The sequence below is a fragment of the Aegilops tauschii genome, chromosome 2 (assembly GCF_002575655.3).
Source record: "Aegilops tauschii subsp. strangulata cultivar AL8/78 chromosome 2, Aet v6.0, whole genome shotgun sequence".
Lineage (NCBI taxonomy): Eukaryota > Viridiplantae > Streptophyta > Magnoliopsida > Poales > Poaceae > Aegilops > Aegilops tauschii.
The window spans coordinates 9437835-9509923 of NC_053036.3; the positions used below are offsets into that span (position 1 = coordinate 9437835).

General features: G+C 44.5%; 1 protein-coding gene and 1 pseudogene across 1 annotated transcript; both read left to right on the forward strand.

Moving 5' to 3' along the window:
- Nucleotides 1-1484, forward strand: part of LOC109772696 (disease resistance protein RGA2-like) — a 1486-nt pseudogene extending 2 nt beyond the window's left edge.
- Nucleotides 1485-20097: 18613 nt separating this feature from the next.
- On the forward strand, nucleotides 20098-22615 carry LOC109746804 (uncharacterized). The gene is made up of 2 exons (XM_045232454.2): nucleotides 20098-21469; nucleotides 22271-22615. The coding sequence occupies exons 1-2, from the start codon at nucleotides 20225-20227 to the stop codon at nucleotides 22322-22324; spliced, it is 1299 nt and encodes a 432-aa protein (XP_045088389.2). The 5' UTR covers nucleotides 20098-20224; the 3' UTR covers nucleotides 22325-22615.
- The last annotated feature ends 49474 nt before the right edge of the window (nucleotides 22616-72089 follow it).

Consider the following 72089-nt stretch of genomic DNA (forward strand, 5'->3'; position numbering starts at 1 on the left):
GGAAGCTACCATATCTGTAGTCACAGGTGAACTAGTGAGCCGTTTCATCTCCTTCCTGAAGAACAAGTACTACTCATCTTTGAGAGATGCACAATCAGAGGAGAAGGTGGTGAGGAGATTGCAGCAGCTCCTGATGAGAGTCAGCATCATCGTCGAGGAGGCAGATGCACGGTACATAACAAATTATGGGATGTTGTTGCAGCTAAAGATGCTCTCGGAGGCCATGTACAAAGGGTACCGTGTGCTGGACACCTTGAGGTATCAAAACCTCCAAGACAGTGCGGACACTAACGAGGTTAGCATCGATGACCCATCAAGCAGCAGCTTGTATACATCCATTCCTTTCAAGCGTTCTCGAAAAAAAAATTGAGAAGCATGACATGGCCATGCACCTCGAGTCAGATGGTGCCTTGGAAAGCTTAGAATTTGCTGTTGCTAACATGGCAGAATTTGTTGTCCTTCTGAGTGGATGTGAGCGCATGTCTCGTAGGCCATATGATGTTTATCTTTACACCAACAACTTCATGTTCAGCCGGCATGCTGAAAAGCAAAAACTATTGAGCTTCTTGTTGGAGCACAACAATCCTCCTGGTGATCATGCACCGACAGTTCTTCCAATCATAGGTGGTTTTGGAGTTGGAAAGAAAACATTGGTTGCTCATGTGTGTGCAGATGAAAGGGTTCGCTCACGCTTCTCCTCTACTTTGCACATGAATGGAGACAACCTCTTGACGACACTGGACCATGGAGGGGCCATGTTTGACATGATGTTGGTAGTTATAGAGTTTGCTTCTGATATAGGTGACGATGACTGGAAAAAGTTTCACTTGTTTCTCGTAAGAATGAGCAGAGGAAGCAAGATCATCATCATAAGTAAACTGAAAAGATTAGCCCGTTTTGGATCAGTGCAACCTATTTTCCTAAGTGCTTTGCCTTATGATGAGTTGAGGTATCTTTTTAAGACCCTAGCATTCGGGAGTGTAGACCCTGCAGAACATCCACAACTAGTACAATTAACAGATGCATTTGCCAAGGAATTATATGGTAAGCAAGGTTCACTTGTAGCAGTAAATACGTTCGCCCATGTGTTGAGAATGAACCTCACTGTTCAGTTTTGGCGTTGCATATTTGGTAAGGGGATAAGACATGTTAAAAGAAACCTCTCCATATATGGTGCACACCCAAGCAAGCTTAAAAAACAAGGCCTTCCAGTCGACATAACGGACTTTGCTTTGCATCCACTTACCATGACAAGTTATACAAGTAATCTTCCAATCAAGGAGGAATCACCAAGTGTGACATTTGGAGAGCTTCTAGCAGATCCTAGTGTTAGGCCAGAAGGAGACTTCACTCTGATTGAATATGAATCAAGGATACCCCCTCATAAATCATTTGTTCATTTTGTTACAAGCCGGGCTCAGGATACACATGAAGGAAGTAGTAGTACCTTGCCAGGGAGGAAGCGACGGGGTGGGCCAATCTAAATTTTTTCTGAGATTGTGTAATGTATGTAACTCTTGTTGTATTTTTATAAACAGATGTGTTCATGTATTATACTGAACAAAATGAATTACAGATCTCAATCAATGTACCGTAAATTTGTATTAAGTATTTGTTATGAGTGGGGGTCCTAAATAAATTTCAGAATAAAGGGCAGACCCCAAGTATTTTATAGCATGGACAAGGGGAGAACAGAAGGAAAATTTGTGTCTTTTATCAGATCCAACAATCCACCTCCTGCTCTTATTCGACAATCAACATCAGCAAAAGTGTCCTCTCCTCACTATCTGTAGCCAGTCTCGGCAAGGATGGCTTACTAGTGAAACAGGAAATTAAACTAGCAAGAAAGGGGTCTATGCATCATCTATACGTGTTTTGCTCATACCGGTGCATATAAAAGAGCAACAATACTACGTGTGTTTAAACTCCATGGTTCCATTCCATCTAATCAAGCAACGCAAACGCTGCATATAAAAGAGCAAAGCAGCGGAGCTCTGATTTTTCCTGTGCCGTGGCGTGGAAGTGGATGTGGACGCCACAAAAATCAGATGAGATCAGACTACGGTCTGCTCGCAGTGGACCTGGCCAGGCGCCTCCCTCGCCTGGCTTGAATCCGGCTACGACCATGGGTCCACCATGGCTGGGCGGCGGTGCAGCTCGCCATGGTGGTTTGAGGTTGGGGGAAAGGATTCATTGCTGGTAGACACTGACCACTGGGCCCGCGGGAAAACGGAAACGGTTTGGCTACGTGAATGGCAGAACAAGTTGGGCCGAAATGTCTGTCAGCCGAGAAACAAAATGGACTCTAGCTTAGGCTTAATAATCCTTTCCTGGGCCGGGATGTTTTGGGCTGGGCACTAGAAACCTGGAAAAAATATATCCAAACCCCAGCCCGGCCTGAAATATATGCAAAAAAATGGGGAGCAGAGCAACTACTTTTTTTTGCGAGAGAAATTTTCAATCTATTCATCAATCATTTTTTTAGAAAAGGAGGAAGACCCCTGGCCTCTGCATCTGGGTGATGCATACAACCATTTTATTAATTATTAACACAAGACCTTACAAAGTTATACAACAATAAGACTAAAGCCACCGTCTAAGCAACATCTGTCGCTACTCCTATCCAGTTGATGAAGGAGCGCTGATAGTCTGGGCCTAATACCAAACAGGTCTCGCAGCCAAACCTAACATCTAAGACCTGAGATCCCAACCAGGACGCCTGCCGGGTATGGGCACCCACCAGTTCGGCGTGCTCCTCAACAAGGACACCTGCCGGGTATGAGACCGCCGCAGCCACCTGCCACCAATCCATCTTCAGAGCTGTATTGCTGCATGTACCTTGCCCGGTCTGGCCGCCGCCGACGCCACCACGACGCCAGACGGCGTCGACCTCCTGCGCGAGTCCATCATCGCACATTAGACGCCTAATCTCCAGGATGCCATGCCATCGAGATCCGAAACCATGAATGTGTATGATGAAGCACCACTCCTCTTGTCACCTCCAGCCATCACTTGCTCCAAAATGATGCCCCCATGAGGGAAAGCGATACTAAGAACACCATCATCGTCCGATCCGGGAGACCAAGATCTAGGGTTTCCCCCGGAGCATCCCGAGCCTGATGACGCCAACTGCAACGACGATGCCTCTACAAGGAAACGACATCAAAGATGCCGCCATCGTCCGCCATGACCGTAGTCGGCGCGATTTTCATCGGCAGTTGCGCCACCGGGCGTACGCCACCGGCCTCGCTGGTCCCTTCAACCTTAGCAAACTCGAAAATGATGCCCTGAAGAGGGACTACGACGCAAAAGCATCGCCATCGCTCGATCCCATGGAGATCTAGGGTTTCCCCCGGAGTTGCCCGAGTTGTCAAAGACCAGACAAGGATGGAATCCCGCAGATCCGTCCAGCTGTCGACGTATCACACTCGCCATCGCGCCGATCATGACCCGGAGACCAAGCTCACGCCTGGGCCCAGATCTGGCCGCGCCACCGCCGATCTGGTCACGCCGCCGCCGTCACTGGCGACTGTGGCGCCCCAGATCTTGAAGCCGCTTGCCATGGGGTATGGGATCGCCGGAGCGCCGCCAGCCCCCGCCGTGACGTCCGGCCACACGCCACGCTCCAGCCCAGGGGCGTCGGCCCGCTCCAGCTCCTCACGAGCGGGAGGGCACCTAGTCCCCGCCGTCGCCGGCGACGGCAAGGCTTTGCCTGGCCGCGCCTTCGGGCAGCGGCGAGGGAGGAGGAGGACGAGAGGGGTAGTCGGGGTGACGGGATCTGGGGGCCTCCCAGCCGCCGCACCGGGGCGACTCGGGAGGAGGACGACTAATCTATTCATCAATCATGGCAGTACAAAGAATACAAGAGGTAATAAAGATTACAACCAGGTCTATGGACCGCCTAGCGACGACTACAAGCACTAGAGCGAGCCGAAGGCGCGCCGCCATCATCGCCCCTCCATCACCGGAGCCGGGCAAACCTTGTTGTAGTAGACGGTCGGGAAGTTGTCGTGCTAAGGCCCCAAAGGACCAGACGACCAGCTCACCAGAGCAGTAACCATCGCTGATGAAGGGAGTTGTAGACCGGAAAGATCAAACCTGAAACCACATGAACGCGAAGACGAACAAAAACTGGATCCAAATAGATCCACCGAAGACCAGCACCGATCGAATCCCATGAGATCCGACGGAGACACACCTCCAAACATCCTCTGACAACGCTATTCGCATGATCAGGATGGGGATAGGATGTTGGAGACATTATTGCTACCGAGGGACATCGCCGCCACCACACAGCCCCAATCAAGACGTTCAACCTAGCAAAAACGAGAACGGGGTCCCTCCCGCCGGTGGGGGGCCGAGATCCTCCGCACCTCCATAGGCGAAAGGCCATCGAAGGTGGGGCGGATCCGCGGCGGCGTTGACTGGAGGAAAAAGGAGACTTTTCTTGAGGAGGAAGAAAAAGGTCTATGGTAGCAAAGCAACTACCTAATGGTTACCATCCCCTCGAGAAACAAACTAACAGTTACCAGCTACCACCTGCGGGGGCTCCCGCAAGGGTCACTTTTTTGGCATGGGAGCGTTTGACGTTCATAAAAAAGGCAAACGGGCGACATCGATAAACCAGAGGAGATGGGGGAGTATTTGACAAAAAACTACTGCAATTGCGGTTGTCGTTCCACTAAACTACAACTTTCAAATTCTTGACCAAAAACTACCAATATTTTTTTCTAATTGTGTGACTAAAAACTACCAAAAATGATTGATGACCGTTTTAGATGATCTAACCATGTTTATGACAAGTGGGACGCACCCGTCAGAATTGATGTGGTAGAGAAGTCAACACTATTTATTTTAACCGTTTTGTTGACCGTTATGACGGGTGGGGCCCACATCAACCTTCTTCTTCTTTCTCCTCCTCCTCTCTCTCGTTGGCATTGCAACAAACATCCTATGTGGATGGGAGGGAAGCAGGTCGTCTCCTATGACGCGCCCGTTGTGAAGACGCCCCCGTCGCTCCCGACTAAGGAAGATGGTCTACAGGACCTCCCGCACCTCATGCCTGAGTGGACGGCGACGACAACCACTTGTCTTCCCGCGGATAGCTATGGCCGGCTCGGTCGAATTCACGTCGTCGTTGTCCACGCCGGCGAGAGGAGCGCCGTCGCCGTCACCGACTCCATCGTGGAGCTCGAGCTCATACAGGGATCCGAGGAAAGGTGGCATCGACATGTCGGCAAGCAGCTGGCTGGGCTGCATCTCGCGTGCCGCTGGCCGTGCTGCATCTCGCAGGCCAGCAGCGCACCAGCCAAGTTAGCACACGAGCAGCTCGTGTGCTAGCTTGGCTAGCTTGCTTATGAGCAGGAGCAGGAGCAAAGCAGTGGTCGCCATCATCTTCTCGTCCTTGAGCTCGTCAGAAAAACCATGGTGACAAGCTCCGCCGGGGACCAGTGACCCGCCGTCGCCGCCGGCCGCCGGTGCCCACGCGACCCGCCGTCACCGTCGCCGGTCACCGCTGCACTCTGCTCCCCCGCTTCCGCAACCTCCTCCTTCCAACCCTAACCCTACCCGCCGTCGCCGCTCTCCATAGCCGCCGCTGCTGTCCCGTGTCGCCGCCCTTCCCCACCCCCGCTTCCGCCCTCTCTCCCTCTAGCTGCCGCTGCCGCTATTGTCCATAGCCGCCGCCGCGCCACCTCCGCACTGGGCCACCGCATCCAGCTGCCGCTCCTCTGGCCGTCACTACCCAGGCCACCGTCGCGCCCACTCCAGCCGCCGCCGCCGCCCTGGCCACCACCGTGCCTCCTACCCCAGCCACCGCCGTCGCCGCTGCAATGTCTTCTGCTGCGTCGTCTCCCTTCGGCCCCATGTACGCGGGCGCGTCGTCCCCCTTCACCCACATGCAGCCGGCCCCACCAATGGCCGGCGGCCACGCTCCGCCCGCCCCGGTTCAGCCCCTCGGCGGCTACACCACGCCGCAGCTTTTCCGGCGGGCCATCCGGCCTACTTCGACGAGCTGTAGCAGCCGACCGGTGCCGGCTCCGCGGCTCTGCCCGCCCCGCCGATGGCCGACGGCCATGCTCCGCTCGCCCCGGTTCAACCCTACGCTGGCTTCGCCTCGCTGCCGGTCTCCCGGCCATGGGGCCCTACTCCTTTGGCTGTCCTGCACTCGGCCCCATCACCGAACAACTTCGGCACTGGCGGCGCTTGGTACATGGACTCGGGCGCCATCGCCCACATGACATCTCATCCCGGTACCCTAACCTCCTTCACTCCGGTTCATACTCCTACTCGCATCACCGTTGGTAACAGTTCCTCTCTACCTATCACACATGTTGGTCGTACTTCGTTTCCTTCCACATATATGCCTGTCACCATGACTAATGTTCTTGTTTCTCCTGATTTAGTTACGAACCTTGTCTCTGTTCGTCGTCTTGCTCGTGAGAATCCCATTACCGTTGAATTTGTCGGTTTTTCTGTGAAGGATGCCCGTACTCGGATGGTCCTTCACCGTTGTGATAGTCCTGACGAGCACTATCCGGTGCACTCCTCCGCCACCGCCTACACCACCCAAGTCGCCCCCGCCGCAGGTGTCGACCTTTGGCATGCTTGTTTGGGACACCCGAACCCCACCACTTTGCGTCAAATTCTTCAGGTTTTTCATTCTCGTGCAATAAGATCGACGACCATACTTGTGAGGCTTGTCGTATTGGCAAGCACGTTGGTCTTCCCTTTAGCGCCTCTACCACTATTTCCACTTTTCCATTTCAGTTATTGCATAGTGATGTTTGGACATCCCCGGTTACGAGCAACACGGGCTACCTATACTATTTGGTGATCTTAGATGATTTCTCTCATTATGTGTGGACATTTCCTCTTTGTCGCATGTCCGACGCCCTTTCCACACTCACCGCCTTTTATTCCTATGTCACCACACAGTTAGGTCGTCCTATCCTTGCATTACAAACTGACAACGGAAAGGTGTTTGACAACGTCACTGTTCGTAACCTTCTAGCCTCTCACGGCACTATCTTCCGCCTCACTTGTCCCTACACGTCCCAACAAAATGGCCGTGCTGAGCGTATCCTTCGCACTCTTAACGACTGCGTCCGCATGCTGCTCTTTCACTCTAACGTGCCTCCGGGGTTTTGGCCGGACGCTCTCGCCACCGCCACCCTCCTCATCAACATCCGTCCGTGTCGCCCACACTTGAACTATGCCCCTCACCATCTCCTCCTTGGTGCGCCCCCATCTTATGATGGCCTTCACATCTTTGGTTGTCTCTGCTGTCTTAGCATCGCCGCCACGGCGCCTCATAAGCTTGCACCTCGCTTCGTCGGTTGCATCTTCCTCGGCTACCTACCGAACACCAAAGGATACCGCTGCTACGATCCCGTCTCACATCGTGTATTCACCTCCCGGCACGTTTACTTTGATGAGAAGGTGTTTCCATTTCAAGAGGTACCTTCCGTCGCCCCGTCACCGCCGGCAACCGGCGGCCCTCCAGCGACCCCGTCAGGTGGATGGCCCTGCTCGGTTCTTGGACCGCCTCCGGGCTTCGGCGGTCCTCGCACCGCGGGACGAGCTCTGCCTCACGCCCCCACACCGCCCTCGCCGACTCCGTCAGGGGCCTCGGGATAGCCCGCCTCGCCGGCCGCCGCCTCGCCGGCATCTTTGCTGGCAGCCGCTGCGTCGCTGGCCTCTTCGACGGTCGCCCCGTCGCCGGTATCTTCACCGGCCACCTCGGGCGCCTCGCCGGCTGCTTCGCCAGCTGCGTCGCCGGCCGCTTCGCCGACCGTCTCGCCGCCCGCCTCGTCGGTCGTCCCGGCGCTGCCGTCTCGCCCCATCACACGGGCCCGCACTGGCGTTCACCGTCCGAGTCTGCGGTACTCGAGCGACGAGTACCTCCTCGCCACCTCCACCGCGGAGCCGTCCCCTATTCCTGCGTCCGCTGGCGCCGCCCATCGTGATCCTCACTGGCTTGCCGTGATGCAGGAAGAGTTGGACGCTCTCCAACCGAACCGCACCTGGACACTGGTTTCCCCACCTCCTCGCGCCAATGTCATCAGCGGCAAGTGGGTCTTTCGTCACAAGACCCGCTCGGATGGTACACTTGAGTGCTACAAGGCTCGTTGGGTGGTTTGTGGTTTTCGACAGCGCGTTGGAGTTGACTTCACTGAGACATTTATACCGGTTGTCAAACCGGGCACGATCCGCACCGTCCTCCAGCTTGCCGTGTCCCAAGGCTGGCCAGTTCATCAGATGGATGTCTCCAACGCCTTCCTCCACGGCCATCTTGAGGAGCAGGTTTATTGTGAGCAGCCCACCGGTTTCGTCGATGCATCTCTTCCTGGCCATGTGTGTTTGCTGTCCCGGTCTCTCTACGGGCTCAAGCAAGCGCCTCGCGCCTGGTACCAGTGGATCGCCGGGTTTCTTTAGACACTGGGCTTCAGCGTCACTCGCTCGGACGCCTCACTGTTTGTCTACCGCCATGGTGACACGAGTGCATATTTGCTCCTCTACGTCGACAACATCATCCCGACGGCCTCCTCCGCAACTCTTCTTCAGCAGATTACTCTCCGGCTGCATGACGAGTTCGCCACCAAGGACTTGGGTGCTCTACATTATTTCCTTGGCATTGAGGTTGTTCGGCAACCGGATGGCTTCTTTCTTCATCAACAGAAGTATGCGCACGAGCTCCTTGAGCGTGCATGCTCAACTGTCACCCTGTTGCTACTCCTGTTGACACGAAGGCCAAGGTTTCTGCTCTTGAGGGCTCGCCAGCGTCGGATGCTCCCTTCTACCGGTCCATTGTCGGTGCACTTCAGTATCTGACTCTCACCCGACCGGATCTACAGTATGCTGTTCAGCAGGTGTGTCTCCACATGCACACCCCTCATGACTCCCATTGGACTCTCGTGAAGCGGATCCTCCGTTACATTCGCGGCACGATGACTCTTGGGCTCACCCTCACAGCGTCCACACTTCTCTGGAGATGGTGGCCTACTCCGATGCGGACTGGGCTGGCTGCCCCGACACCCGTCGGTCCACCTCTGGCTATTGCGTTTACCTCGGTCCTTCACTCGTCTCGTGGTCGTCCAAGCGACAACCCACGGTATCGCGCTCCAGCGCGGAGGTTGAGTACCGAGCTGTGGCTAACGCTATTGCCGAGTGCACCTGGCTACGACAGTTACTTTAGGAGCTGCATCACGATGTCTCCCAGGCTACAGTTGTCTACTACGACAACGTCTCTGCGGTGTACCTCTCTGCCAACCCCGTTCATCATCGCCGGACTAAGCACATTGAGCTGGACATTCACTTTGTGCGCGAGCAGGTGGCCCTTGGATGTATTCGGGTCCTCCATGTTCCGACTGCACAACAGTTCGCCGATGTGATGACGAAGGGACTGCCGACATCCACCTTCGAGGAGTTTTGTTCCAGTCTCTGCATCACTGGCGCCGCTTCGACTGCGGGGGGTGTTGAGTATATTGTGTACGTGTATATTGTGTATTGGGCCCACCTCCTGTTTACTCTGTATAGTTGAGTTTGATGGCCCCCCTCTGCACTGATATATACGTGTGTGGTGCATCGATCAATGCATTGTGTTTGCACAACCTATACTTCATATTCTACATTCACCAAGGGGCTGCCATCAGCTAGCCTGAACGTCTTACCGGGCGACGTTCGGACTGCCGCGGGGGGGGGGGGGGGGGGGGGGGGGTGGTTGTCACGTGTATTGTGACACAAGTATGTACCGAGTCTCTGGGCTACTCTCTCTCTGCATATGTAACAGCCTATGGCAATGGAATACAATAGCGGCTCACATCTACTGTTCTACTAAAACATGGCTGTATCGGATCAAATTTCCACATGATATGTCACCAAGTTCTCAATAATTCACGAGCAACCGCCTCGGGACCCTTCTCTCTGGAATTTGTAGAATGAGACTATGTGCTTCTCATCCTTCCGCTAGTCAAGCCAATGGTTTCCATCGCCTCCAAACCTTGGATGTAGGTTTGGCACGTCGATATGTTGGGATGCATCGTCGTGTCGGCTTTGGGCTTTTCTGGTGCTGACACCAGGACCTGTAAGGAGTAAGATGTTGTGCTTGAAATAAGGGTCTCTCGACCCTCGCTCTATCTCGTCGAAGGCTTAGCCGACACTACAAATGGCATGTAGAGTTTGACTTTTTAGCAACAGTTGACCGACGATTTGGCATGCTGCGGTTGCGACGGCAAGCCACTGGGGAAGGACATCGGCAATCATTATTGCAGGCTAGACGATGAGGCAGAAAAATATTGCCGCCTCTTTGCGGTGGTTTGGCTTCATCCACAAATCCAGCGCTGAAGAGGCTTGGGAAGCAAGTCCGAAGCCTTTGGCCGATATTTTTAATCGATCAAGATCCAGTTCTTCTGATCTCGTGGCTGCTGCGGTTCACTAATGCTTCTAGGCAAGGTGTTTCAGTACATCCAAGGGCTCAGTTCGGCCAGCGGTGCTCTCCTTCTTCAGCGACGTCGAAGGACTTGGGTGCTTGGTGGGCATGACGAAGATGGAGCCCTCCAAGGACCCTTTTGTGTTTTCTGTTTTCTATGGGTCTTGGCTACTGTGTTGTTACTATTCGATAGTGTCATTGCTTGTATCCTTCTCAGGTTTCTCTACTTCTATGCGTATTTGCAATATTCCTTACTCATATTAATACAAGTAACGTATGCCTATGGTTGTACGTGCTCAAAAGAAGACTCAAAGCTTCATCCTCTTTCCACGTGCACCCAACTCACCTGCTTCTATATCTCTCGGCAAAATAAAATTGACATGTCTATTTTATATAATACTTTTATTGTGACCATAGGTCAGCCTAGAATTACCGCAAAATAATTTCAAAAAGGAGAAAGAATGAGCAGAGTAGATCTGCAGCGACCTGTCTGACTTGTGCTTTTTTTTTGCGGGAAGTCTGATTTGTGGTTTAAACTACCAATATTTGCCATTTCCTATTCATATAAATGTGTTATCCATATATAAATTAATTGGGCACCGCCAACGCAATGTCCAAGGCCAAGTTGCTCTGAATTAATAAAATTGTTAAAACAGCAATGTATCAAGGGTGTGCAAATGAAATGAACATAAATAAAATGACAGTAGGTAGTATGCAATTGAAACTATGCTTAGTGGTACATTTTTTTACTTTTGACATCTTTCATTCATACATTAGTTAGTGTTCAGCTCTAGTGTGAAATTATGCTTCATCTGCTATGAGCATCTATAAATGGACTTGGCTCATACAAATTCCGAGTTCAGAAACTAAGTATGCAGCTATAGCCATTGAACGCCCGCATCATCAAATCTGCTTAAAGTGGAGATGCGAAGGCGCAAAGCTAATGATAACCCTGTATGTCCATCAATCATGTTTAGTAATACTGAACATAAATAAAATGACAGTAGGTAGGATGCAAATGGAACTATGCTTAGTGGTGATAGTAATACGTAGCCGGTGATCATGTAAACACTAGCTTTTGGTACGCACTGAAATCACTGCCCAAGATATGGGGATCAATAGTACACTTTTTAATCTGTGGATAGAACTGGACCTTGTTGCTCTCCATGTCCACACGAACCAAATACTGGCGTAGTTTGGACCTGCCCGGGCGCTGTAGTGTATCATCGGCCACCCTGATCAGTTCGGTGAAGACTAGGTAGATGACGCCGTCTTCATGAGTGCTCAGGATAGGGAACGACGGAGCAATCATTGCCATGCCGGTAGAATGGTAGGACACATTCTCCCATATGTTCTCAACATTGTACTTGCTGCTTATTTTCCAGTCTGACAGGTCAGGCGAGAGAGTATAGACGGTGAGATCAAAGCCTTTGCCCGGCACTTGTTCAACATTGCCATCCATGCGGACGAGCTTGATGGTGTCGCCAACACATGCCATGGAACGGAACTTCTCGGGGCAGAGGTGGTACCGATTCCAGGGGCTGCTGGTATCGTAGGATGGACAATCTGCGGGCAACGCGACGAAACGGAGCTCCGGGCTGTCCGAGTTGCTGCACTCTTTGCCCAGATCACACACCACCATGCCACCGAGCAGCTCCACCCAGCAGAGGATTGATCCCCGATAAGAGAAACACAAGTGAGAGCAGAATGCCGGCGGAAGGTGCAGGCGCGCGGGCTGCAAGGTGCTGAAATTTGAGATGGGCTCTAGGCCCATGTAGCAATTTCTGAAAAATCACTAAGGGCCCATGTGGGTTATATGGCACTAGGTATAGTGGGAAGTTTAGTCCCACCCTAGAAGTGGAAGAGGAGTTGGACCTCCTTATAAGGGTTCTGTTCTACATGCTATTGGAGCTTGAGAAGAGAAGAGGCCCTCGCGCACTCCTCCTCCTCCGCCGCCCGCCGCGCCGCGGGTTGCGGGATTGAGCCGAGCCGAGCTCACGTGGGTTGACGGGAGAGCAGGTCGTACGGAGAAAGCTGAAGCTGACAAGAAGGCCGCCGAGGACGCCGCTGCTGCTACCAAAGCCGCGGCCTCTGCATGGCCTACTGAAGGGTATAACTCGTTTATCCCGCTCCTACTGTTTTTTGTTTTAGCCATGCTAGCGTTATACGTAGATCTTTCTGCAATTAGCGTAGTATGTGCTAGTTTGACTGAATATCAGTATGCGATTATATGTGTCAATGCCATGCTAGTGATTTACTCGTGGATTAATTTAATTGAGAAATTGCCTATTTACTCAACAATCCAAAAACCTATTCTGTGTAGGAATTTTTCGGCAAGTGGCTTTGCCGCTGCACTGAAACCGGATAAGTTTACCGGTACATACTTTAAGCGTTGGCAGACTAAGACCACGTTATGGCTCACGGCTATGAACGTGTTCTGGGTCACCGGTGTCTCCACGGGAACGATTGCTCCTAAACAGGAGAAGGCGTTCAAGGAGGCTACCGTTATGTTTCTCGGAGCAGTTCTTAGCGTGATCGGAGACAAACTGGTCGACGCATATTTACATGTGCATGTCGCCAAGGACTTGTGGGAGGCGCTCGAATCTAAGTTCGGGGCAGCCGATGGCGGAAGCGAGATGTATATTATAGAGCAGTTCCATGATTACAAGGTGGTTGAAAACCATCCTGTGTTGGAGCAGGCTCATGAGATAATATGCATTGTTAAGGAGCTTGAACTTCTTAAGTGCGAGTTACCGGGCAAGTTTGTCGCGGGCTGCATAATCGCTAAGCTCCCTAATTCCTGGAGGAACTTTGCCACCACTCTGAAACATCAGAGGCGTGAATTCTCTGTGGAGGATGTCATTGGCCATCTGAGTGTTGAGCAGAATTCAAGGGCAAAGGACTCGCACGGAAAAGGGGCCGAAGGGACTTCTGTCGCCAACATGGTGAACCAGAAGAACTTCAACTCCCACAAGCCCAAGGGAAAGAACGGTGTCCAACACAATACCGACTTTAAGAAGAAGGGTAAGAAGACCTGCAGGAAGAACAAGAAGGACGAGGGCTGCTTTATTTGTGGTTCGGTTGAACATTGGGCCAACAAGTGCCCAAACAAGTATAAGAAGTCAGGACAGGACTCCAAGTCCGTCAAGATCACCACGAAACCCTATTTCCACCGCCGCAACCTTCTGTACCCGTGAGATCCCATCTTCGGGCCTTTTTCGGTGCTCTGCCGGAGGGGGAATCGATCACGGGGGGCTTCTACATCAACACCATAGCCTCTACGATGATGTGTGAGTAGTTTACCACAGACCTTCGGGTCCATAGTTATTAGCTAGATGGCTTCTTCTCTCTCTTTGGATCTCAATACAAAGTTCTCCTCGATTCTCTTGGAGATCTATTCGATGTAACTCTTTTTACGGTGTGTTTGTCGAGATCCGATGAATTGTGGGTTTATGATCAAGATTATCTATGAACAATATTTGATTCTTCTCTGAATTCTTATATGCATGATTTGATATCTTTGCAAGTCTCTTCGAATTATCAGTTTGGTTTGGCCTACTAGATTGATCTTTCTTGCAATGGGAGAAGTGCTTAGCTTTGGGTTCAATCTTGCGGTGTCCTTTCCCAGTGACAGCAGGGGCAGCAAGGCACGTGTTGTATTGTTGCCATCGAGGATAAAAATATGGTGTTTATATCATATTGCTTGAGTTTATCCCTCTACCTCATGTCATCTTGCCTAAAGCGTTACTCTGTTCTTATGAACTTAATACTCTAGATGCATGCTGGATAGCGGTCGATGTGTGGAGTAATAGTAGTAGATGCAGAATCGTTTCGGTCTACTTGTCACGGACGTGATGCCTATATACATGATCATGCCTAGATATTCTCATAACTATGTGCTTTTCTATAAATTGCTCGGCAGTAATTTGTTCTCCCACCGTAATACATGCTATCTTGAGAGAAGCCACTAGTGAAACCTATGGCCCCCGGGTCTATTTTCTATCATATTAATTTCCTTTCAATTAGCTATTTTTATCATCGTTTATTTTGCAATCTTTACTTTCCAATCTATACAACAAAAATACCAAAAATATTTATCTTATTATCTTTATCAGATCTCACTTTTGCAAGTGGCCGTGAAGGGATTGACAACCCCTTTATCACGTTGGTTGCAAGGTTCTTGATTGTTTGTGCAGGTACGAGGGATTTGCGTGTTGTCTCCTACTGGATTGATACCTTGGTTCTCAAAAACGGAGGGAAATACTTACGCTACTTTGTGGCATCACCCTTTCCTCTTCAAGGGAAAACCAACGCATGCTCAAGAGGTAGCATGGAGCAGTTTGGCATTGAGGACTTGATCACTTTCCACCTGGACTTTGACCCTGAGATTATGGCTCGGTTCTTTGCTTCGGTCCACTTCCATACTGATGAGGAACGGACCATGACATGGATGACCAATGGACAACAGATGACTGCTAAGTGGAAGGAGTTCATGGATTTGCTACTGGTTCGTGATGAGGGGCTCAACAAGCCCGTTGGTGTTCGCCCTCATGCCAACCCCGAGTCAGCCAGCAAGAACAAGCTTCAACCCTACTATGTTGAGAAGAAGCTTCCCAGTGGCAAGAAGGCGTGGGTGCTGAACTCATTCCTTGACATCACGCATCGGATCTTCCACAACTCCCTCTTTCCGCGCATTGGTGACAAGGACAAGGTGCATGACTATCTCATGGATATGATGCTCATCTGTGAGGAGGCGCGTCGTGCTCAGACGCAACCACTTGATGTCTCACATATCATGTGGTGTGAGCTACAGTTTGCGGTGTTCAACCGTAAGGTACCAATCTATGGACCTTACCTGTTTCACTTGATCTCGAGGACTTGGGAGAAGCTCTATCCCCAAGATGAGTTTGCTGCCCCCGGCTGGATTCGTCATGAGCCCATCAAGCTCCGCATCAAGCCTCAGTGGGCTAACACCACTACCCGTGCTGAGGCAGAGGCTGCTCAGATGGACGTGGATGAGGATGAGATTGAGGAGGAGGAAGCGGATGAGGACAGCTCTGCTGGGTATGCTCCTCCCTCTACTGAGCCCTCATGGGATAAGAAGCTGAAGGCCAAGATGAAGGCCTTGTTCTGCATGCAAGCCAAGGGGCAGTACAGGACCCATGTTGCTTCCAAGGAGAGTCGCCGCCGCGACAAGAGGATCTTGAGGACGTTTGGCGAGGAGATATCCAGCGGGTCCGAGAAGCACATCACCCCAGAGGCAGAATGGATGGCGAAGCAGGGCTATCAGTGGACTGAATCTGAGGAGGAGCCCATCCCCGCTGCCGAGTCCGACGAGGAGCGTGACGAGTGATCGCTTCAGCTTGGGCTACCACCTGTGTCGTAGGTGTCCTCTCTGCCTTTTTGGTGTCTCGATGCCAAAGGGGGAGAGAGAGTAGGATTTGCGAGTCGTGTGTCATGTTGTGTCGTGTTGTCTCACTTTGTCGCTTTGCTTTCGTTTTGTTGGACCTCATTTGCTTTGGTTTGGCTTGTCCTCGTGAGTCGTATTTCCTTATCATATGGTGTAAGACATATGCACTCTAGCGTATCTTTTTGTCTTTCATGCTTAGTAGCCCGTGAGCTTATGCTATCTTGTGCCAGTTACTCTATGCTCATGTTTATTATCTTGTCTCCTTGCTTAGTATTAGTTATTTTATTGCAAGATATGCCTCATCTATAAAATATAGGGGGAGTGTTGATCCTAGTATGTGTGCCGTGCAGTCCAAAGCATTTCTCGAGAGTGCACACGTCTAGGGGGAGCTCGTCTATATTTTATAGATGTTGCATTTGCCTATGCTTCATTTTATATCTCTATGTGCAAATCCCGTATTGTCATCAATCCACCAAAAAGGGGGAGATTGTAAGGGCATATTTATCCCTTAGTAGTTTTGGTGATTGATGACAATGCTTTTGCGGACTAATCGTGTGCACTGAGCATTTCAGATATATCATGCCTAAGCACAAGACGATTTGGTGCCCCTCGAAGCTCATTGAAGACGGCGTTTCTCTACGTTTCTTTTCGGTGGATTTGAGTCGTAGGAAAGCCGTACTATTAAGAGGGGGTCCGCGTTGGAAAGGTTTGGGTGGAATCATCACGTACACGTCTGTTCCTTTCTGCACCACCTTTCCTTTGGCTCTTTGGAGCATCCTCCGTTTCTCTGTATCTTTGCAAAATGAAGGACTCCTAGTGTTGCTGAACTAGGGCATGCGGTAGTACTGCTGCACAGAGCGGTAGTACCGCAGGCCCCTACGGTAGTACCGGCCATGGGCGCGGTAGCTAGTACCGCAGGTGCTCGCGGTAGTACCGCTTCTTGGACGCGGTAGTACCGTGGCCTCAGGCCTGCACAGTAGCTCGAGCGGAAGTAGGGGCGGATGTAATTTTCTACATCCGCGCCCTACGCGGTAGTACCGCTCCTGGCTTGCAGTAGTACCGTGTCGGATTTTTGCACAGATCAAAACTCAGCGGAAGTAGCCACGGATGTATTTTATATGTCCATGCCTTCCCAGCCTAGACTATTCCTGCCTTGTGGTAGTACCGCAAGGGGGCGCGGTAGTACCGCGCCAGCGGTTCTACCGCTCTATGCCTTATCACATCAGGACTAGTCTTAGGTCCTGCCGCGCCAGCGGTAGTACCGTGGTGCCTCGCGGTAGTACCACGGGCCCTTGCGGTAGTACCGCTTGTATCGTGTGGTAGTACCGCTCGTCGCGGGCTGAGTTAGTGGATAACGGTTGGATTTGTTCTTTCACTATAAAAGGGGAGTCTTCTTCTCCAAGTTGACCACATCTTCCACTCCCAAGCTCCATTGTTGCTCTAAGCTCCATTTTTGCCCGATCCCTCTCCCTAGCCAATCAAACTTGTTGATTTTCTAGGGATTGGTTGAGGAGGCACCGGTCTGCACTTCCACCAAGAGAAATTTGATTCCCCCCACTAATCCCTTGCGAATCTTGTTACTCTTGGGTGTTTGAGCACCCTAGACGGTTGAGGTCACTGCGGAGCCATATTCCATTGTGGTGAAGCTTCGTGGTGTCGTTGGGAGCCTCCAATTAAGTTGTGGAGATTGCCCCAACCTTGTTTGTAAAGGTCCGGTCGTCGCCTTCAAGGGCACCAATAGTGGAATCACGGCATCTCGCATTGTGTGAGGGCGTGAGGAGAATACGGTGGCCCTAGTGGCTTCTTGGGGTGCATTGTGCCTCCACACCGCTCCAACGGAGACGTACTTCCCCTCAAAAGGAAGGAACTTCTGTAACACATCCTCGTCTTCACCGGCTCCACTCTTGGTTATCTCGTACCTCTACTTGTGCAAGCTTATATTTCGTTGGATCTCTTGCTTGCTTGTGTGCTTGTTGTTGTTACATCATATAGGTTGCTCACCTAGTTGCACATCTAGACAACCTACTTTGATGCAAAGTTTAAATTGGTAAAGAAAAGCTAAAAAATGTTAGTTCCCTATTCACCCCCTCCCTCTAGTCAACTATATCGATCCTTTCATCCAGTTACAAGTCCACCTTTCACTCGCAACCGGTTTGATGTTTCTTTTATTTTATAATTAGGTTCGAGTCTTTTTTTTGCATTAGTTGCAAGTCCACCTTAACGTGCAACTAGGTCTGATTTTTTTTCCTCAGTTGCAAGTCCACCATTGACTCGTAACTAGGTGTTGATTGTTTTGGGTCCCAGTTTGCAAGTTAACATCGACTCGCAACTGGGCCCGCTCCTATTTTAACCATTGACTCAAAGATGGGCTCTCGATCCTTTTCTTTTCCGTGGTTGCAACTCAGCCAACTACTTGCAACTGGGCTCGAGCCTTCTTTCGTCCCATTTGCAAGTTCTCCACTGACATGCAACTGGACCCTTGATCCTTTTTGCCCTAGTTGCAAGTCCACTCTTGACTCGCAACTAGGTGTTGACTTTTTTTGTCCCAATCTCAAGTGAATCATCGACTCGCAACTAGGCCCGCCCCTTTTTTATCCCAATTACAAGACAACCATCAGCTCAAACTGGGCTCTTGATCCTTTTCTTTACCGCAGCTGCAAGCCAACCAACGACTTGTAACTAGGCCCGGGCCTTTTTTCGACCTAGTTGCAAGTCCTCTGTTAACATGCAACTAGGCTCTTCATCCTTTTTTGGCCCTAGTTGTAAGTCCACCCTTGACTTGCAATTTGGCCACTCAATTGCAAGTCCAACATCGACTCATAACTGGGCCCTTCATCCTTTTTTGCCCTAGTTGTAAGTCCACCCTTGACTTGCAATTCGGCCCGACGTATTTTACCCAATTGCAAGTCCAACATCAACTCGTAATTGGGCCCTTCATCCCTTTTTTGCCCTATTTGTAAGTCCACCCTTGACTTGCAATTCAGCCCGACATTTTTAACTCAATTGCAAGTCCAACATCGACTAGCAACTGGGCTGACCCTTTTATTTGCCCGAGTTGTCCACCATTAACATGCAACTGGGCTCTTTGACCTTTTTCCCCTAGTTTGCAACTCCATTATTTGACTCACAACTGAGCCTAAATTTGTTTCCTCGGTTGCAAGTCCACTGTCGACTCGTAAATGGGGCTGATTTTTTTTTGCCTCTTACGTGACTAAGCCCTACAATTCATTTGTTGAATGTGGAAGTTATTTGTTATGGGTAGGATACATAGGGAAGGAAGCATGTCATCACACCAGTACATGCATTAGCTGATCCTTCGATGAGCTTTGCATGTTTGTGCATATCAAGGTACGTACTAGCACATGCACATATCCAACGCAAGGCATAAAAGGCTTGCACGACAATTAGCGCATACAAGTACACACTAGAAAACTAAAAAGGTTCACTGTACACTAAAAAATGTCCAGTTGATTAAAGAAAATGTTTATCGTATATATAAAAAGTTCATCCTACACTACAAAACTTTAGTTTGTTTATAAGAAATGCTCTGAATGTTTGAAACATGCTCCCATTTTAAAAAATTATTCACAAATTCAAAAGGTGTTCATGTTTTCGTAAAACATTTCATTTTTTTGAATTTTTTTTGGGAATTTCAAGAAATGTATCCATTTTCAAAATTTATCCGTGTTTTCAGAAAATGTCCAGAATTTTCAAAAAAATTCGCATTTAAAAGTATTTTCAGGATATAAAAAATTGTTCGCGTTTCCAAAACTTCTCGTGTTTCAAAAAGTGTTTGGAATTATATTTTTGTTCAGAATTTTCAAAAAAAAAAACTTGGAGTTCCAAAAATTCTTTCCGTTTAAAAAAAATTCGGCATTTTCAAAATTATTCACAATTTTTCAATAAATTGTTCAGACAAGGTTTCATGCAGCATTGAGTTGTTAAATATTCGCGTTGATCTTTTGCCACCAACATTCATTAGTTCCAGTTTAGGTGCAAGATGGTTGAGAGTTCTATTGTCGTTAGGTGCGCCAATTTTTTCTGTCTTTTTCCCAAAACTGGGCTGGACAATAAAAAAACACAACAAACAGCGGTTGGGCTGGAAATCAAAAAAACGAGGCTTTGCTAAAAGATGACAGGCTTAAACTTGGGCCGAACTGCAGGCCCTCCTCGTGTGTCCACCGTCTCGCCCACCCTTCTTGACGGCACGCCGGTTTCCCTGCTAGTATTTTAGATCTGGGCTTCTCCTTCCTCGCTCGATCCCCAAATCAAATCGCTGCCTGCTGCTTCCTCCACCCCAACCCTAACCCTAGCGGCGCCGCCATCCTCGATCCCCAAATCCCTTCTCCCTCCACCAAACCCTAATCCAAAGCTAGCTAGCCGCCATGGCCCGTTCCATGGTTCTGCTCGCCCGCGAGATTGATTTCAGCCCCCACGACGAGGGCCGACAGTTCCGGTGGGGGTTCTATGAAGGAATGCTGCCAACCCGCAAAGCGATGAGGGAGGATGTCATCAGGTACCTGCGGACCTTCAAGGCCCGCGCAGTCGTCGACAATCCGCCGGAGCTCTCCTTCCTCCACATACTGGTGCCGCCGCAATCCCGACCGCTCCCGCCGACATGCATGGACCTGAACTCGGCCCGCATCTCCAGCACGGACAAGAACCTGGTCGCCCTTTATGCCGGAGGGTACCGCCCTGGCTCCGATTTGCTGGGAGGCTATCTCATCTACGACGCCAGCAACGACTCCCTCTCCGTCATCCCCCCTCTTCCCTCCGACGACTTGCGTCGAGTCATGGGGCACCAGTCGGCCGTCATCATGTGCGACCCCCATGGGGAGGGCTACCTTCTTGCCGAGCTCATCAAGAAAGGCGGGGGTCTGGCTGGGGTCTGGCTGTGGAAGTCGTCCGCCCCAGAACCGAAATGGGTCTCGGTACCCGGGAGCCATCCCCTTCCACCCAGCAGATTCACCGTTGACTCGTGCTTCTCTTACCGGGGCTCTACCCTTTGCTGGGTGGATCTGCTCAAAGGCATGTTGCTCTGTGATCTCAACCAAGACTGCGACAACAAGTTCAGCTTTATCAAGCTGCCACAAGACTGTCCAGCCCTGGATTGGAACTTAAAGGAGTTCAGCTTTGTCAAGCTGCCACAAGACTGTCCAGCCCTGGATAGGAACTTAGAGGAGTCCAGCTATATCATCAAGTTCTGCACCCGCCCTGAGGAGTTCCGTTCCATGGCCTGTGTTTGTGACCACATCAAGCTTGTCTCCTTGGATGAATCTGGATTGGAACTCTCGCTCTGGACTCTGTTGACTGATCACTCACACTGGATCAAAACCTCCAAGTACAATGTTGATAAAATCTGGGCAAACGTCAACTATCAGTCTACTGTTTTGAGACAGCTTATTCCGTCTCTTCCTGTCCTGAGCATCCATGAAGACGGGGTTGTCTACTTGGTCGTGAATGATGAAAGCATCGTGGACCGTCGACTAGAGCATAAAGGCCAGTATTTGCTTCGTGTTGACATGAAGAATAACGAGGTCCAGATCTCTCCACAGCCTACAAGGCGTATTTGTTACCAACTCTTTGCCAGCGAGTTCAGTGCGTACCGACAGCATTTACAGGATCGACCGGTACTACCACCACCACTAAGCATAGTTTCATTTGCATACTACTGTCATTTTATTTATATTCGCCATCACTGAACATGCTTTCATTTCTGTGCTACTGTAATTATGCCTAGGTTTTAAAATGATTAACATTCTAATGCTTGTTTATCACATCCACTTTGCTTCATACTTGCTAATTGAAAAGGATATTTGGCCACCTCATCAGGTTTAAGAGTAGATGCCCGATATTGATGCTCATCCGCAGTCATGATTCTGAAATCATTTTTTTACTACAAAATTACTCTGCCCCCTTGTCATATTAGGACTTGCACATCATGATGACACTCCTTTGCATGTTTCAATCCTGTTTTTTCTTCTTCCTTTTTTACTTGATAGAGATAGTGTTATCATTAGCTTCACCTCTCCACTTTAAGATTTGATGACCTGGGCATTCGGTGAATATAACAGCGTACCTGTAGTTTGTTTCTGAACTTGGAATTGCACGAGTCAAGTGCATTCAAAAATGAACATAGCAGATGAAGCATAATTTCAAACCAGAGCTGAACACTGCGAAGTGTCTGAATTGAAGATGTCAAAAGTACCAAAATGTACCTTTGACAAATATAGCTGCTTCAACAATTTTAATTCACAGCATCCTGGACTGACCCTAGACATTTTATTGGTTTTGCCCAATTAATTAATATCACTGCATATGTACTCAACCTTGCACTTGTTCCTTTTTAAAATTATTTTTAGGTAACCTGACATATGGTCATGTTAATAGTATTGTTTTTGACAAACATCTCTGTTTTTTTTTTTGGCCAGAGAGAGATAGAAGCAAGAGAGTTCGGTGCGAGTGAAAAGACGTTGAAGATTTGAGATGTTGGCAACATAACATGTGGAACTGGTACTTAAAGTCCACTGGAGACATTTACTGTTATCATTATCTGATGTTAGTAGTTATAAACTGAATGGTGGGTAGTATGTGTTTTCACTCATGGTTTTATGTCTACTGAGTGGCTTGTTTTGGATTTGTAACTGGTAATGGCTTGTTTATTTTTGTGACTGCTGATTCTGGCTACATGCATGATTGTGATTTTCCTGCATGAATCCTGCTGGTTTGCTATAAGTCTGGTTGATTTAAAAGCAATTTTAGATGTTTGGAACTAATTGATGCCTCCTTTCTCTGCTGTTTGCTTGCCCATAATTTGACTGTTATTTTGACAGAAAAAGAATATACATTCTGGATTTTAAAGGCACTTAATTTGTAAGCTGTTGTATGTTGCTAGACCTGAGGCATTGGCTCTTGGTGGGGCAATTTTGCCCTCTTTGTTAGATTCCTTTTGTGGCAGGCTGTGAGTTTCATGGACCCTTTGGACTAGTGAAGGATTGTTGCGTGGCATGATATGCTTGGGTAAGTGGCTATTGCAGTATTGAAAAACTGGTATGGCCGAGGCCGCCCCGTGCATGTGTCCCTTGTTCATTTTTGAACTTCGACAGACTTGTAGCATGCAATCAAAGAAAGAAGAAACGAACCAGCATAGTTGTAATTTGTTGTTGGTCGTTGAGCGTGCCTTCTCTAAAAGGAAAATCTGTCTTGATGAAACAAAATATTTTTGACAATCAATACCATGATATATTTATAGTAGGGAATTGTACATTGCAGAGATACATGAGCTAACTACAGCAATTGCAAAATAAAGTCTAAAAGAAACTAGCAAATCTTCAAAATATTTCTCTGAAGACGGCCGTAAAAGTAAAAATAATAGATAAATCTTTCAATGAAGAAGACGGCTATCAAACACCTAAACCAATTTAATAAAATACTTGTATTATTAAGAACTCCACTCATAGATGGCGTTCTCTATCCCTCCCAATGCCGGTGAGGCCGGTCAAAGGAGTGGGGACCGATCTATCTCCATCTCTCCCAATGCCGGCGAGGCCGGTTAAAGGAGGGGGAATCGATCTGTCTCCATCTCTTCGAATGCCGGTGAGGCCGGTCGAAGGAGGGGGAACCGATCTATCTCCATCCCTCCCAATGCGGGTGAGGCAGGTCAAAGGAGGGTGGACCGATGTATCTCCATCTCTTCGAATGCTAGTGAGGCCGGTTGAAGGAGGGGGAACCGATCTGTCTCCATCTCTCCGAATGCCGGTGAGGCCGGTCGAAGGAGGGGGGACCGATCTATCTCCATCCCTCCCAATGCGGGTGAGGCAGGTCAAAGGAGGGGGGACCGATGTATCTCCATCTCTTCGAATGCTAGTGAGGCCGGTCGAAGGAGGGGCAACCGATCTATCTCCATCCCTCCCAATGCCGTTGTGGTCGGTCAAAGCAGGGGGAACCGATCTATCTCCATCCCTCCCAATGCCGTTGTGGTCGGTCAAAGCAGGGGGACCGATCTATGGTGAAGACCCCTCCCAATGTTGGTGAGCCCGGTCAAAGGAGGGGGAACCGGCAGCCACTAGGTTTGTAAGAGGACCTTCTTGAGCGAGGGAAGGAAACAGTGGACTGACGACCTTTTAAAATATTGCCAGCTGAAAGTACTACGCATGAGAAAAACCAGCATCTTTCACTTATTCGTGAATTTGCAGGCGTCGTACTTGTATATATACTTAGTGCAATCACGAAACCGAGGAACGAAGCCTTGCGCGCACGTGTCCACCAGAAGCACAGCACCTGCATCAGCCTATATCTATACGGAACTGCTATTTCACATTTAGATGTGAAATATTATCTCACATCTAAGTCTAGAACGACATCTTTTTTTGTCTATAATATTCGTGCAACTTAATTGCGTCATGTTGTCAGGCGCAACGGCCTGCGTTCGCGGCCGTGCGAGTAGGGGCGGGCCGTTGCTTGTGTTTCTTTTCGCGATTTTTGGGCTGGTGGGCCATTTTGTTTTGTCTTGGTTGTTGCCATCGCCTCGCATTTTCCCTTGTTTTTTTCATCGTGAGGGGAGGTGGTGATTCTCATTCCTTTGCTCAATCCACACTCTTTCCTCTCCGAAGGGGTTCCAGGCAACAGCGTTGTCGAGAGTGAGAAGGGAGGAGAGACCCCCGCAGTGAAGTGAGTAATTTCCCCTTCCTTTTTGTGTTCTTCTTTTGTGTATCCATCGATCTAGGGTTTGCCCCCAATCGACAAATCTTGTGTATGGATTCAATGGGACGGTAGATTTTTGTGTCTAGAGATTCAATTCAGACTTATGCACTCCGATGGAAACACAAGATCTTTGATCGGGCTATGTCGTTGTGCGCCTGGGTCGTATGCTTGCTGAAGGTGGTGGATTGAAGCTTTGCTTTGGGGATGAGAATCCGAAGTTCAACCTTGTGGTGAACTCGCCATCATCGGCGCACGTACGGTGATTCCTTCTTGAAGGGGTAGTGTCGGGGATATACCCCGCGGTATAAACCGCCGGATGTATGACCCGACTGGAGTTTCGCGATTCACTGGCGACCCGCTTGGACCTGGCGGTTTACGATTCATTGGTAATCCGGCAGGCGGGTTAGAGGAGCGACAAGAACCCCGTGGCCCAACGGGCGGTTCATGAAAGGCCGGCTCATGTTATGGTGGGCCGATTTAAGAGGAAGACATAAGGAATATTCTCCTACAAAGGAAGCAAGACTAGGACTCCACTTGTAATAGAGTAATCCTAATCCAACTAGGACTAGTCATGTAAACCGCCTCTTCAACATATATAAGGAGGGGCAGGGCTCCCCAAAGAGGGACAAGCAAGAAGAAACAATCTTAGGGCTAGACACAAAGAGCCGGTTTACGGCGACTCCCTCGTGATGATAATGAGACCTAGCCACAAACAACATGTAGGGTTATTACCGGATGATGTTTCCCGGGGCCCGAAGCTGTCTAAACCCTTGTCTTGTGTTGCGTCTCTCGATTCCGCTCAACCCCTCTCAAGCTACCACATAGATGCGTTGGCCTCACGACTAAGTCCTCACACTAGGACATCTGCCGTGACAATTCCACGACAGGTAGCCTAGGAGTTGTGTATTTTTCGTTTATGTTGTGTCTTGTATCATAGGGTTAGTGGTTATCTGGGGGAGTTACTGTCCCGAGGTATATGGCCTCAGGGTTTGTTTTTCGCATTTTTTTGGGGTCGATGGTGTTCGGCTGTTGGATTTTGCTCTATTAATAATATATGGTTGCATGCATAGTCCTGATGCAGAGGCCGGGGGTTATCCTCCTTTAAAAAAAGAGATTCAATTCAGTGGGTGGTAGCCTGGTAGGCCTGGAGTTGATACATGTTCTAGTGTTTGCCCCATCGAACAGAGAGATTCAGTGGGGGTGGGCGTTTTTAGTTCAGTGGGCGTTTTTAGTTCAGTAGGCGTGTTTTTAGTGAGACTGTTTGACAGACGGGGGAGATCCATCATGTGTGATTCAGTTTGTATCTCTGAAACCAAGTTGTGTTCGATCCACCCTGCGTGATGTTTGTTGTGTACAACTTCCATAGCATCTCACTCTATGTGATATTCGTGTGAGTTGTAATAGAAGTAGAAATTGTCAGATATTTACTAGATGTGTTTGTAGTAATACGAGTCTAAATTGCTGTCAAGATAGCGGTGAGTTGTTTTGAAATATATTTTTTGTGGATGCATGCATAGCCAGGCTGACACCTGTAGTAGGCACATGTTGGTTGTTTCTCTTATTAATCCACAAAAAGTATCTGTTTGTTATATTTGAATCATCCCTATTCTTAATGGTGCATTTTCTGATGGAGTGGTGTGTCTTGCGCAACTTTGCATGCCTATAATACAAAACTGCCTGCTATTCAAGTGTCTCTGGATCTGGTTCCACTCAAGTTGAGCCATCACCAACATTAGACCCACACGCTTCCGAAGAACAAAGTGAAGGCCCTCAACCCTATGAACAAGACCAAGAGCAAGATCAACCTATTAGTGACGATGGTTCACCAAGTGATGCCCAAGATCAAGTTCACTCCTCCGAGCAACCTCAAGATCAAGAACAAGTTCAAGAGCAAGAGCAAGCTCAAGACGGCGCTCAAAGCGATCAAGATGATGACCCTCAAGTTGACAATCATATGCCTTTGGAGGAACTTTTGGAGCGTCGAGCCGCCAAGATATCCTCCGCTCTCAAGCGTCAAGAACATGTGTTGGAGAATGTGCTTGGAAGTTTAAGAAAAAGGGTAACTAGACAATTAACAAACTTTTGTGAGCATCACGCGTTGTTTCTTGTGTTGAACCCCAAAAGGTACATGAAGCGCTTGAGGACTCGGATTGGCTTGAAGCCATGCATGATGAACTCAACAACTTCGAGCGCAACAAAGTGTGGTCATTGGTGCCAAGGCCAACGGAGAATCATAATGTCATTGGAACCAAATGGATCTTCAAGAACAAGCAAGATGCGAACGGCGTTGTCATTCGGAACAAGGCAAGATTGGTTGCACATGCGAAATCTTTGCTCATGTTGCTCGCCATGAATCTATTCGCATGTTGCTTGCATATGCATCTCATCATAACTTTATATTGCAACAAATGGATGCGAAGAGTGCATTTCTTAATGGTCCTCTTAATGAGTTGGTGTATGTCAAACAACCCCCGGGGTTCGAGGATCCCAAATTCCCCAATCATGTATACAAACTCGACAAGGCTCTCTATGGCCTTAAACAAGCCCCACGTGCGTGGTATGAGCACGTTACGGAGTTGTTGCAAGATCGTGGGTTTGAAATTGGGAAAATCGATCCCACTCTTTTTACTAAGAGGGTTAAAGGGTATTTGTTCATATGCCAACTATATGTTGATGATATTATATTTGGTTCTCCTAACAAAGCTTTCAATGATGAGTTTGCTGCACTTATGACGAGCATTTTGAGATGTCTATGATGGGAGAGTTGAAGTTTTTCCTCGTATTTGAAATCAAGCAACGAAGAAAGGAATCAATCAAGCCAAATATACCCAAGACATGCTCAAGAAATTCAAGCTAAGTGATGTCAAGCCAGCCTCTACTCCAATGCCTACCAAATGCCAACTTGACATTGATCCCAATGGTAAAGCGGTGGATCAAAAGGTATATTGTTCTATGATTGGATCCTTGCTTTACCTTTGTGCATCTAGGCCGGATATCATGTTGAGTGTGGGAATGTGTGCACGGTTTCAAGCAGCACCTAAGGAAATTCACTTTGTGGCAGTCAAGCGAATCTTTCGATATTTGGCTCATACCCCAAATTGTGGCTTATGGTACCCCAAAGGTTCAAGCTTTGATCTCATTGGATATTCGGACTCGGATTGGGCAGGAGATCGTGTGGATAGGAAGTCAACTTCCGGAGGGTGCCCATTCCTTAGTCGCTCTCTGGTAAGTTGGTCTTTAAAAGAAACAAAATTGTGTGTCTCTCTCCACCACCGAAGCCGAGTATGTTGCTGCTGCTAGTTGTTGTGCTCAACTTCTATGGATGAGGTAAACTTTAAAGGATTACCGTGTCATTTGTGACAAAGTGCCTCTATTCTGTGACAATGAAAGTGCAATCAAGATCTCTTACAATCCGGAGCAACATAGCAAGACGAAGCATATTGAGATTCGCCATCACTTCATCCGGGATCACATCAAGCGTGGGAGATCGAGGTTATCCATGTAGGTACTCAAGTGCAACTAGCGGATATCTTCACAAAGCCTTTGGATGAAGCAAGATTTCGCGAGTTAAGGCATGAGCTAAATATCATTGATTTGAGCAATGTGGCTTGAATCTATGCACACCCCACCACACTCATCATTTTATTTTGCTCTAGATTTAGGCACAGACATGGGGGGGGGGGTGTTGTTCTTTCAATGAACTCTCCCTCCCCCCATTATGCATAAATCGATCAAGTCTTTCACATTAGCCATGTTTGATGGTACGTGTGCTTCAAAGATGAGTTTGGTCATGGGCCCAAGGTTAAAATCTTCGCGGTGCCATACCTATTAACTCAAACAAAGGTGGCCTCGGCCACCGACCTCTCCTCATGATCAACGGTTGTTGTTGATTTTGAGGTCTGTGTGTGTGGTTGTGACACCTCTCGTGTGCATCTCTTTTCCTTTACTTTTGTTCTTGGGGTGTCACTAATTGTTGTTGCATTTCTTTGTCATGTCTCTCTTGAGTTCTCTTAGTCCTCTTGTTTGCATAAGCCTGCCTTTTTCTTCTCTGCTCCTGCCTGTTTTCGCCTGCACGGTACTACCGCTGAGCCAGCGCGGTACTACCGCCCTGCCCCACGGTACTACCGCACAGAGAGTTGGAGCAAGGGGGTTATGAGTCGGGGCTGTGGGGAAGTTCCTTTCCCATACCCATTCACTCGCCCCCTCGTCTCTCTCTCTCTCTCTCTCTCTCTCTCTCTCTCTCTCTCTCTCTCTCTCTCAGGCGACGAACAGGCAGCGGAGGGCTGCCGCCGGGCCGCCATCTCTGAGCCATCCTCCGCGTTTCTGTCCGGTGGGATCGATCCCCACCCTTCCCTCTTGCCATGGATGCCGGTATTGCCCCCGTTCTTCTCTTCGTTGGTTCTAGTTTTTGGATCTAGATTTTTAGGGCAATATCCGTTGCATTCTTCGATTTTTAGCCAAATCAGGGCATGAGTAGGACGAGTAGACTGCTAGAGCAGGTAGATTGATGTTTGAACCGCGAAAAATTGATTTTGGCATCTCCGGTAGTACCGGATCCCTCCACGGATTTGGTCAGACCGCTGACATCCGCCTCGAGCGGTACTACCGCTCCATACTACCGCTGGTAGGCGGTACTACCACTTAGAGATGTCAATTTCAGATTTTCCCCGTTCATCTTTCACTCTTGTGTCTTCTTTCCTTTTTGGCTTATGCTTTTTGCCTCTTTCGTGTTCTTGTGTGTGAGTTTCAGGTGGTAGTAGCTCCGGGCATCAGGCTCGTCGCAAGAATCCCACCCGTTCCAGTGGCTCCAAGCGCTACCGCTTTGCTGATGTGCCAGTGGGGAGCACTTTGCCAGTAGGTGGCTCCGGTGAGCAACCAAGACAGAGGGTTAAAGCAGTTGCGTCCAAGAACAAGGGGCCCAAGAGGGCTCATGAGATGGGTGCGATAGAGTTCGGCACGGCTCCTAAGCGCAATCTGTACCGCGAGCCTCAGGATCCTTCGCTTGTTCATCGTAAGTTCTGGAACAAGTTTAAGCAATCTATTTACCATGATGTGTTGAAGGGCAAGAAGAATATGCTTGTGCCAGTCAAGTCTGTTGATCTCTCTCACATGGAGAGGGACTTGCCTTATTTTGGAGGTGCACTTCAGAGGTGCGAGGAGCTGGACATCAAGAGGATCATCTCTTTCAACAAGGATTTTGATGCAAAGCTTGTGGCACAATTCTATGTCATTGTACACTTTGGGCATGATGAGGACAGGACTCTCACCTGGATGACCAATGGTCAACGTATGTCTGCTACTTGGAAGAGCTTCATGGAGTGTTTGTCATATGATGATCAGGGGCCCCAGACCCCAGTTGGGTTTCGCCCTCACAGGGAGGCTACTGCTGAAGGAAATATGCCCTAGAGGCAATAATAAAGTTATTATTTATTTCCTCATATCATGATAAATGTTTATTATTCATGCTATAATTGTATTAACCGGAAACATAATACATGTGTGAATACATAGACAAACATAGTGTCACTAGTATGCCTCTACTTGACTAGCTCGTTGATCAAAGATGGTTGAGTTTCCTAGCCATAGACATGAGTTGTCATTTGATTAACGGGATCACATCATTAGGAGAATGATGTGATTGACTTGACCCATTCTGTTAGCTTAGCACTTGATCGTTTAGTTTACTGCTATTGCTTTCTTCATGACTTATACATGTTCCTATGACTATGAGATTATGCAACTCCCGATTACCGGAGGAACACTTTGTGTGCTACCAAACGTCACAACGTAACTGGGTGATTATAAAGGTGCTCTACAGGTGTCTCCGATGGTACTTGTTGAGTTGGCATAGATCGAGATCAGATTTTTTCACTCTGATTGTCGGAGAGGTATCTCTGGGCCCTCTCGGTAATGTACATCACTATAAGCCTTGCAAGCAATGTGACTAATGAGTTAGTTACGGGATGATGCATTACAGAACGAGTAAAGAGACTTACCGGTAACGAGATTGAGCTAGGTATTGAGATACCGACGATCAAATATCGGGCAAGTAACATACCGATGACAAAGGGAACAACGTATGTTGTTATGCGGTTTGACCGATAAAGATCTTCGTAGAATATGTAGGAATCAATATGATCATCCAGGTTCCGCTATTGGTTATTGACCGGAGACGTGCCTCGGTCATGTCTACATAGTTCTCGAACCCGTAAGGTCCGCACGCTTAAAGTTCTGTGACGATCGGTATTATGAGTTTATATGTTTTGATGTACAAAAGATAGTTCGGAGTCCCGGATATGATCACGGACATGACGAGGAGTCTCGAAATGGTCAAGACATAAAGATTGATATATTGGAAGCCTATATTTGGACATCAGAAAAGTTCTGGGTGAAATCGGGATTTTACCGGAGTGCCGGAGGGGTTACCGGAACCCCCCGGGGGTTAATGGGCCTAGTTGGGCCCTAGTGGAGAGAGAGAGGGCCCGGCCAGGGCAGGCCGCATGCCCCCTCCCCCTCTGGTCTGAATTGGACAAGGAAGGGGGGCGGCGCCCCCATTTCCTTCTCCTTCTCCCCCTTCCTTTCCCCCTCCTAGTAGGAGTAGGAAAGAGGGGGGGTCCTACTCCTACTAGGAGGAGGACTCCTCCTCCTGGCGCGCCCTACAGGGGCCGGCCAGCCTCCCCCTTGCTCCTTTATATACGGGGGCAGGGGCACCCTAGAACACACAAGTTGATCATTAATCTCTCCCAGCCGTGTGCGGTGCCCCCCTCCACCATAATCCACCTCGGTCATATCATAGCGGTGCTTAGGCGAAGCCCTGCGATGGTAGCTTCATCAGCATCGTCACCACACCGTCGTGCTGACGAAACTCTCCCTCGAGCTCTACTGGATCGTGAGTTCGCGGGATGTCACCGAGCTGAACGTGTGCTAAACGCGGAGGTGCCGTATGTTCGGTACTGAGGATCGGTCGATCGTGAAGACGTAGACTACATCAACCGCGTTGTCATAACGCTTCCGCTTAACGGTCTACGAGGGTACGTGGACAACACTCTCCCCTCTCGTTCCTATGCATCACCATCATCTTGCGTGTGCGTAGGATTTTTTTTGAAATTACTACGTTCCCCAATAGTGGCATCCGAGCCTGGTTTATGCGTAGATGTTATATGCACGAGTACAACACAAGTGAGTTGTGGGCGATACAAGTCATACTGCTTACCAGCATGTCATACTTTGGTTCGGAGGTATTGTTGGATGAAGCGGCCCGGACCGACATTACGCGTACGCTTACTCGAGACTGGTTCTACCGACGTGCTTTGCACACAGGTGGCTGGCGGGTGTCAGTTTCTCCAACTTTAGTTGAACCGAGTGTGGCTACGCCCGGTCCTTGAGAAGGTTAAAACAACACTAACTTGACGAACTATCATTATGGTTTTGATGCGTAGGTAAGAACGGTTCTTGCTCAGCCCGTAGCAGCCACGTAAAACTTGCAACAACAAAGTAGAGGACGTCTAACTTGTTTTTGCAGGGCATGTTGTGATGTGATATGGTCAAGACATGATGCTATATTTTATTGTATGAGATGATCATGTTTTGTAACGGAGTAATCGGCAACTGGCAGGAGCCATATGGTTGTCGCTTTATTGTATGCAATGCAATCGCCCTGTAATTGCTTTACCTTATCACTAAGCGGTAGCGATAGTCGTAGAAGCAATAGTTGGCGAGACGACAACGATGCTACGATGGAGATCAAGGTGTCGCACCGGTGACGATGGTGATCATGACGGTGCTTTGGAGATGGAGATCAAAGGCACAAGATGATGATGGCCATATCATATCACTTATATTGATTTTTTTGACTATATACTGCAAGGCAACAGCCTCACAGTCCTTTATTAATAACTAAAAGAAAGCAGTATAGTTACAATTATACAAATTTACAGAAAAAGAGAGAAAAGATACTTACAAGCAAAGAGCAAAGCTGATGACTACTCGATAGTTCAGTATGCCATGCTTTACGGCTTAGAACCGGGACTTCAACGACATTTTGAACGTCATGGAGCATATGAGATGTTCCAGGAGTTGAAGTTAATATTTCAAGCAAATGCCCGGATTGAGAGATATGAAGTCTCCAATAAGTTCTACAGCTGCAAGATGGAGGAGAATAGTTCTGACAGTGAACATATACTCAAAATGTCTGGGTATAATAATCACTTGATTCAACTGGGAGTTAATCTTCCGGATGATAGTGTCATTGACAGAATTCTTCAAATCACTGCCACCAAGTTACAAGAGCTTTGTGATGAACTATAATATGCAAGGGATGGATAAGACAATTCCCGAGCTCTTCGTAATGCTAAAGACTGCGGAGGTAGAAATCAAGAAGGAGCATCAAGTGTTGATGGTCAACAAGACCACCAGGTTCAAGAAAAAGGGTAAAGGGAAGAAGAAGGGCAACTTCAAGAAGAACAGCAAACAAGTTGCTGCTCAGGAGAAGAAACCCAAGTCTGGACCTAAGCCTGAGACTGAGTGCTTCTACTGCAAACAGACTGGTCACTGGAAGCGAAACTGCCCCAAGTATTTGGCAGATAAGAAGGATGGCAAGGTGAACAAAGGTATATGTGATATACATGTTATTGATGTGTACCTTACTAATGCTCACGGTAGCACCTGGGTATTTGATATTGGTTCTGTTGCTAATATTTGCAACTCGAAACAAGGACTACGGATTAAGCGAAGATTGGCTAAGGACGAGGTGACGATGCGCGTGGGAAATGGTTCCAAAGTCGATGTGATCGCGGTCGGCACGCTACCTCTACATCTACCTTCGGGATTAGTTTTAGACCTGAATAATTGTTATTTGGTGCCAGCATTCAGCATGAACATTATATCTGGATCTTGTTTGATGCGAGACGGTTATTCATTTAAATCAGAGAATAATGGTTGTTCTATTTATATGAGTAATATCTTTTATGGTCATGCACCCTTGAAGAGTGGTCTATTTTTATTAAATCTCGATAGTAGTGATACACATATTCATAATATTGAAGCCAAAAGATGCAGAGTTGATAATGATAGTGCAACTTATTTGTGGCACTGCCGTTTAGGTCATATTGGTATAAAGCGCATGAAGAAACTCCATATTGATGGACTTTTGGAATCACTTGATTATGAATCACTTGGTACTTGCGAACCATGCCTCATGGGCAAGATGACTAAAACATCGTTCTCCGGAACAATGGAGCGAGCAACAGATTTGTTGGAGATCATACATACTGATGTATGTGGTCCAATGAATATTGAGGCTCGCGGCTGGTATCATTATTTTCTCACCTTCACAGATGATTTGAGTAGATATGGGTATATCTATTTAATGAAACATAAGTCTGAAACATTTGAAAAGTTCAAAGAATTTGAGAGTGAAGTGGAAAATCATCGTAACAAGAAAATAAAATTTCTACGATCTGATCGTGGAGGAGAATATTTGACTTACGAGTTTGGTCTACATTTGAAACAATGCGGAATAGTTTCACAACTCACGCCACCCGGAACACCACAACAAAATGGTGTGTCCGAACATCGTAATCGTACTTTACTAGATATGGTGCGATCTATGATGTCTCTTACTAATTTACCGCTATCATTTTGGGGTTATGCTTTAGAGACGGTTGCATTCACGTTAAATAGGGCACCATCGAAATCCGTTGAGACGACGCCTTATGAACTGTGGTTTGGCAAGAAACCAAAGTTGCCGTTTCTTAAAGTTTGGGGCTGCGATGCTTATGTGAAAAAGCTTCAACCTGATAAGCTCGAACCCAAATCGGAGAAATGTGTCTTCATAGGACACCCAAAGGAAACTGTTGGGTACACCTTCTATCACAGATCCGAAGGCAAGACATTTGTTGCTAAGAATGGATCCTTTCTATAGAAGGAGTTTCTCTCGAAAGAAGTGAGTGGGAGGAAAGTAGAACTTGATGCTAGTTGGTTTATTTGGTGGAAGATCATATGTTAAGATCCTTTGTGCATATTAATACTCCTCTGATTATGAACATGAATATGCTTTGTGAGTAGTTACGTTTGTTCCTGAGGACATGGGAGAAGTCTTGCTATTAGTAGTCATGTGAATTTGGTATTCGTTCGATATTTTGATGAGATGTATGTTGTCTATCCTCTAGTGGTGTTATGTGAACGTCGACTACATGACACTTCACCATTATTTGGGCCTATAGGAAGGCATTGGGAAGTAATAAGTAGATGATGAGTTGCTAGAGTGACAGAAGCTTAAACCCTAGTTTATGCGTTGCTTCGTAAGGGGCTGATTTGGATCCATATGTTTCATGCTATGGTTAGGTTTACCTTAATACTTTTGTTGTAGTTGCGAATGCTTGCAATAGAGGTTAATCATAAGTGGAATGCTTGTCCAAGTAAGGGCAGCACCCAAGCACCGGTCCACCCACATATCAAATTATCAAAGTACCGAACGCGAATCATATGAACGCGATGAAAACTAGCTTGACGATAATTCCCATGTGTCCTCGGAGCGCCTTTCTCTATATAAGAGTTTGTCCAGGCTTGTCCTTTGCTACAAAAAGGATTGGGCCACATTGCTGCACTTTATTTACTTTTGTTACTTGTTGCTTGTTACAAATTATCCTATCACAAAACCATCTGTTACCTATAATTTCAGTGCTTGCAGAGAATACCTTGTTGAAAACCGCTTATCATTTCCTTCTGCTCCTCGTTGGGTTCAACACTCTTACTTATCGAAAGGACTACGATAGATCCCCTATACTTGTGGGTCATCAAGACTCTTTTCTGGCGCCGTTGCCGGGGAGTGAAGCGCCTTTGGTAGGTGGAATTTGGTAAGGAAAATTTATATAGTGTGCTGAAATTTACTGTCACTTGTTACTATGGAAAGTAATCCTCTGAGGGGCTTGTTCGGGGTATGTTCACCCTGACCAGTAGAGCAAAGAGTTGCTCCTCAACCTACTGAACCTACTGAAAATGAAAATGTCTACTTTGAAATTCCTTCGAGTATGTTAGAAAAACTGCTAGCAAAACTGCTAGCTAATCCTTATGCAGGAGATGGAACAATGCATCCTGATGAGCACCTAATATATGTGGATGAAGTTTGTGGATTATTTAAGCTTGCAGGTATACCCTAAGATGTTATTAAGAAGAAGGTCTTCCCTTTATCTTTGAAGGGAGATACATTGACATGGTATAGGCTATGTGATGATATGAGATCATGGTACTACAAACGATTGAAATTGGAATTTCATCAGAAGTTTTATCCTATGCATCTTGTTCATCGTGATCGCAATTATATATATAATTTTTGGCCTCGCGAAGGGGAAAGCATCGCTCAAGCTTGGGGGAGGCTTAAATCAATGTTATATTCTTGCCCCAATCATGAGCTCCCAAGAGAAATAATTATTCAAAAAATTTATGCTCGGCTTTCTGATAACAATCGCACCATGCTTGATACTTCTTGTGCTGGCTCTTTTACGATGAAGACTATTGAATTCAAATGGGATTTATTGGAAAGAATTAAACGCAACTCTGAAGATTGGGATCTCGACGAAGGTAAGGAGTCAGGTATGACACCTAAGTTTGATTGTGTTAAATCTTTTATGGATACTGATGTTTTCCATAAATTTAGCACTAAATATGGAGATAGTAGCTTCTTTCTGTGAATCTTTTGCTACTCATGTTGATCTCCCTAAGGAGAAGTGGTTTAAATATCATCCTCCCATAGAAGTAAAAGTAGATGCACCTATTAAAGTTGAAGAAAAGACTATCACTTATAATGATCCTATTGTTCCTACTACTTATGTTGAGAAACCACCTTTCCCTGTTAGAATAAAGGATCATGCTAAAGCTTCAACTGTGGTTCGTAAAAGCAATATTAGAAATTATACACCTCCTGAGCAAGTTAAAGTTGAACCTAATATTTCTATTGTTAAAGATCTCTTGGCTGATAATATTGATGGGCATGTTATTTATTTCCGTGAAGAGACTGCTAGAATTGCCAAACCTTGTGCTAAAGATAAACATAGACCTATGGTAGGCATGCCTGTTATTTCTATTAAAATAGGAGATCATTGTTATCATGGCTTATGTGACATGGGTGCTAGTGCTAGTGCAATACCTATTGACTTATACAAAGAAATTATGCATGATATTGCACCTACTGAGTTAGAAGATATTGATGTCACATAAACTTGCCAATAGGGATGCTATTTCACCCACGGGAATTGTTAGAGATGTTGAAGTCTTGTGTGGGAAAACTAAATATCCTGTTGATTTTCTTGTTCTTGGTTCCCCACAAGATAGCTTTTGTCCCATTATATTTGGTAGACACTTCTTAAACACTCTTAAATATGCTTTTCTGAAGAAGCACCGTGCTGCTATTGGATATACTCTTGATGATCTTAAAGGCATTAGTCCCACTCTATGTCAACACAAAATAAATTTGGAGAAAGATGCCAAACCAGTTCGTGATCACCAACGACGGCTGAATCCTAAGATGAAAGAAGTGGTAAGAAAGGAAATACTGAAGCTCCTTGAGCAGGTATAATTTATCCCGTTGCTGATAGTCAGTGGGTAAGTCCTGACCATTGTGTTCCTAAGAAAGGAGGTATTACCGTCGTTCCTAATGATAAAGATGAATTGATCCCGCAAAGAATTATTACAGGTTATGGGATGGTAATTGATTTCCGCAAATTAAATAAGGCAACTAAAAAAGATCATTACCCCTTACCTTTTATCGATCAAATGCTAGAAAGATTATCCAAACATACACATTTTTGCTTTCTAGATGGTTATTCTGGTTTCTCTCAAATACCCGTGTCAGCTGATGATCAATCTAAGACCACTTTCACTTGCCCTTTCGGTACTTTTGCTTATAGACGTATGCCTTTTGGTTTATGTAATGCACCTGCTACCTTTCAAAGATGCATGATGGCTATATTCTCTGACTTTTGTGAAAAGATTTGTGAGGTTTTCATGGACGATTTCTCCGTTATGGATCCTCTTTTGATGATTGCTTGAGCAACCTTTATCGAGTTTTGCAGAGATGTGAAGAAACTAACCTTGTCTTGAATTGGGAGAAGTGCCACTTTATGGTTAATGAAGGTATTGTCTTCAGGCATAAAGTTTCCGAAAGAGGTATTGAAGTTGATAAAGCCAAGGTTGATGCTATTGAAAAGATGCCATGTCCCAAGGACATTAAAGGTATAAGAAGTTTCCTTGGTCATGCCGGTATTTATAGGAGATTCATTAAGGACTTCTCAAAAATTTCTCGGCCTCTGACTAATTTATTGCAAAAATATATACCATTTGTCTTTGATGATGATTGTGTAGAAGCATTTGAAATACTTAAGAAAGCATTGATTTCTTCACCTATTGTTCAGCCACCTGATTGGAATTTACCTTTTGAAATCATGTGTGATGCTAGTGATTATGCTGTAGGTGCTGTTCTAGGGCAAAGAGTTGATAAGAAATTAAATGTTATTCAATATGCTAGTAAAACTCTAGCCAATGCTCAGAGAAATTATGCTACTACTGAAAAAGAATTCTTAGCAGTTGTATTTGCTTGTGATAAGTTCAGACCTTATATTGTTGATTCTAAAGTAACTATTCACACTGATCATGCTGCTATTAAATACCTTATGGAAAAGAAAGATGCTAAACCTAGACTTATTAGATGGGTTCTCCTGCTACAAGAATTTGATTTGCATATTGTTGATAGAAAGGGGGTTGAGAACCCCGTTGCAGACAACTTGTCTTGGTTAGAAAATGTTCTTGATGACCCACTACCTATTGATGATAGCTTTCCTGATGAACAATTAAATGTCATAAATGCCTCTCGTACTACTCCATGGTATGCTGATTATGCTAATTACATCGTTGCTAAATTCATACCACCTAGTTTCACATACCAACAAAAGAAAAGGTTTTTCTATGATTTAAGACATTACTTCTGGGATGACCCACATCTTTATAAAGAAGGAGTAGATGGTGTTATTAGACGTTGTGTACCTGAGCATGAACAGGAACAGATCCTACGCAAGTGTCACTCCGAAGCTTATGGAGGACACCACGCTGGAGACAGAACTGCACATAAGGTATTGCAATCCGGTTTTTATTGGCCTACTCTCTTCAAGGATGCCCGTAAGTTTGTTTTATCTTGTGATGAATGTCAAAGAATTGGTAATATTAGTAGACGTCAAGAAATGCCTATGAATTATTCACTTGTTATTGAACCATTTGATGTTTGGGGCTTTGATTATACGGGACCTTTTCCTGCCTCTAATGGATACACACATATTTTAGTTGCTGTTGATTACGTTACTAAGTGGGTAGAAGCAATTCCAACTAGTAGTGCTGATCATAACACTTCTATTAAAATGCTTAAAGAAGTTATTTTTCCGAGGTTTGAGTCCCTAGATATTTAATGACTGATGGTGGTTCACATTTTATTCATGGTGCTTTTCGTAAAATGCTTGCTAAATATGATGTTAATCATAGAATTGCATCTCCTTATCACCCGCAGTCTAGTGGTCAAGTAGAATTGTGTAACAGAGAGCTCAAATTAATTTTGCAAAAGAATGTTAATAGATCTAGAAAGAATTGGTCCAAGAAACTTGATGATGCATTATGGGCCTATAGAACTGCATATAAAAATCCTATGGGTATGTCTCCGTATAAAATGGTTTAAGGAAAAGCATGTCACTTACCTCTCGAACTAGAACATAAGGCTTATTGGGCTATTAAAGAGCTGAACTATGATTTCAAACTTGCCGGTGAGAAGAGGTTATTTGACATTAGCTCACTAGATGAATGGAGAACCCAAGCCTATGAGAATGCCAAGTTGTTTAAAGAAAAGGTTAAATGATGGCATGACAAAAGAATACAAAAGCGTGAGTTTAATGTAGGTGATTATGTATTGCTATACAACTCCTGTTTAAGATTTTTTGCAAGAAAACTTCTCTCTAAATGGGAAGGCCCTTACGTTATCGAGGAGGTCTATCATTCCGGTGCCATAAAAATCAACAACTTCGAAGGAACGAATCTGAAGGTGGTGAACGGTCAAAGAATTAAACACTATATCTCAGGTAATCCTATAAATGTTGAAACCAATGTTATTGAAACCGTAACCCCGGAGGAATACATAAGGGACACTTTACGGAATGTTTCAGACTCCGAAAAGGAATAGGTATGTGGTACAGTAAGTAAACCGATTCCAAAACAGTTCTAATGGCAATTTTTCTCCGTTTTGGAATATTTAGAAAAATAGAAAAATAAGAAGCAGTCCGGGAAGGACACGAGGCCTCCACGAGGGTGGAGGGCGCGCCCTACCCCCCTGGGCACGCCCCCCTGCCTCGTGGGCACCTCGTGCACTCTCCGGACTCCGTTTTCTTGCAAGATACGTATTTTGGTCGGTAAAAATTCATTATATAATCTCCCGAAGGTTTTGACTCCTGTACCACGCAAATATCCTCTATTTTTGTTTTGAGCTGTTGCTACTGCATATTCGAGCAAGATGTCTTCTCAAGAGTGAGTCGGGGAGAGCCGGGTGTCTCATCCGGCATCGAGATCAAGGACAAACAACAATGTTGACCACTTTGGGCCAGCAACGGAGAAAGGGATGGAGGCTGACTTGAAGAGGATAGACGCCATGGAGGAGGATCAAGAAGTCACTTCTCGCTTCCGAGCTGGATTCACAATGGGGGAACTACAGAGCTCGGCTATTCCAAACTCGGCTACCCCTTCCAATGTTAGATTTCTTTCTTATGAAAATATGAAGAAGAGCGCCACTTGTTCTCCCTCAGCTATGCAACACCCTTGGGTGCAAGGAGCTTTGGCTGTTACAGGAAAGCTTCGTAAGGAGATAATGGATCTCAAGCAGAAACTCAATAAGCTCGAAGAAGAGAATCGTATTCTGAGGAGTATCATCGCCAAGAATATCCCACCATCACCAACAAAGGAGGCATAATCACATGGGTATGGGCACTCCCCTTGGCAACTGCCAAGCTTGGGGGAGGTGCCCCGGTATCGTATCACCATCACACTCCTATCTTTACCGTTTTTCTTAGTTCGATCCTATTAGTATCTTGATCTAGTAGAATAAAGTTTTGGTATGATCTAGTTTTGAGTTTTGCTTTATGATCCTTCTATGTAATCGAGTCCGTGAGCTATATATAATAAAGATTAGTGTTGAGTCAAGGGCTTGATTGTCTTGCTTTGATCTTGAGTGAATAAAAGAAAAGAGAAAAGAATAAAAAGAAACAAAGAGATCATATTGATCTTATCGAGAGTAATGACTTCACATAGAAAGAGTATGATGATTAAAAATTGTTGAGAGTTGACAAGCATAGCTTTGGTCATCGTTGCAATTAATAGGAAGTAATAAGGAAAGAGAGGTTTCACATATAAATATACTATCTTGGACATCTTTTATGATTGGGAGCACTCATTAAAATATGACATGCTAAAGAGTTGATGTTGGACAAGGAAGACAACGTAATGGGTTATGTTTTCTTATATCTGAGATAAAGTATACTGTCATGGATCATCCAACATGTTGAGCTTGCCTTTCCCCCTCATGCTAGCCAAATTCTTTGCACCAAGTAGAGATACTACTTGTGCTTCCAAAAACACTTAAACCAGTTTTGCCATGAGAGTCCACCATATCTACCTATGGATTGAGTAAGATCCTTCAAGTAAGTTGTCATCAGTGCAAGCAATAAAAATTGCTCTCTAAATATGTAATTGATTGGTGTGGAGTAAATAAGCTTTATACGATCTTGTGATGTGGAAGAAATAAAAGCGACGGACTGCATAATAAAGGTTCATATCACAAGTGGCAATATAAAGTGACGTTCTTTCGCATTAAGATTTTGTGCATCCAAATCTGAAAGCGCATGGCAACCTCTGCTTCCCTCTGCGAAGGGCCTATCTTTTATTATTACCTTCTACCTTATGCAAGAGTCTTGGTGATCTTCACCTTTCCTTTTTTTGCATTTTATCCTTCGGCAAGCACATGATGTTGGAAAGATCCTGATATATATATATATATATATATATATATATATATATATATATATATATATATATATATATATATATATAATTGGATGTAAGTTAGCATGAGTTATTATTGTTGACATTACCCTTGAGGTAAAAGGTTGGGAGGCGAAACTATAAGCCCCTATCTTTCTCTGTGTCCGGTTAAAACTCCATAACCACAAGTAGTGCGTGAGTGTTAACACTTATGAAAGACTAAATGATAGTTGAGTATGTGGACTTGCTGAAAAGCTCTGACATAGACTCTTTCTGATGTTATGATAAATTGCAATTTCTTCAATGACTAAGATTATAGTTTGTTGGTTCTCAATAAAGATTATGATTCATACTTTGCATTGTGAATAGATTATTACTTGAGCATAAGAGATCATATGACAATATCCATATATGTTACTGTTATGAGAATGATCATGATGCCTTCATGTCCGTATTTTATTTTATCGACACCTCTACCTCTAAACATGTGGACATATTTACCGTTATCGGCTTCCGCTTGAGGACAAGCGAGGTCTAAGCTTGGGGGAGTTGATACGTCCATTTTGCATCATGCTTTTATATCGATATTATTGCATTATGGGCTGTTATTACACATTATGTCACAATACTTATGCCTATTCTCTCTTATTTTACAAGGTTTACATAAGGAGGGAGAATGCCGGCAGCTGGAATTCTGAGCTGGAAAAGGAGCAAATATTATAGACCTATTCTGCACAACTCCAAATGTCCTGAAACTCCACGAAAGTTATTTTTGGAAATAATAAAAAATACTGAGCGGAAGAAATACAACAGGGGGCCCACACCCTGGCCATGAGGGTGGGGGGCGCGCCCCCTGCCTCGTGGGCCCCCTGTTGGCCCTCCGGTGACCATCTTCTACTATATGAAGTCTTTCGTCCGAAGAAAAATCATAAGCAAGCTTTCGGGATGAGACTCCGCCGCCACGAGGCGGAACCTTGGCGGAACCAATCTAGGGCTCCGGCAGAGCTGTTCTGCTGGGGACACTTCCCTCCGGGAGGGGGAAATCACCGCCGTCGTCACCACCAACGCTCCTCTCATCGGGAGAGGGCAATCTCCATCAACAACTTCACCAGCACCATCTCCTCTCAAACCCTAGGTTCATCTCTTGTTTCCAATTCTTGTCTCTAAGTCTGGGATTGGTACCTGTAGGTTGCTAGTAGTGTTGATTACTCCTTGTAGTTGATGCTAGTTGGTTTATTTGGTGGAAGATCATATGTTCAGATCCTTTGTGCATATTAATACTCCTCTGATTATGAACATGAATATGCTTTTTTTAGGGTGAATGACAGTGGGAGAGGCTCCCACTGACTTGGTATTACTCACAAAGGAACAGTTACATATGCGTTACAAAGGGTTTTTGCGGCCCCCCGGCCATGCAAGCTATCTACAACCCTAGTGACCCAAATTTACAATGTAATTAGACAGGAAGGGGCGAAGTTCCTCTCTGCAGTTATGTGTTAGCAACTCCAAGAGATGCTTGAATCTAGCCAGCCATGCTCCGAAGGAATGCTGAATCCCTCTGAAGTGTTGGTTGTTTCTCTCCATCCATAGACTCCAAGCAGCCAAAAGAAATATATCCATGAAAAGAGGTTGCCTCCAGTTATCCCTACCCCCACGCAGCAGAGCCAATCTGTTGGCATCTATCGGCCACGCCAATCCAACCTTACTCCAGCAGTGTTGACTAAAGGGGCAATTGAAGAACAGATGCTCCACAGTTTCCTCGGGAGGGTTTTGACAGAACATGCATGTGTAGTTGCCCCCCGCGACAGCAAAATGTCTGCGTTTGAGCATATTCCTGGTATTCAGACGATCAACTAGGAGTAGCCACCCGAACATCTTGAATTTGATCATGCTCTTGGCTTTCCGGAGCCAACCGAATGCCTCATCTGCCACAACCTGCTTGTAGCAGTGATTATAGAATTTCTTGGACGAGAAACGTCCGAGCGTGCATTCCCAGATGTCACAACGGTCGTTGGCCACACGAATATGCGTCGACCCCTGCTGGATCTCTTTGATTTCCTCTCTCGCCTGGATCGAGAGAGGTAGACTAAAGATCATGGCTGGGTCAGTTGCAGTAAGAACCTTAGCAATGGAGTCGTCTTCATTCAAGCAAAATGAGAAAGCCCATGGGTACAAGTCCATGAGTGGGGAATCCTGACTACTATCAAACCAAACATCTTTCCAAAATAAAGCGCTAGAGCCATCCCCCGGGGTGACTTTGGTGATCCCCCGGAAGACCCCACTGAGTTGCATCACGTCCTTCCACCAGAAAGAGCCTACTGCATCAGTTGCATGCGGTATTCTGTTTCTGTAGTAAGCGTCCCAAACCAGCTCCACCCAGGGGACATCTTCATGATTATAGAATTTGAATAGATGTTTCAGGAGAAGGGCAACATTCTGTGTTTTGATATCAATAACACCAAGGCCTCCGCAGCGTTTTGGGCGGCAGACAAGTTCCCAGGCCACAAAGGAGTTGTTCTTGACCCCATCGTCAGAATTTTTTGCCCAGAGGCAGTATCTACGCAGTTTGTCCAGATGCTAGATCACTTTTGGGTGCAATTTGATTGTGCACATTGCATATATCAGCATCGAAGTCACAACAGAATTGACCAAGGTCAGTTTGGCCTCGGATGACATCAGCGACAACGCAGTGGACGTCTTCCTCTCGACTGCATGTACTAGCGGCATAAGATCAAGAACACTTGGCCTCGTCGTGCCCATTGGGAGGCCGAGGTAGGTGAAGGGCATGGATCCAACAGAACAACCAAAAACCCCAGCCAATTCGTAAGCACGCTGGTGATCAATGTTAATGGGTATAAGAGTTGATTTCTGGAAATTGATCTTCAGCCCAATCGAAACAGCATAATCCTCCAAGATAGTTTTCATACGGGCAGCCTGTTCGGGACATGCCTGCATAACCAAAATCATGTCGTCAGCGTATTGAACAACGGGGAAGTAAACATGAATATGCTTTGTGAGTAGTTACGTTTGTTCCTGAGGACATGGGAGAAGTCTTGCCATTAGTAGTCATGTGAATTTGGTATTCGTTCGATATTTTGATGAGATGTATGTTGTCTATCCTCTAGTGGTGTTATGTGAACGTCGACTACATGACACTTCACCATTATTTGGGCCTAGAGGAAGGCATTGGGAAGTAATAAGTAGATGATGGGTTGCTAGAGTGACAGAAGCTTAAACCCTAGTTTATGCGTTGCTTCGTAAGGGGCTGATTTGGATCCATACGTTTCATGCTATGGTTTGGTTTACCTTAATACTTTTGTTGTAGTTGCGGATGCTTGCAATAGAGGTTAATCATAAGTGGGATGCTTGTCCGAGTAAGGGCAGCACCCAAGCACCGGTCCACCCACATATCAAATTATCAAAGTACCGAACACGAATCATATGAACGTGATGAAAACTAGCTTGACGATAATTCCCATGTGTCCTCGGGAGCACTTTTCTCTATATAAGAGTTTGTCCGGGCTTGTCCTTTGCTACAAAAAGGATTGGGCCACCTTGCCGCACTTTATTTACTTTTGTTACTTGTAGCTCGGTTACAAATTATCCTATCACAAAACTATTTGTTACCTATAATTTCAGTGCTTGCAGAGAATACCTAGCTGAAAAGTGCTTATCATTTCCTTCTGCTCCTCGTTGGGTTCGACACGCTTACATATCAAAAGGACTACGATAGATCCCCTATACTTGTGGGTCATCATGAAGCCAATGACATGATCGAGGCTCATGAAGAAACCATCTCTAAGATGGAGGGGCATAGTCGTGACTATGCCGATGAGATATCGGATCTCTGTAATGCGCTTGAGGAAGAGCGCGGTCACCATTTGGCTCTTGAGGAGTCGCACAATGATGACCATGCTAAATTAAAGAAAGATCTTGATCATGCTCTTGTTGTATCTCGTGTGCTAAATTCTGAGAAGGCCAAACTTGGGGTTGATCTTGCTAGACTCAAGGAGGAGTTTGATATACTTGACAAGGCTCACAAGGCCTTGAAGGGTACTCATGCTAGTCTTAAAGTGTCTCATGATCAACTCCAGTGAAGCTAACCAAGGAGAAAGCCACTTTTCCTCATATGGTTTTAATTGATAATGCAAATACTACTAACCCTTGTTGTGAGCATGTGCATCTTGTTGAGGAGAATGCAAAGTTGAAGGAGCAACTTGACAAAGGCCTTGGGACGTGCATACAAGGTGAGAAGAACCTCAACGACCTTTTGAGCAATCAAAAGGAAGATGTGGCCAAGGAAGGGATTGGGTTAGCACCCAAGCCCAAGAACAAGAAGAAGAATGACAAGGCCAAACAACCTCCTCCTCTCAAGCAAACCTTTGTGAAAGAGGGAGAGGGTGCTTGATGACCCACAAGTATAGGGGATCTATCATAGTCCTTTCGATAAGTAAGAGTGTCGAACCCAACGAAGAGCAGAAGGAAATGATAAGCGGTTTTCAGCAAGGTATTCTCTGCAAGTACTGAAATAAGTGGTAACAAATAGTTTTGTTATAGAATAATTTGTAACGAGCAACAAGTAACAAAAGTAAATAAAGTGCAGCAAGGTGGCCCAATCCTTTTTGTTGCAAAGGACAAGCCTAGACAAACTATTATATAGAGAAAAGCGCTCCCGAGGACACATGGGAATTATCGTCAAGCTAGTTTTCATCACGTTCATATGATTCGCGTTTGGTACTTTGATAATTTGATATGTGGGTGGACCGGTGCTTGGGTGCTGTTCTTACTTGAACAAACATCCCACTTATGATTAACCTCTATTGCAAGCATCCGCAACTACAACAAAAGTATTAAGGTAAACCTAACCATAGCATGAAACATATGGATCCAAATCAGCCCCTTACGAAGCAACGCATAAACTAGGGTTTAAGCTTCTGTCACTCTAGCAACCCATCATCTACTTATTACTTCCCAATGCCTTCCTCTAGGCCCAAATAATGGTGAAGTGTTATGTAGTCGACGTTCACATAACACCACTAGAGGCTAGACAACATACATCTCATCAAAATATCGAATGAATACCAAATTCACATGACTACTAATAGCAAGACTTCTCCCATGTCCTCAGGAACAAATGTAACTACTCACAAAGCATATTCATGTTCATAACCAGAGGGGTATTAATATGCATATAGGATCTGAACATATGATCTTTCACCAAATAAACCAACTAGCATCAACTACAAGGAGTAATCAACACTACTAGCAACCTACTAGTACCAATCCCGGACTTGGAGACAAGAATTGGATACAAGACATGAACTAGGGTTTTGAGAGGAGATGGTGCTGGTGAAGATGTTTATGGAGATTTCCCTCTCCCGATGAGAGGAGCGTTGGTGATGACGATGGCGATGATTTCCCCCTCCCGGAGGGAAGTGTCCCCGGCAGAACAGCTCTGTCGGAGCCCTAGATTGGTTCCGCCAAGGTTCCGCCTCGTGGCGGCGGAGTCTCGTCCCGAAAGGTTGCTTATGATTTTTTCCTTGACGAAAGACTTCATATAGCAGAAGATGGCCACCGGAGAGCCAACAGGGGGCCCACGAGGCAGGGGGCGCGCCCTGGGGGGTAGGGCGCGCCCCCCACCCTCGTGGCTAGGTGGGGTCCCCTCTGACGTACTTCTTCCGCTCAATATTTTTTATTATTTCCAAAAATAACTTTCGTGGAGTTTCAGGACTTTTGGAGTTGTGCAGAATAGGTCTCTAATGTTTGCTCCTTTTCCAGCCCAGAATTCCAGCTGCCGGCATTCTCCCTCCTTATGTAAACCTTGTAAAATAAGATAGAATAGGCATAAGTATTGTGACATAATGTGTAATAACAGCCCATAATGCAATAAATATTGATATAAAAGCATGATGCAAAATGGACGTATCAACTCTCCCAAGCTTAGACCACGCTTGTCCTCAAGCGGAAGCCGATAACGATAAATATGTCCACATGTTTAGAGGTAGAGGTGTCGATAAAATAAAATACGGACATGGGGGCATCATGATTATTCTCATAACAGCAACATATGTGGATATTGTCATATGATTTCTTATGCTCAAGTAATAATCTATTCACAATGCAAAAGTACGAATCATAAACTTTATTGAGAACCAACAAACTATAATCTCAGTCATTGAAGCAATTGCAATTTATCATAACATCAAAAAGAGTCTATGTCAGAGCTTGCTAGCAAGTCCACATACTCAACTATCATTTAGTCTTTCATAATTGCTAACACTCACGCAATACTTGTGGTTATGGAGTTTTAATCGGACAACAGAGAAAGATAGGGGCTTATAGTTTTGCCTCCCAACCTTTTACCTCAAGGGTAATGTCAACAATAATAACACATGCTCCCCTATATCCAATTAGATATATTTATCTGGATCTTTCCAACACCCTGTGCTTGCCAAAGGATAAAATGTAAAAAGGAAAGGTGAAGATCACCATGACTCTTGCATAAGGTAGAAGATAATAATAAAAGATAGGCCCTTCGCAGAGGGAAGCAGAGGTTGCCATGCGCTTTCACGGTTGGATGTACAAACTCTTAATGCGAAAGAACGTCACTTTATATTGCCACTTGTGATATGAACCTTTATTATGCAATCTGTCGCTTTTATTTCTTCCACATCACAAGATTATACAAAGCTTATTTCCTCCACACCAATCAGTCATACATATTTAGAGAGCAATTTTTATTGCTTGCACCGATGACAACTTACTTGAAGGATCTTACTCAATCCATAGGTAGATATGGTGGACTCTCATGGCAAAACTGGTTTAAGGGTTTTTGGAAGCACAAGTAGTGTCTCTACTTGGTGCTAAGAATTTGGCTAGCATGAGGGGGAAAGGCAAGCTCAACATGTTGGATGATCCATGACAATATACTTTATCTCAGATATAAGAAAACATAACCCATTACGTTGTCTTCCTTGTCCAACATCAACTCTTTAGCATGTCATATTTTAATGAGTGCTCCCAATCATAAAAGATGTCCAAGATAGTATATTTATATGTGAAACCTCTCTTTCCTTATTACTTCCTATTAATTGCAACGATGACCAAAGCTATGCTTGTCAACTCTCAACAATTTTTAATCATCATACTCTTTCTATGTGAAGTCATTACTCTCGATAAGATCAATATGATCTCTTTGTTTCTTTTTATTCTTTTCTCTTTTCTTTTATTCACTCAAGATCATAGCAAGATAATCAAGCCCTTGACTGAACACTAGTCTTTATTATATTGCTCATGAACTCGATTAGATAGAGAGATCATAAAGCAAAACTCAAGACTAGATCATGACATAAACTTTATTCTACTAGATCAAGATACTACTAATAGGACCGAACTAAGAAAAACGGTAAAGATAGGAGTGTGATGGTGATACGATACCGGGGCATCTCCCCCAAGCTTGGCAGTTGCCAAGGGGAGTGCCCATACCCATGTGATTATATCTCCTTCTTTGTTGGTGAAGAAGGTGGAGTTGTTGATGACGTAGTCTTCTTCCTTAATTTGCGCTTGAGGACAGAATTTTGATCCCTCAAGTCATCAATCTCCTGCTCCAGGCTTAATATCTTTTTGCATAATTCCTGCTTGTTTTCCTGCAAAAGACGAAAAGGGATAAACTCGATCTTAAATTTCTTTGCTCTATCAGGGAGGCTTGACTTTTTGGACTCCACATGCATGTCCCCAGGTTGAGGTAATGGGGCTTCATCTTCATTTGAGCTCGTCTCCTCCTTCCTCTTGGGTCCATAGTCCTCTTCTTCCTCCGTAGTCCAACCACAATGCTCCACATGTCCATAGACCTTAGGATCTGCAAGGTAATCATCCACATAGCTTTCTCCTTCCGAATCCTGGGACGACATGTTGCTCTAATCTGCAGCAGGACAGCTCGAAACAAGAACAGAGGATAATTGCGTGATACGGCGGTCAAAACCTTCGGGAGATTATATAATGAATTTTTATCGACCAAAATGCGTATCGTGCAAGAAAACGGAGTCCGGAGAGCACACGAGGTGCCCACGAGGTAGGGGGGCGCGCCCAGGGGGGTAGGGCGCGCCCTCCACCCTCGTGGAGGCCTCGTGTACTTCGCAGACTGCTTCTTATTTTTCTATTTTTCTAAATATTCCAAAACGGAGAAATATTGCCATAAAAATTGTTTTGGAGTCGGTTTACTTACCGTACAACATACCTATTCCTTTTCAGAGTCTGAAACGTTCCGGAAAGTGTCCCTTATGTATTCCTCCGGGGTTACGGTTTCAATAATATTGGTTTCAACATTTATAGGATTACCTGAGATATAATGTTTGATTCTTTGACCGTTTACCACCTTCGGATTTGTGCCTTCGAAGTTGTTGATTTTTATGGCACCGGAGCGATAGACCTCCTTGATAATGTAAGGGCCTTCCCATTTAGAGAGAAGTTTTCCTGCAAAAAATCTTAAACGAGAGTTGTATAGCAATACATAATCACCTACATTAAACTCACACTTTTGTATCCTTTTGTCATGCCATCTTTTAACTTTTTCTTTAAACAACTTGGCATTTTCGTAGGCCTGGGTTCTCCATTCATCAAGTGAGCTAATGTCAAATAACCTTTTCTCACCGGCAAGTTTGAAATCATAGTTGAGCTCTTTAATAGCCCAATAAGTCTTATGTTGTAGTTCGAGAGGTAAGTGACATGCTTTTCCATAAACCATTTTATACGGAGACATACCCATAGGATTTTTATATGCAGTTCTATAGGCCCATAATGCATCATCAAGTTTCTTGGACCAATTCTTTCTAGATCTATTAACAGTCTTTTGCAAAATTAATTTAAGCTCTCTATGACTCAATTCTACTTGACCGCTAGACTGCGGGTGATAAGGAGATGCAATTCTACGGTTAACATCATACTTAGCAAGCAAGAACTATATCTTTGACCAGCCTTCTATACATCAAAAACTTGTATGACATTCATACATGAGCTGGATATTCCAGTCTTCTTTCCTTTTGCCTTTATACTTCTAACAGTTTAACTTTTAGTATTTCTCCTACTCTCAGAAGAAGCACCCAACTTAAGAGTGGCATTAGCCCCGGACTTCCTAGGCGTGTAAGTCATACTAACACCCTTTGGACACTTCCTTTCTCTTTAAGTTGTTGTTTTATTCACCTTTCATTATATGACAGGCGTTCTTCTGGATCCCTTTCCCAACAGTCAAATGCATAGTAAACACTTTTACTAATACTTGCAAACAAACATTGATTTGTTTGTATCTGAAAATAATTTTCAGTTCCATGAATATCATATAACTATCCCAACTTTCGAAGTTTGGGTTTCATGGAAGCAAACATATTCCACTTGACCGTAACAGAATTCTAGCTTTTGGATCGAAGGACGAGAGTCACATGATCCATAGCATTAGCGGGAGGATACGGAAAGCATGCGATAGGACAAAGTCCTTCTCGGCACTTTTGAGGACAATCCTCATATTACGTTACCAATCGGAAAGTTTTAACCAGATATTTAACAGCTATTCAATTTTAAAAGGGAAGGTGGAAATGCGAGCCATTATTCTACAACTATTATGTAGGAAACACTTAGACAGTGTTCATAATTAATTGCACTGAGAATTAAACATGTTAATTCAACAGTGCGCTCCCACTCAAATCAATATCTCTCACAATTAATTTTGAGTTATACAAGATCCAGACTTCAATTCATCGCCATAGAATCATCATCTCATAACGGGAATTTTAATCGGTAGGCCAACTTGCCGATCACATCTCTATGTGACTCTTGCTCATCTTTCGATGCGTGTGTTCCGAGCTCAGGACGATCCTGCCATGAACGTCAAGACAACCAAGTGATCTTGCTGCGAGGTCTGACCTCACCCGCCTCACACTTCTCTAATCGTTCGTACCCATGCATCCATGGCGCACCCCAAAAAGATAGGTGCCGTGACGGTGCTACACTTGGGAGAACACTAACTACTTGATATTTTAAGTAAGAGATCACCCTAATAAAAGCGACTACCGCGCAATCAGGAAGGGTGCATCATAAGGGATAAACATCTCAGGCAATTCATAATAGCATGATATGGTATAGCCCTTTCTGATGGAGAAGTATTTCATTTCTTCGTCTTCGGCATTCGCGTCGGTGTTCACCTTCGCGAAGATTGCCACCACCTTGTCGATGCACCAGATAATATTGCTATCTCTATAGCTAACAAAATAATGCATTACAACAAGGTTGACACGCAGGTCATTAAAGTGCAATCATATGGCTCCAGCCATCATGCCGAATCATGACACGCATGTCATGTAAATCAAATTACATCATATAGTCATCTCATACATAATCGAATTAGTATGAGCACTGCTATACCACATCACATGCACATCCTGCAAAACCAAGTTAGACGCCTCTAATCGGTTTATGCAAAATTTATTTTATGTGGCTTCTAAGGTTTTGACTTAAACCGCAGCGACCAACGTTCATCATCAAGTATGATAGTTCATGTCGCTAGATTAACTTTGCAGGGTGTATGAAGCACGAGACAATAAAATCTCGAACCCCATACTAAACTTCGTCATACGCATGACCCCCGTGCAGATCATATCTGCATTGCCCTATCGTCTGCGAATTTCATCTTTCTTTTGACTACGGCAGAACCCAAAGAACTGATAGCACTTCCATGATCAATCAGGATCACGGATTGCCAGAACTTTGTCAAATTCCACCATGCTGTCTCGAGATTGAGCAAACGCAAATTCTAGGGAAGCAACAAGAACATCGGGTAACAGTCATCTGTCACCTGCATAAATAATTTCAGCAATAGATCTCATCTACTACCTAATTATATTATGCAATACCCATACATCTCTATGTATTCTAGATCGCAACCTGCATCTACGCATAGCACGGCTCATGATGCCACTGTAGGGTAACGCAGCAGAAAACAAAAATATTCCGACCTACGCACCAGCCCAGGACCACTATGGAGACTGCATACATGGTTTGATCTTTTTCGTTACCGACTCGTAGCGCAGCGGGAAGTAGAGTCGATGACGATCGGCGGTGCAGATCCCCGCAGCTAGGATTTACAACCTCCCAACCGCGAGGATGTATACCCTCATCTGCTCCTCAGACAGCCCTCCGGGAGGCGGTCGAACAGTCCCCCGAACGGTGTCGCGGACAGCCCTTCGGGAGGACCTTCGAAACTCGAACGGTCACTCGGACAACCCTTCGGGAGGACCTTCGAAACTCGGACGGTCACACGGACAGCGCTTCGGGAGGCACTCACGAACTAAGACCGAAACTACGATCTCTCTACAGAGTTGCACACATACGGTCTCATCTATCCGGCAGGGCTTCGCCGTCCAGAACTAGTTCCCACCGGAACCCAGACAGCCTTTCGGCTCTACGAAACTATTTCGCTGGGAGGGAGAGAGAAGCCAGATCATGCATGGCACTTGTATGTGAGAAGGGATGATCCTTTAGGCAGCCCCCTCCACCCCTATTTATAGGCCAAGCCCAAGGGTGGCTTCTCCAAGAAGCCAAGGGGGGAAATACCAAAAAGGCCCTCAAGGTGGCTTCTCCAAGAAGCCAAGCAAAAAGCACTTTCACTATTCATGACGACATTTTTCAGCGTCCGTTCGAACTGAAAATATTTATGTGGGCTCTGAACATTTCCAGTACCCACTAAAATAATTTTCAACGCGTTCCGAAACAATTTCGCTTTAGTGATTTTCATCTGCGAAAAGCAAACAAGAATGCGTTTTCACTATTCATGAAGACAATTTTTCGCGTCCACTAAATCCGAAAATATTTCTGTGGGTCTTAGAATAATTCCAATACCCACTAAAATGATTTTGGATTCGTTCAGAAACAATTTCAGATTAGTGAATTTCATCTGCGAAAAACAGCCAAAGCTGTACCGGCAGCTCCGAAACACTTTCGGTTTTTATTTCTAAAAATTCCAAAAAGTTTCTAGAATGATTCTGGCACCCTCCAAGAATTATCAGGCATGTGCCGAAACCATTTTGACTTAATGGCATACCCCGAAACAACTTTTTCGGTTTCACCGAAACACATCCGGTGACCTCTCTCTGCGGTACGATTCCGCTGTCCGAAACTTTTCGGTGTCCGAAACTTTTTCGGTGATTTTCTCTCAGACTCCCTGTCTAGTATTCAGCAGATAGATGACCCTTAAGCGTGTGACCCTATAGGTTCGGTGAAGTATAGACATGACCTGGAACCCCTTCCGATCAATGATCAACATCGGAGCCGTGGACACCCATATTGACCCCTATACCCACACGAATGAATATTCGAGTGAACCTCCAGTTGAGGTGAGCTATTCCTGTTGCTTCACGATATATCACAAACACCTGAGGTGAGATTTATTGCATCCCCGTGGGCCAACACTTTGTCCACTATGCAAGTTACCTCGTTACCGGTTTTGTTCTCTTTTCTCGTTTCGTGTTCCGGCATCTCCGTGATCAAATCACAAAGTGTCTGGCCAGACGATGATGGACACCGTAACACCGAGAGGGCCCGAGTATATCTCTCCATCGTCGGAGGAGCAAATCCCAATCTCGAGCTATCAAGTTACTTAACATACTTTCCCATGAACCCGTAAGCCGCCGTAATAGCCATCCAGTTACGGATGACGTTTAACAAACCCCAAAGTTCATGAAGCAAGCATGAAGAAACTCGATACTCTCATGGTCTAAGGAATTATGCAAACATTAACTATCTCTGTGTTATAAACCATTAACTTGTGACGAATCTATCTCATAGCATAACATCAATTCGGGTCGATTCAACACAAATGTCCTTCCTGACATTGTGCCCACAAAGTTGCTTGGCATAAACATGCCCATGATTGGGAAAACATAATCATCATGCAACACTTGAGCTAGTCTTAGAGGCACGACTAGGAATACATTTTACCGTTTATTATTCCACACGTGCATATGGGTTCTCCCCAGAGCCTTTATGGATATACGGGCTCGGGAACCACAACAGTTATAGCATGGAACATAAACATAATTATGAACAGGGAGATAATCAATAACATTTATTATTGCCTCTAGGGCATATCTCCTACAGGGTTCTCCTGCTATAAGAATTTGATTTGCATATTGTTGATAGAAAGGGGGTTGAGAACCCCGTTGCAGACAACTTGTCTAGGTTAGAAAATGTTCTTGATGACCCACTACCTATTGATGATAGCTTTCCTGATGAACAATTAAATGTCATAAATGCCTCTCGTACTACTCCATGGTATGCTGATTATGCTAATTACATCGTTGCCAAATTCATACCACCTAGTTTCACATACCAAAAAAAGAAAAGGTTTTTCTATGTTTAAGACATTACTTCTGGGATGAGCCACATCTTTATAAAGAAGGAGTAGATGGTGTTATTAGACGTTGTGTACCTGAGCACGAGCAGGAACAGATCCTACGCAAGTGTCACTCCGAAGCTTATGGAGGACACCACGCTGGAGACAGAACTGCACCTAAGGTATTGCAATCCGGTTTTTATTGGCCTACTCTCTTCAAGGATGCCCGTAAGTTTGTTTTATCTTGTGATGAATGTCAAAGAATTGGTAATATTAGTAGATGTCAAGAAATGCCTATGAATTATTCACTTGTTATTGAACCATTTGATGTTTGGGGCTTTGATTATACGGGACCTTTTCCTGCCTCTAATGGATACACACATATTTTAGTTGCTGTTGATTACGTTACTAAGTGGGTAGAAGCAATTCCAACTAGTAGTGCTGATCATAACACTTCTATTAAAATGCTTAAACAAGTTATTTTTCCGAGGTTTGAGTCCCTAGATATTTAATGACTGATGGTGGTTCACATTTTATTCATGGTGCTTTTCGTAAAATGCTTGCTAAATATGATGTTAATCATAGAATTGCATCTCCTTATCACCCGCAGTCTAGTGGTCAAGTAGAATTGAGTAACAGAGAGCTCAAATTAATTTTGCAAAAGACTGTTAATAGATCTAGAAAGAATTGGTCCAACAAACTTGATGATGCATTATGGGCCTATAGAACTGCATATAAAAATCCTATGGGTATGTCTCCGTATAAAATGGTTTAAGGAAAAGCATGTCACTTACCTCTCGAACTAGAACATCAGGCTCATTGGGCTATTAAAGAGCTCAACTATGATTTCAAACTTGCCGGTGAGAAGAGGTTATTTGACATTAGCTCACTAGATGAATGGGGAACCCAAGCCTATGAGAATGCCAAGTTGTTTAAAGAAAAGGTTAAAAGATGGCATGACAAAAGAATACAAAAGCGTGAGTTTAATGTAGGTGATTATGTATTGCTATACAACTCCTGTTTAAGATTTTTTGTAAGAAAACTTCTCTCTAAATGGGAAGGCCCTTACGTTATCGAGGAGGTCTATCATTCCGGTGCCATAAAAATCAACAACTTCGAAGGAACGAATCCGAAGGTGGTGAACGGTCAAAGAATTAAACACTATATCTCAGGTAATCCTATAAATGTTGAAACCAATGTTATTGAAATCGTAACCCCGGAGGAATACATAAGGGACACTTTCCGGAACGTTTCAGACTCCGAAAAGGAATAGGTATGTGGTACAGTAAGTAAACCGACTCCAAAACAGTTCTAATGGCAATTTTTCTCCGTTTTGGAATATTTAGAAAAATAGAAAAATAAGAAGCAGACCGGGAAGGACACGAGGCCTCCACGAGGGTGGAGGGCGCGCCCTACCCCCTGGGCGCGCCCCCCTGCCTCGTGGGCACCTCGTGTGCTCTCCGGACTCCGTTTTCTTGCAAGATACGTATTTTGGTCGGTAAAAATTCATTATATAATCTCCCGAAGGTTTTGACTCCTGTATCACGCAAATATCCTCTATTTTTGTTTTGAGCTGTTGCTACTGCATATTCGAGCAAGATGTCTTCTCAAGAGTCAGTCGGGGAGAGCCGGGTGTCTCATCCGGCATCGAGATCAAGGACAAACAACAATGCTGACCACTTTGGGCCAGCAATGGAGAAAGAGATGGAGGCTGACTTGAAGAGGATAGACGCCATGGAGGAGGATCAAGAAGTCACTTCTCGCTTCCGAGCTGGATTCACAATGGGGGAACTACAGAGCTCGGCTATTCCAAACTCGGTTATCCCTTCCAATGTTAGATTTCTTTCTTATGAAAATATGAAGAAGAGCGTCACTTGTTCTCCCTCAGCTATGCAACACCCTTGGGTGCAAGGAGCTTTGGCGGTTACAGGAAAGCTTCATAAGGAGATAATGGATCTCAAGCAGAAACTCAATAAGCTCGAAGAAGAGAATCGTATTCTGAGGAGTATCATCGCCAAGAATATCCCACCATCACCAACAAAGAAGGAGGCATAATCACATGGGTATGGGCACTCCCCTTGGCAACTGCCAAGCTTGGGGGAGGTGCCCCGATATCGTATCACCATCACACTCCTATCTTTACCGTTTTTCTTAGTTCGATCCTATTAGTATCTTGATCTAGTAGAATAAAGTTTTGGTATGATCTAGTTTTGAGTTTTGCTTTATGATCCTTCTATGTAATCGAGTCCGTGAGCTATATATAATAAAGATTAGTGTTGAGTCAAGGGCTTGATTGTCTTGCTTTGATCTTGAGTGAATAAAAGAAAAGAGAAAAGAATAAAAAGAAACAAAGAGATCATATTGATCTTATCGAGAGTAATGACTTCACATAGAAAGAGTATGATGATTAAAAATTGTTGAGAATTGACAAGCATAGCTTTGGTCATCGTTGCAATTAATAGGAAGTAATAAGGAAAGAGAGGTTTCACATATAAATATACTATCTTGGACATCTTTTATGATTGGGAGCACTCATTAAAATATGACATGCTAAAGAGTTGATGTTGGACAAGGAAGACAACGTAATGGGTTATGTTTTCTTATATCTGAGATAAAGTATACTGTCATGGAGAGCTTGCCTTTCCCCCTCATGCTAGCCAAATTCTTTGCACCAAGTAGAGATACTACTTGTGCTTCCAAACAACACATAAACCAGTTTTGCCATGAGAGTCCACCATATCTACCTATGGATTGAGTAAGATCCTTCAAGTAAGTTGTCATCGGTGCAAGCAATAAAAATTGCTCTCTAAATATGTAATTGATTGGTGTGGAGGAAATAAGCTTTATACGATCTTGTGATGTGGAAGAAATAAAAGCGACGGACTGCATAATAAAGGTTCATATCACAAGTGGCAATATAAAGTGACGTTCTTTCGCATTAAGATTTTGTGCATCCAACTCTGAAAGCGCATGGCAACCTCTGCTTCCCTCTACGAAGGGCCTATCTTTTATTATTACCTTCTACCTTATGCAAGAGTCTTGGTGATCTTCACCTTTCCTTTTTTACATTTTATCCTTCGGCAAGCACATGATGTTGGAAAGATCCTGATATATATATATCTAATTGGATGTAAGTTAGCATGAGTTATTATTGTTGACATTACCCTTGAGGTAAAAGGTTGGGAGGCGAAACTATAAGCCCCTATCTTTCTCTGTGTCCGGTTAAAACTCCATAACCACAAGTATTGCGTGAGTGTTAGCAATTATGAAAGACTAAATGATAGTTGAGTATCTGGACTTGCTGAAAAGCTCTGACATAGACTCTTTCTGATGTTATGATAAATTGCAATTTCTTCAATGACTGAGATTATAGTTTGTTGGTTCTCAATAAAGTTTCTGATTCATACTTTGCATTGTGAATAGATTATTACTTGAGCATAAGAGATCATATGACAATATCCATATATGTTACTGTTATGAGAATGATCATGATGCCTTCATGTCCGTATTTTATTTTATCGACACCTCTACCTCTAAACATGTGGACATATTTACCGTTATCGGCTTCCGCTTGAGGACAAGCGAGGTCTAAGCTTGGGGGAGTTGATACGTCCATTTTGCATCATGCTTTTATATCGATATTTATTGCATTATGGGCTGTTATTACACATTATGTCACAATACTTATGCCTATTCTCTCTTATTTTACAAGGTTTACATAAGGAGGGAGAATGCCGGCAGCTGGAATTCTGGGCTGGAAAAGGAGCAAATATTAGAGACCTATTCTGCACAACTCCAAAAGTCCTGAAACTCCACGAAAGTTATTTTTGGAAATAATAAAAAATACTGAGCGAAAGAAATACAACAGGGGGGCCACACCCTGGCCACGAGGGTGGGGGGCGCGCCCTACCCCCCTGGGCGCGCCCCCTGCCTCGTGGGCCCCCTGTTGGCCCTCCGGTGACCATCTTCTGCTATATGAAGTCTTTCGTCCGAAGAAAAATCATAAGCAAACTTTTGGGACGAGACTCCGCCGCCACGAGGCGGAACCTTGGCGGAACCAATCTAGGGCTCCGGCAGAGCTGTTCTGCTGGGGACACTTCCCTCCGGGAGGGGGAAATCATCGCCATCGTCATCACCAACGCTCCTCTCATCGGGAGAGGGCAATCTCCATCAACATCTTCACCAGCACCATCTCCTCTCAAACCCTAGTTCATCTCTTGTTTCCAATTCTTGTCTCTAAGTCTAGGATTGGTACCTGTAGGTTGCTAGTAGTGTTGATTACTCCTTGTAGTTGATGCTAGTTGGTTTATTTGGTGGAAGATCATATGTTCAGATCCTTTGTGCATATTAATACTCCTCTGATTATGAACATGAATATGCTTTTTTTTGAGGGTGAATGACAGTGGGATTGGCTCCCACTGACTTGGTATTACTCACAAAGGAACAGTTACATATGCGTTACAAAGGGTTTTTGCGCCCCCCCCCCCCCCCCGGCCATGCAAGCTATCTACAACCCTAGTGACCCAAATTTACAATGTAATTAGACAGGAAGGGGCGAAGTTCCTCTCTGCAGTTATGTGTTAGCAACTCCAAGAGATGCTTGAATCTAGCCAGCCATGCTCCGAAGGAATGCTGAATCCCTCTGAAGTGTTGGTTGTTTCTCTCCATCCATAGACTCCAAGCAGCCAAAAGAAATATATCCATGAAAAGAGGTTGCCTCCAGTTATCCCTACCCCCCACGCAGCAGAGCCAATCTGTTGGCATCTATCGGCCACGCCAATCCAACCTTACTCCAGCAGTGTTGACTAAAGGGGCAATTGAAGAACATATGTTCCACAGTTTCCTCGGGAGGGTTTTGACAGAACATGCATGTGTAGTCCCCCCCCCCACGACAGCAAAATGTCTGCGTTTGAGCATATTCCTGGTATTCAGACGATCAACTAGGAGTAGCCACCCGAACATCTTGAATTTGATCGGGCTCTTGGCTTTCCAGAGCCAACCGAATGCCTCATCTGCCACAACCTGCTTGTAGCAGTGATTATAGAATTTCTTGGACGAAAAACGTCCGAGCGTGCATTCCCAGATGTCACAACGGTCGTTGGCCACACGAATATGCGTCGACCCCTGCTGGATCTCTTTGATTTCCTCTCTCGCCTGGATCGAGAGAGGTAGACTAAAGATCATGGCTGGGTCAGTTGCAGTAAGAACCTTAGCAATGGAGTCGTCTTCATTCAAGCAAAATGAGAAAGCCCATGGGTACAAGTCCATGAGTGGGGAATCCTGACTACTATCAAACCAAACATCTTTCCAAAATAAAGCGCTAGAGCCATCCCCCGGGGTGACTTTGGTGATCCCCCGGAAGACCCCACTGAGTTGCATCACGTCCTTCCACCAGAAAGAGCCTACTGCATCAGTTGCATGCGGTATTCTGTTTCTGTAGTAAGCGTCCCAAACCAGCTCCACCCAGGGGACATCTTCATGATTATAGAATTTGAATAGATGTTTCAGGAGAAGGGCAACATTCTGTGTTTTGATATCAATAACACCAAGGCCTCCGCAGCGTTTTGGGCGGCAGACAAGTTCCCAGGCCACAAAGGAGTTGTTCTTGACCCCATCGTCAGAATTTTTTGCCCAGAGGCAGTATCTACGCAGTTTGTCCAGATGCTAGATCACTTTTGGGTGCAATTTGATTGTGCACATTGCATATATCAGCATCGAAGTCACAACAGAATTGACCAAGGTCAGTTTGGCCTCGGATGACATCAGCGACAACGCAGTGGACGTCTTCCTCTCGACTGCATGTACTAGCGGCATAAGATCAAGAACACTTGGCCTCGTCGTGCCCATTGGGAGGCCGAGGTAGGTGAAGGGCATGGATCCAACAGAACAACCAAAAACCCCAGCCAATTCGTAAGCACGCTGGTGATCAATGTTAATGGGTATAAGAGTTGATTTCTGGAAATTGATCTTCAGCCCAATCGAAACAGCATAATCCTCCAAGATAGTTTTCATACGGGCAGCCTGTTCGGGACATGCCTGCATAACCAAAATCATGTCGTCAGCGTATTGAACAACGGGGAAGTAAACATGAATATGCTTTGTGAGTAGTTACGTTTGTTCCTGAGGACATGGGAGAAGTCTTGCCATTAGTAGTCATGTGAATTTGGTATTCGTTCGATATTTTGATGAGATGTATGTTGTCTATCCTCTAGTGGTGTTATGTGAACGTCGACTACATGACACTTCACCATTATTTGGGCCTAGAGGAAGGCATTGGGAAGTAATAAGTAGATGATGGGTTGCTAGAGTGACAGAAGCTTAAACCCTAGTTTATGCGTTGCTTCGTAAGGGGCTGATTTGGATCCATACGTTTCATGCTATGGTTTGGTTTACCTTAATACTTTTGTTGTAGTTGCGGATGCTTGCAATAGAGGTTAATCATAAGTGGGATGCTTGTCCGAGTAAGGGCAGCACCCAAGCACCGGTCCACCCACATATCAAATTATCAAAGTACCGAACACGAATCATATGAACGTGATGAAAACTAGCTTGACGATAATTCCCATGTGTCCTCGGGAGCACTTTTCTCTATATAAGAGTTTGTCTGGGCTTGTCCTTTGCTACAAAAAGGATTGGGCCACCTTGCTACACTTTATTTACTTTTGTTACTTGTAGCTCGTTACAAATTATCCTATCACAAAACTATCTATTACCTATAATTTCAGTGCTTGCAGAGAATACCTTGCTGAAAACCGCTTATCATTTCCTTCTGCTCCTCGTTGGGTTCGACACTCTTACTTATCGAAAGGACTACGATAGATCCCCTATACTTGTGGCTCATCATGAAGCCAATGACATGATCGAGGCTCATGAAGAAACCATCTCTAAGATGGAGGGGCATAGTCGTGACTATGCCGATGAGATATCGGATCTCTGTAATGCGCTTGAGGAAGAGCGCGGTCACCATTTGGCTCTCGAGGAGTCACACAACGATGACCATGCTAAATTAAAGAAAGATCTTGATCATGCTCTTGTTGTATCTCGTGTGCTAAATTCTGAGAAGGCCAAACTTGGGGTTGATCTTGCTAGACTCAAGGAGGAGTTTGATATACTTGACAAGGCTCACAAGGCCTTGAAGGGTACTCATGCTAGTCTTAAAGTGTCTCATGATCAACTCCAAGTGAAGCTAACCAAGGAGAAAGCCACTTTCCTCATATGGTTTTAATTAATAATGCAAATACTACTAACCCTTGTTGTGAGCATGTGCATCTTGTTGAGGAGAATGCAAAGTTGAAGGAGCAACTTGACAAAGGCCTTGTGACGTTCATACAAGGTGATAAGAACCTCAACGACCTTTTGAGCAATCAAAAGGAAGTTGTGGCCAAGGAAGGGATTGGGTTCACACCCAAGCCCAAGAACAAGAAGAAGAATGACAAGGCCAAACAACCTCCTTCTCTGAAGCAAACCTTTGTGAAAGAGGGAGAGGGTGCTTGATGACCCACAAGTATAGGGGATCTATCGTAGTCCTTTCGATAAGTAAGAGTGTCGAACCCAACGAGGAGCAGAAGGAAATAATAAGCGGTTTTCAGCAAGGTATTCTCTGCAAGTACTGAAATAAGTGGTAACAAATAGTTTTGTTATAGAATAATTTGTAACGAGCAACAAGTAACAAAAGTAAATAAAGTGCAGCAAGGTGGCCCAATCCTTTTTGTTGCAAAGGACAAGCCTAGACAAACTATTATATAGAGAAAAGCGCTCCCGAGGACACATGGGAATTATCGTCAAGCTAGTTTTCATCACGTTCATATGATTCGCGTTTGGTACTTTGATAATTTGATATGTGGGTGGACCGGTGCTTGGGTGCTGTTCTTACTTGAACAAACATCCCACTTATGATTAACCTCTATTGCAAGCATCCGCAACTACAACAAAAGTATTAAGGTAAACCTAACCATAGCATGAAACATATGGATCCAAATCAGCCCCTTACGAAGCAACGCATAAACTAGGGTTCAAGCTTCTGTCAGTCTAGCAACCCATCATCTACTTATTACTTCCCAATGCCTTCCTCTAGGCCCAAATAATGGTGAAGTGTTATGTAGTCGACGTTCACATAACACCACTAGAGGCTAGACAACATACATCTCATCAAAATATCGAATGAATACCAAATTCACATGACTACTAATAGCAAGACTTCTCCCATGTCCTCAGGAACAAATGTAACTACTCACAAAGCATATTCATGTTCATAACCAGAGGGGTATTAATATGCATATAGGATCTGAACATATGATCTTTCACCAAATAAACCAACTAGCATCAACTACAAGGAGTAATCAACACTACTAGCAACCTACTAGTACCAATCCCGGACTTGGAGACAAGAATTGGATACAAGACATGAACTAGGGTTTTGAGAGGAGATGGTGCTGGTGAAGATGTTTATGGAGATTTCCCTCTCCCGATGAGAGGAGCGTTGGTGATGACGATGGCGATGATTTCCCCCTCCCGGAGGGAAGTGTCCCCGGCAGAACAGCTCTGTCGGAGCCCTAGATTGGTTCCGCCAAGGTTCCGCCTCGTGGCGGCGGAGTCTCGTCCCGAAAGGTTGCTTATGATTTTTTCCTTGACGAAAGACTTCATATAGCAGAAGATGGCCACCGGAGAGCCAACAGGGGGCCCACGAGGCAGGGGGCGCGCCCTGGGGGGTAGGGCGCGCCCCCCACCCTCGTGGCTAGGTGGGGTCCCCTCTGACGTACTTCTTCCGCTCAATATTTTTTATTATTTCCAAAAATAACTTTCGTGGAGTTTCAGGACTTTTGGAGTTGTGCAGAATAGGTCTCTAATGTTTGCTCCTTTTCCAGCCCAGAATTCCAGCTGCCGGCATTCTCCCTCCTTATGTAAACCTTGTAAAATAAGATAGAATAGGCATAAGTATTGTGACATAATGTGTAATAACAGCCCATAATGCAATAAATATTGATATAAAAGCATGATGCAAAATGGACGTATCAACTCTCCCAAGCTTAGACCACGCTTGTCCTCAAGCGGAAGCCGATAACGATAAATATGTCCACATGTTTAGAGGTAGAGGTGTCGATAAAATAAAATACGGACATGGGGGCATCATGATTATTCTCATAACAGCAACATATGTGGATATTGTCATATGATTTCTTATGCTCAAGTAATAATCTATTCACAATGCAAAAGTACGAATCATAAACTTTATTGAGAACCAACAAACTATAATCTCAGTCATTGAAGCAATTGCAATTTATCATAACATCAAAAAGAGTCTATGTCAGAGCTTGCTAGCAAGTCCACATACTCAACTATCATTTAGTCTTTCATAATTGCTAACACTCACGCAATACTTGTGGTTATGGAGTTTTAATCGGACAACAGAGAAAGATAGGGGCTTATAGTTTTGCCTCCCAACCTTTTACCTCAAGGGTAATGTCAACAATAATAACACATGCTCCCCTATATCCAATTAGATATATTTATCTGGATCTTTCCAACACCCTGTGCTTGCCAAAGGATAAAATGTAAAAAGGAAAGGTGAAGATCACCATGACTCTTGCATAAGGTAGAAGATAATAATAAAAGATAGGCCCTTCGCAGAGGGAAGCAGAGGTTGCCATGCGCTTTCACGGTTGGATGTACAAACTCTTAATGCGAAAGAACGTCACTTTATATTGCCACTTGTGATATGAACCTTTATTATGCAATCTGTCGCTTTTATTTCTTCCACATCACAAGATTATACAAAGCTTATTTCCTCCACACCAATCAGTCATACATATTTAGAGAGCAATTTTTATTGCTTGCACCGATGACAACTTACTTGAAGGATCTTACTCAATCCATAGGTAGATATGGTGGACTCTCATGGCAAAACTGGTTTAAGGGTTTTTGGAAGCACAAGTAGTGTCTCTACTTGGTGCTAAGAATTTGGCTAGCATGAGGGGGAAAGGCAAGCTCAACATGTTGGATGATCCATGACAATATACTTTATCTCAGATATAAGAAAACATAACCCATTACATTGTCTTCCTTGTCCAACATCAACTCTTTAGCATGTCATATTTTAATGAGTGCTCCCAATCATAAAAGATGTCCAAGATAGTATATTTATATGTGAAACCTCTCTTTCCTTATTACTTCCTATTAATTGCAATGATGACCAAAGCTATGCTTGTCAACTCTCAACAATTTTTAATCATCATACTCTTTCTATGTGAAGTCATTACTCTCGATAAGATCAATATGATCTCTTTGTTTCTTTTTATTCTTTTCTCTTTTCTTTTATTCACTCAAGATCATAGCAAGATAATCAAGCCCTTGACTGAACACTAGTCTTTATTATATTGCTCATGAACTCGATTAGATAGAGAGATCATAAAGCAAAACTCAAGACTAGATCATGACATAAACTTTATTCTACTAGATCAAGATACTACTAATAGGACCGAACTAAGAAAAACGGTAAAGATAGGAGTGTGATGGTGATACGATACCGGGGCATCTCCCCCAAGCTTGGCAGTTGCCAAGGGGAGTGCCCATACCCATGTGATTATATCTCCTTCTTTGTTGGTGAAGAAGGTGGAGTTGTTGATGACGTAGTCTTCTTCCTTAATTTGCGCTTGAGGACAGAATTTTGATCCCTCAAGTCATCAATCTCCTGCTCCAGGCTTAATATCTTTTTGCATAATTCCTGCTTGTTTTCCTGCAAAAGACGAAAAGGGATAAACTCGATCTTAAATTTCTTTGCTCTATCAGGGAGGCTTGACTTTTTGGACTCCACATGCATGTCCCCAGGTTGAGGTAATGGGGCTTCATCTTCATTTGAGCTCGTCTCCTCCTTCCTCTTGGGTCCATAGTCCTCTTCTTCCTCCGTAGTCCAACCACAATGCTCCACATGTCCATAGACCTTAGGATCTGCAAGGTAATCATCCACATAGCTTTCTCCTTCCGAATCCTGGGACGACATGTTGCTCTAATCTGCAGCAGGACAGCTCGAAACAAGAACAGAGGATAATTGCGTGATACGGCGGTCAAAACCTTCGGGAGATTATATAATGAATTTTTATCGACCAAAATGCGTATCGTGCAAGAAAACGGAGTCCGGAGAGCACACGAGGTGCCCACGAGGTAGGGGGGCGCGCCCAGGGGGGTAGGGCGCGCCCTCCACCCTCGTGGAGGCCTCGTGTACTTCGCAGACTGCTTCTTATTTTTCTATTTTTCTAAATATTCCAAAACGGAGAAATATTGCCATAAAAATTGTTTTGGAGTCGGTTTACTTACCGTACAACATACCTATTCCTTTTCAGAGTCTGAAACGTTCCGGAAAGTGTCCCTTATGTATTCCTCCGGGGTTACGGTTTCAATAATATTGGTTTCAACATTTATAGGATTACCTGAGATATAATGTTTGATTCTTTGACCGTTTACCACCTTCGGATTTGTGCCTTCGAAGTTGTTGATTTTTATGGCACCGGAGCGATAGACCTCCTTGATAATGTAAGGGCCTTCCCATTTAGAGAGAAGTTTTCCTGCAAAAAATCTTAAATGAGAGTTGTATAGCAATACATAATCACCTACATTAAACTCACACTTTTGTATCCTTTTGTCATGCCATCTTTTAACTTTTTCTTTAAACAACTTGGCATTTTCGTAGGCCTGGGTTCTCCATTCATCAAGTGAGCTAATGTCAAATAACCTTTTCTCATGAACAAGTTTGAAATCATAGTTGAGCTCTTTAATAGCCCAATAAGCCTGATGTTCTAGTTCGAGAGGTAAGTGACATGCTTTTCCTTAAACCATTTTATACGGAGACATACCCATAGGATTTTTATATGCAGTTCTATAGGCCCATAATGCATCATCAAGTTTCTTGGACCAATTCTTTCTAGATCTATTAACAGTCTTTTGCAAAATTAATTTAAGCTCTCTATTACTCAATTCTACTTGACCGCTAGACTGCGGGTGATAACGAGATGCAATTCTACGGTTAACATCATACTTAGCAAGCATTTTACGGAAAGCACCATGAATAAAGTGTGAACCACCATCAGTCATTAAATATCTAGGGACTCCAAACCTCGGAAAAATAACTTCTTTAAGCATTTTAATAGAAGTGTTATGATCAGCACTACTAGTTGGAATAGCTTCTACCCACCTAGTAACGTAATCAACAGCAACTAAAATATGTGTATAACCATTAGAGGCATGAAAGGGTCCCATATAATCAAAGCCCCAAACATCAAATGGTTCAATAACTAGTGAATAGTTCATAGGCATTTCTTGACGTTTACTAATGTTACCAATTCTTTGGCATTCATCACAAGATAAGACAAACTTACGGGCATCCTTGAAGAGAGTAGGCCAATAAAAACCAGATTGCAATACCTTATGTGCAGTTCTATCTCCAGCGTGGTGTCCTCCATAAGCCTCAGAGTGACACTTGCATAGGATCTGTTCCTGTTCATGCTCAGGTACACAACGTCTAATAACACCATCCACTCCTTTATAAAGATGCGGGTCATCCCAAAAGTAATGTCTCAAATCATAGAAAAACTTTTTCTTTTGCTGGTATGTGAAACTAGGCGGTATAAATTTAGCAACGATATAATTAGCATAATCAGCATACCACGGAGTACTACGAGAAGCATTGATAACATTTAATTGCTCATCAGAAAAGCTATCATCAATAGGCAGTGGGTCATCAAGAACATTTTCTAACCTAGACAAGTTGTCTGCAACGGGGTTCTCAGCTCCCTTTCTATCAACAATATGCAAATCAAATTCTTGTAGCAGGAGAACCCATCTAATAAGTCTAGGTTTAGCATCTTTCTTTTCCATAAGATATTTAATAGCAGCATGATCCGTGTGAATAGTTACTTTAGAATCAACAATATAAGGTCTGAACTTATCACAAGCAAATACAACTGCTAAGAATTCTTTTTCAGTAGTAGCATAATTTCTTTGAGCATTGTCTAGAGTTTTACTAGCATATTGAATAACATTTAATTTCTTATCAACTCTTTGCCCTAGAACAGCACCTACAGCATAATCACTAGCATCACACATAATTTCAAAGGGTAAATTCCAATCAGGTGGCTGCACAATAGGTGCAGAGATCAATGCTTTCTTAAGTATTTCAAATGCTTCTACACAATCATCATCAAAGACAAATGGTATATATTTTTGTAATAAATTAGTCAGAGGCCGAGAAATTTTTGAGAAGTCCTTAATGAACCTCCTATAAAATCCGGCGTGACCAAGGAAACTTCTTATACCTTTGATGTCCTTGGGACATGGCATCTTTTCAATAGCATCAATCTTGGCTTTATCAACTTCAATACCTCTTTCAGAAACTTTATGCCCCAAGACAATACCTTCATTAACCATAAAGTGGCACTTTTCCCAATTCAAGACAAGATTAGTATCTTCACATCTCTGCAAAACTCGATCAAGGTTGCTCAAGCAATCATCAAAAGAGGATCCACAAACGGAGAAGTCGTCCATGAAAACCTCACAAATCTTGTCACAAAAGTCAGAAAATATAGCCATCATGCATCTTTGAAAGGTAGCAGGTGCATTACATAAACCAAAAGGCATAGGTCTATAAGCAAAAGTACCAAAAGGGCAAGTAAAAGTAGTTTTGGATTGATCTTTGGCTGACACAGGTATTTGAGAGAAACCAGAATAACCATCTAGAAAGCAAAAATGTGTATGTTTGGATAGTCTTTCTAGCATTTGATCGATAAAAGGTAAGGGGTAATGATCTTTCTTAGTAGCTTTATTTAATTTGCGGAAATCAATTACCATCCTAGAACCTGTAATAATTCTTTGCGGAATCAATTCATCTTTATCATTAGGAACGACGGTAATACCTCCCTTCTTAGGGACACAATGGACAAGACTTACCCACTGACTATCAGCAACGGGATAAATTATACCTGCTTCAAGGAGCTTTAGGATTTTTTTCCTTACCACTTCTTTAATCTTAGGATTCAGCCTTCGTTGATGATCACGAACCAGTTTGGCATCTTCTTCCAAATTTATTTTATGTTGACATAGAGTGGGACTAATGCCCTTAAGATCATCAAGAGTATATCCAATAGCAGCACGGTGCTTCTTCAGAGTTTTCAATTGTCTTTCTTCTTCATGCTCTGAAAGGTTAGCACTAATAATAACAGGATATATCTTTTTCTCATCAAGATAAGCATATTTGAGAGTATCAGGTAAAGGTTTGAGCTCAAACACGGGATCACCCTTGGGTGGAGGAGGATCCCTTAGGATTTCAATAGGCAAATTGTGTTTCAGGATAGGTTCCTGTTTAAAGAATACTTCATCTATTTCCCTTCTTTCATTCATAAACATATCATTTTCATGGTCTAGCAAATATTGTTCTAAAGGATCACTAGGACGTACGGCAATAGAAGCAAGACCAATAATTTTATCCTTACTAGGCAATTCTTCTTCACGGTGTTGTCTACTAAATTTAGAGAAATTAAACTCATGAGACATATCACCCAAGCCAATAGTAACAACACTCTTTTCGCAGTCTATCCTAGCATTAACTGTGTTAAAGAAGGGTCTACCGAATATAACGGGACAAAAGCTATCTTGTGGGGAACCAAGAACAAGAAAATCAGTAGGATATTTAGTTTTCCCACACAAGACTTCAACATCTCTAACAATTCCCATTGGTGAAATAGTATCTCTATTGGCAAGTTTAATTGTGACATCAATATCTTCTATCTCAGCAGGTGCAATATCATGCATAATTTCTTTGTATAAGTCATAAGGTATTGCACTAACACTAGCACCCATATCACACAAGCCATGATAACAATGATCTCCAATTTTAACAGAAATAACAGGCATGCCTACCACAGGTCTATGTTTATCTTTAGCACAGGGTCTAGCAATTCTAGCAGTTTCACCGCAGAAATAAATAACATGCCCATCAATATTATCAGCCAAGAGATCTTTAACAATAGCAATATTAGGTTCAACTTTAATTTTCTCAGGAGGTGTATAAGTTCTAATATTGCTTTTATGAACCACAGTTGAAGCTTTAGCATGATCCTTTATCCTAACAGGGAAAGGTGGTTTCTCAACATAAGAAGTAGGAATAACAGGATCATTATAAGTGATAGCCTTTTCTTCAACTTAAGTAGGTGCAGCTACTTTTACTTCTATGGGAGGATGATATTTAAACCACTTCTCCTTGGGGGATCAACATAAGTAGCAAAGGATTCACAGAAAGAAGCTACTATCTCAGAGTCAAGTCCATATTTAGTGCTAAATTTACGGAAAACATCGGTATCCATAAAAGATTAACACAATCAAACTTAGGTGCCATACCTGACTCCTTACCTTCGTCGAGGTCCCAATCTTCAGAGTTGCGTTTAATTCTATCCAATAAATTCCATTTGAATTCAATAGTCTTCATCATAAAAGACCCAGCACAAGAAGTATCGAGCATGGATTGATTATTACGAGAAAGCCGAGCATAAAAACTTTGAAGAATTATTTCTCTTGAGAGCTCATGATTTGGGCATGAATATAACATTGATTTAAGCCTCCCCCAAGCTTGAGCGATGCTTTCTCCTTCGCGAGGCCAAAAATTATATATTTAATTGCGATCACGATGAACAAGATGCATAGGATAAAATTTCTGATGAAATTCCAATTTCAATCGTTTATAGTTCCATGATCCCGTATCATCACATAGCCTATACCATGTCGATGCATCTCCCTTCAAAGATAAAGGGAAGACCTTCCTCTTAACAACATCACCGGGTATACCTGCAAGCTTAAATAATCCACAAACTTCATCCACATATATTAGGTGCTCATCGGGATGCTTTGTTCCATCTCCTACAAAAGGATTAGCTAATTGTTTTTCTAACATAACCGAAGGAACTTCAAAGGGAACATTTTCATTTTCAGTAGGTTCAGTAGGTTGAGGAGCAACTCTTTGCTCTACTGGTCGGGGTGAAGATACCCCGAACAAGCCCCTCAGAGGATTACTTTCCATAGTAACAAGTGACAGTAAATTTCAGCACACTATATAAATTTTCCTTACCAAATTCCACCTACCAAAGGCGCTTCACTCCCCGGCAACGGCGCCAGAAAAGAGTCTTGATGACCCACAAGTATAGGGGATCTATCGCAGTCCTTTCGATAAGTAAGAGTGTCGAACCCAACGAGGAGCGGAAGGAAATGATAAGCGGTTTTCAGCAAGGTATTCTCTGCAAGTACTGAAATAAGTGGTAACAAATAGTTTTGTTATAGAATAATTTGTAACGAGCAACAAGTAACAAAAGTAAATAAAGTGCAGCAAGGTGGCCCAATCCTTTTTGTAGCAAAGGACAAGCCTAGACAAACTCTTATATAGAGAAAAGCGCTCCCGACGACACATGGGAATTATCGTCAAGCTAGTTTTCATCACGTTCATACGATTCGCGTTCGGTAGTTTGATAATTTGATATGTGGGTGGACCGGTGCTTGGGTGCTGTTCTTACTTGAAAAAACATCCCACTTATGATTAACCTCTATTGCAAGCATCCGCAACTACAACAAAAGTATTAAGGTAAACCTAACCATAGCATTAAACATATGGATCCAAATCAGCCCCTTACGAAGCAACGCATAAACTAGGGTTTAAGCTTCTGTCACTCTAGCAAGCCATCATCTACTTATTACTTCCCAATGCCTTCCTGTAGGCCCAAATAATGGTGAAGTGTTATGTAGTCGACGTTCACATAACACCACTAGAGGCTAGACAACATACATCTCATCAAAATATCGAACGAATACCAAATTCACATGACTACTAATAGCAAGACTTCTCCCATATCCTCAGGAACAAATGTAACTACTCACAAAGCATATTCATGTTCACAATCAGAGGGGTATTAATATGCATATAGGATCTGAACATATGATCTTTCACCAAATAAACCAACTAGCATCAACTACAAGGAGTAATCAACACTACTAGCAACCTACTAGTACCAATCCCGGACTTGGAGACAAGAATTGGCTACAAGAGATGAACTAGGGTTTTGAGAGGAGATGGTGCTGGT

Bases quoted from the DNA above. Each gene is read 5' to 3' on its own strand.
- LOC109746804 (XM_045232454.2), top strand. From the start codon at position 20,225: ATGGCCCGTTCCATGGTTCTGCTCGCCCGCGAGATTGATTTCAGCCCC. The intron at 21,470-22,270 runs GTACTACCACCA...TTTTTTGGCCAG, and splicing joins AGCATTTACAGGATCGACCG to AGAGAGATAGAAGCAAGAGA.